The sequence below is a fragment of the Oenanthe melanoleuca genome, chromosome 23, assembly GCF_029582105.1.
Source record: "Oenanthe melanoleuca isolate GR-GAL-2019-014 chromosome 23, OMel1.0, whole genome shotgun sequence".
NCBI classification, from domain to species: domain Eukaryota; kingdom Metazoa; phylum Chordata; class Aves; order Passeriformes; family Muscicapidae; genus Oenanthe; species Oenanthe melanoleuca.
In genome coordinates this window covers 5,328,416-5,397,997 of record NC_079356.1, presented here as the reverse complement: position 1 = coordinate 5,397,997, position 69,582 = coordinate 5,328,416, and the positions used below count along the sequence as shown (strand labels likewise).

The window sequence follows — 69,582 nt, the reverse complement described above, 5'->3', positions numbered from 1 at the left end:
AGGGATCACAGGCGCTCAGGGATCACATGCCTGCTTTCCCAGGGCAGGGATGTGGCTTTGGCCGCGTGGCTCGGGCACAGGGTCCTGCCCTGGCCAGGCTGGCCTCCTAAAGCAGCTTTGGAGCCTCAAATCCCTCTGCAGCTTCCTCCTCCTTCGGGCAGCAGTTTTGGAATCCTCAGGAAGGTCAGTGCCTCTCCCCTGGTGGAACTCAATGCACTGATTGATCACCCTGCTGTGCTGGCACTGCCCCAGAGGAGCCATCCCTGGAGTATCCTCAGAAAACCCGGGCTGGAGCCCTGGGGCTGCCCTCAGCCCTGGCTGCAGAGGGACCAGCAGCACTTTGAATTAAATCCCCACGTGGGGGGAAAAACACAGCTTGGAAGTGGCAGGGTGAGAAATTTCAGGGTGAAGTTTGATTTTCTAGCTCACATGAGAATGAAAAGCCCTGGCTGTGCCTGTTCTGTGTCATCATTATTTTATTACTTTGTTATAGATTGGTTTTATTACTTAAAAATGTACATTTAATAAAGAATTCCTGTCATTTGTGGTGAGCAGGAGTTCAGCTGTTCCCATTGCCTTCCTCCTCCTCCTCCTCTCCATCCCTCTCCACCTTCCCAGCTGCCTTTCCTGTTTATTCTGCTGCATGTCCTTCCTGGTTTTTGCTCAATCCCAATTCCCAGCAAATCCTGGGGATGAGGAAACCTCCAACCCCCCCGTGGGCACAGGAACCCCTGTGCTGAATGTGGGGGAAAAGGCAAAGCCCAGCAGGACACCCCAAAATTGGCCCTGCAGAGCAGATTTGGGCCTGGTTTTGAGGATGCAGAAGGTTCTGTGTCCTGCTGAGATGGATTTTGGGGTTGTGATGCCACCTTGAGAGGCAGCAGGAGGAGCCAGGGGTGGGAATGGAGCACAGAATCCTGGAATGGTTTGAGTGGGAAGGGATCCATGGCAGGAACACCTCCCACTCCCCAGGTTACCCCAAACCCCCGGGGTCCAGCCTGGCCTGGGGCATCCCAGGGATGTGGAATTGGGACTGGGGGAGAAGGATAAATCCAGCCTGGCTTTCCCAAACCCATCCTGAGCACCACATCCACATCCCTGCCCTCTGCTCGGAGCTGGTGGCATCACAGCCCCGTCCTTTGTACTCCCTGCCCTTAATTAAAGGCAGTCCCATGGCAAGGGAAGAAGAGGAGTTTATAAAAACCATTTGCAGGGCTCTTTTGAATCTCTCCTTCTCCCTCCCTGGGCCAGATGAAGAAACGTCGGGGCTGAAGCTGCTTGTTTAAAAATAAAAAACCGGCGAGCAGCAGAAATCTCACGTCTCGTCTGCAATTTCCACACAAATAGGAACTCATAAAAGCAATAAACATCTTTGTCTCAGACATCGTTTTTTATTAAATGGGGGAGAATTAAATGAGTGCACCAAGGCTGGAAGGTGGCCAAGTGGTGAAACATTTGTTCAGGATTAGGACAAGAAATCCTTGTTTTCTTTAAGGAGCTCAGTGTCTTCTCCTGCTGCAAAACATCCTGGGATGTTCATCCCAGTTCCTCGTGGCTTTTTTGGGGGCCACAACCACAGCCCCAGATTTTGCCTTTTTGGGCACATCCAGTGGGGATGGAGAAGGTTTTTTAGCATCCCAGGGGTGCAGCTCCATCCTGCACATTCCTGGTGCATGGAAAGGGGGGATGGAGAGAATCCTCCTCCTGTGCAGGACATCAGCATCCACCCTGGGAGGCTCCCAAAAAATCAGGGTGCTGCTCTCCAGGCACAGCCTTTATCCTACTCTTCCTCACCTCCAAAAATGAATTAAATTACTAAATGAATTCTAAATGAATTAAATTATTATTACTATTACTATTACTATTACTATTACTACTACTACTATTATTATTTTCAAGACAGTGGGACAGCCAACACCTCTGTGATCCAGGGTTATTTTCCACAACGTAAATGCATCAAAAGAAAAAATAAAAAAAAAAATAAAATAAAAAGGAAAATAAACCAGAAACAATGATTTTCCATTCCCTCTGGAAGCAGCGAGTGCCTTTGGAACATGAGGAATGTATTACTCCAGCTATTGTAAAGTAAAATATAAAAACAACCAAAATAGGAGGAGAAGGGAGAGATTTAAAAAGAAAAATAGGCCTCAATTGGGAAGGGAGACACTGAAAATTGGGCTTTTATTCAGCAAACTCTGTGGTGTGGGTTTGAATTTTAGAGGCAGGATTTGAATTTCCACGAGGTGCAGGGATCCCTGTGACACTGGAAGGGATGTCCTGCCACCCTGCATGGTCCCAACATCCCAGTGAGGAGCATCCCTGAGGGATCCACATCCCAAAAGGATCCACATCCCAAAAGGATCCATATCCCAAAAGGATCCACATCCCAAAAGGATCCACATCCCAAAAGGATCCACATCCCAAAAGGAATCCACATCCCAAAAGGGATCCATATCCCAAAAGGATCCACATCCCAAAAGGGATTCATGCCTCAAAAGGGATCCACATCCCAAAAGGGATCCACATCCATGAAAGATTCACATCCCAAAAGGGATTCATGCCTCAAAAGGGATTCACATCCCTGAGACACTCACATCCCAGAAAGGATTCACATCCCAAAAGGAATCCACATCTCAAAAGGGATCCATATCCTTGAGGGATTCATATCCCAAAAGGGATCCATATCCTAAAAGGGATCCACATTCCAAAAGGATTCATATCCCAAAAGGGATCCACATCCCTGAAGAAAGGATTCACATCCCAAAAGGATTCACATCCCAAAAGGATTCACATCCCAATAAAGGTTCACATCCCCGAGAGACTCACATCCCAAAAGGGATCCACATCCCCGAGGGATTCATATTCCAGGAAGGATGCGGGGGGACAGACAGACGGACAGAGGCTGTGACAACCCCCGTCCGCGGCCCGGGCTGAGCTGCTCATTAAAGGGTAATTAATTTGTTAATGAGCCTCCCTCCGCAGCATCCTCGGCTCCATCCAGGTGTTGGAGGAGATTTCCCGCAGGAAAACCTCGGCAGCGGCTCGGGAACCTCCGCGGGTTATTCCCGGGAGCAGCGCCATTCCCGACCGGCACACGGGAATATCCCAGCGCGATTTACAGAAAAAATAAAACCAAAAAACCAAAAAGAGGAAGTTCCGCTCAATCCCGAACACCGAAATATTCCCTGTTTCCATTTCTTTGTGAATCGCTCAGGAAATGTTCAAGGGAATGTTGCTCCCTCCATCCCAGGGTGGTGCAAGGGGATGCTGGAGCTGGGACTGGGGCTCTGGATTCCTGGAAAAAACAAGGAAATTGTTTCTTCACAGCCTGGCAGGGGTTAAATCCAGCCAGGGGCCGCGGTGCTTCCCTTTAAACTGGGAGATAATTCAGGGGTTGAGCACGGTGATTTGGGTGATCGGGACCAGGAATTAACTCCTGAGGGGGGTTGGGAAGGGCTGAGCCCTTTTCCCTCCTTAGGGCCAAAGCTTAAATCAGCTCCAAACCCAGCCCTGGTTCTGCAGCTCCCTCTTGCCACTCCGTGTTTTACTGGGGATTTTGTGCCTAATTACCCTGAACCCTGTAATTGAACAGATTTTTTTTTTTAATTTTATTAGCCCAGTTTGGAAAATTAGGGAGCCTTTAATTTTATTTTTTTTTTCCACAGAATTTGTTAAACACGGCAGGCTGGGAGGGGCCAGCCCTGTGCTGGTCCCTGGGGGAGGTGAGGGCACTCCTGGCACAGTGGGAGGTTTGAGTGGGTGGGTTTGAGGCCACTCCAACCCAAACCATCCCACGATTTCGTGTTCTCCCCGGAGCCAGCTTGGGGAAAAACCACAACCCCACTTTCCAACCCCCAGTTTGGAGGGTGGGCAGGTGCAGGGGGTGGGTCAGGGCTGAATTTGTGTTTTCCAGCCCGAATCCCCTCCGTGCCCGTGGGAGACCCTGAGCTGCTCCCTCTGTCTGGGCAAGTTCTCCATTTCCATTTCCCATGGCCAGCCCCAAACTGCTCCAGAGCCTCTGTGACTTCCCAGGCCGTGTCTGGGCTGGCTGAGGAGCCTCCTGTGGTGGCAGCCAGCTGACCCAGGCACCTCCTGCTTGCGTAGGAACTTTTATAAGAAACTTCTGCAAAAGCCCAGATGAGCTCACGCCGATGAGCGAGAGTTCCCTTTCCAAGCTGAAGGAGCAAACAGTGACTGAAGAGCAGCCCTAAATAACAGCGAGCTGGAGCTGTCTCAGTTCATAGCCAGAAACCAGAAAGGCACCTCCTGCCTCGTTTTTAGCCTGTGACTAATTCCCCCAAATTTGGGATTTGTCTGGGCCTCAGGGGATGTGTAAATGTCGGGTGGATTCGCAGACTGAGCCCTCCCAGAGGGTTTTTGGGAGCTGCTCTACAACCTCCAGGTTTATGGGTGGGTCATGCTGGGCAAAGTCACATCCAGGAGAATCTTCTTGGAAAGGTGAAATGTTTATAAAAGAAAAAATAACCTGAGGGAGGAGCAAAAGCAGCAAAACCCAGAGCAGTCAGAGCAGAAATCACATCCCCAGGGTTATTCTGGGAGTCAGACTGAATAATGGCAAAAAACAGATTAACCTGGCAAAAACGGTGTGACAGCTGCAGGCTGAGGTTTGGGGAAGGGAGAAACTCCCCAGCTGCAGCCAGGGGAGGTTTCAGGAGGGGCTGGGGAAGTTCAGCCCTGTGCTCAGTCCGGGGGGGACAGCACAGCCCTGTCACCCCTCACTGCACGGGGGGGTCTGGGACAGGAGGTGCCCTCAGGGTGGCCAGGCTGGGCTCCTGTGGCCATTCTGGTGTCCCACACAGGAGTTCAGCAGAAGTGGGGAGCGTTTGCCCAGTGAAGCTGCTTCTGCTGAGACGTGACCTCGGTGAGACCCGAGCCAAAAGGGAAACTGGAGTTCCCTGTCTGCCAACAGCCAGAGCCTCCTGGGGGGGAAACACCCTGTCCTGTCCCCACAGAGAGGGACAGAGAGAGACTGAGAGGGGCAGAGAGGGATAGAGAGGGGCAGAGAGGGATAGAGAGGGACAGAGAGGGATAGAGAGGGATAGAGAGGGACAAAGAGGGGCAGAGAGGGATAGAGAGGGATAGAGAGGGGCAGAGAGGGACAGAGAGGGGCAGAGAGGGATAGAGAGGGGCAGAGAGGGACAGAGAGGGGCAGAGAGGGACAGAGAGGGGCAGAGAGGGGCAGAGAGGGGCAGAGAGGGGCAGAGAGGGACAGAGAGGGATAGAGAGGGGCAAAGAGGGATAGAGAGGGACAGAGAGGGACAGAGAGGGGCAGAGAGGGATAGAGAGGGATAGAGAGGGACAGAGAGGGGCAGAGAGGGACAGAGAGGGGCAGAGAGGGGCAGAGAGGGGCAGAGAGGGGCAGAGAGGGATAGAGAGGGGCAGAGAGGGGCAGAGAGGGGCAGAGAGGGATAGAGAGGGACAGAGAGGGGCAGAGAGGGGCAGAGAGGGGCAGAGAGGGGCAGAGAGGGGCAGAGAGGGATAGAGAGGGGCAGAGAGGGGCAGAGAGGGGCAGAGAGGGGCAGAGAGGGACAGAGAGGCCTCAGGCCGTGGCAGGGATGGGGCTGAGCCTGTGGGATCGTGTCCCCCAAAAGTCACTTTCTCTCCTGACGTTCAACTTCCCCAAAGGGAACTTTCCACAGCAGAGCCCAGCACAGCTGCCTCACCCCTGGGGCTCAGGCACATCCCTGGCTCTGCCTGTGTGTGGGTGCTGACCCTTCCCAAGGACCTGCAGGATCCCCACCCACAGCAGCGCTGCCCCTGCTTCACACCCGGGATAATCCCAACATTTTGGGCCAGGCTGTGGGAGCAGCACAGGAAAACGCTCCAGAGCAGCAGCACTGCCCCTCCAGCCCATGCACAGGGACAGGGGGTTGGATTTCCCAGCTCCAGGCCCAGCTTTACCCCAGCACCAGGACTCTCCAAGGCCAGGGAGAGCTTTGTGCAGCATTTTCCTGAGGCAGCAGCGCTGTGCTCAGCACGTGCAGGAGGATTTCCCTGCGCCCTGGAGCTCTGCCCAGGAGCCTTTCCGTGACAGAGCTGCTCCAGCTCCTCTCCCTGCAATCACAGCTCAAACCCTGTTTTTCTGTGCCCCTTGTGCTTTTCTCGCCGTCATGTGCCTCTCTCGGTTCCCCTTTTCACCATCCAGACGTTTCCCCTTTTTCTTTCCTTTGGAATTTTTTTTAATTTCTCCCCCTGTCGCGTTTTGGGTTTGGAGGGTCTGGTGGCTCTGCCGTGGGACTGGAGCCTGGCACTGTGTCCCCTCCCAGCTGGGTTTGGCTCTGCGGGGCTCCAGGGGTCCCAGGAAACGCCTTCCGTGGGGAATGGACAGGCTGGACCTGCCAGAGGAGGCGTCACCCCTCCCTAAAACTCCTCCGAAACTCCTGAGAGGGAGAAACTCCCATGAACTCGAGCAGCTCTGAACAAAGCCCAGTGTTTCCAGTTGTGCTCTGCACCTTTGGGCATTTTTGGAGGAGATGGGGTGTCCTTAGGTGCTCCATAACCTTTGCATGAATGGCTCCTTTTCTCTGCATAAGCACATTCTTGAAGGAGTTTTGGGCTTCAGTTCTGCTCTCGCCCCAACCCTCGGACTCCTCTGTTCACTTGTTTAAATCAAGCATAAAGCTCTAACTGTTCTTTGAATATTTATGACCAGTTTTTATCTCATGCCATGCATACAAAACATACTTGATTCCTTTCCTAAAAGTTTTTTCAAGTGCAAAGTTTTAAAAACATGTGGCTTTTATTGCAGGCAGGAATGAATAACAGCATTCCACCCATAACCACATTAAATGGAACAGTAATATTCATATGCGTAAGGGCAAAAGCTGCCTTGTTTCCTATTTGCAGCCGAACTCTGAAATTAATTAAGAACTAAGAGGATCTGACAGTCATTAGGATCTTTTAAGAAGGAGTGGAAGTGGCAGATGGGACCCACGCTCCAAAAGCGCGGCCGTGCTATCAATAGCACAGAGGATGTGAGCCCCGAGCGTGCTGCTCATGGCGGGGAGAGCAGAATCGCGGCCCGGACAATGAAAAATGAATTTCGTGACTTCACAGCCGCGGCACTCACGTCAATCGCACTCGTGCTCCCGAGTCACTTCGCAGATTTTGAAAAGCGCGTCTGATCCCTGCGCGCTGCGCACGCCCGGGTTGTGCCACACCCGCGGGGACAGCGGGGACAGCGGGGCCGGGGTGTTCGGGAGGTGACAAATCCCCCAAGGGCGGCAGGATTGCTCCTGGATCCCCTGAGCCACCCCGGTGTGGTGCAGGTGTGGCCTGGCGGTGCTGATGGAAGTGAGGGCTGCTGACAAAACCCACAGGTCTCAGATGGGGACAGGTGGGAGCACAGACCCCAAAGCTGTCAGGGGTGTCTCTGGTGACGATTCCTTCAGGGCAGCTTTTGGAGTCATTCAGATGCCGCTGAATGAACCTGGCCCCAGGTGGGAATCTCAAAATTTTGATTTTCCCTGCTGACAGCATCTGAAACTGCGGCTGAAGCCTCGCTCCGGCTCCTCCCGCTGCTGCCCCCAGCGAGGACTGGGGGTGCCAGGGCTGGGCACACACAGAGAGGTGGGGCCGGGCAGCTGCGGCTCCCAGGGCTCAGGATGGATGCCCCGGCTCAGGATGCGACCTCAAACAGCAGCACTGGGACTGGGGCTGATCCCACTGCGGGATCCCCGACCCCAGGGCTCAGCAGAGCCCGGGGCAGCCCCCTGGAGCCGTCCTGGGGCCGCTCTGGCAGCTGCTCCCTGCCCGAGAAGAGATTTCCCTGATTTATGTCAGGGGCAGCCGCTGCCCTTTCCTCCCCCGGTTTCCCCTCATTCCTCCCCCTGAGCCCCGCAGTTTCCTCCCGCAGGAGCCTCTGCCCCCAGAGCCCGGACCTGCCCCGTGCCAGCCCCTTCGAGCGGTGACACTCAGGGGTTAAAAATTGTCACCAAGTGCACCCCATCGGCCCCGGCATCTGCTGCTTGATTTATGAATGAATTGCACGCTCCCTCCCTGCGTGTTGCTCTCTGATCCCCTTCCCTGAGCTACAAAACAGATCCAGACACCCGCCTGGCCCTACTGAGCGCCGAGCTCCTGAGAGTTTGCGATGAATTTTTAATAGAAAGCTTCCTATGAGCCTCTGCTCTCGAAACGAGCGGCTCTGCTGCTAAAAGAGCAGCTCAAATGAATTAAAAACTACAGAGGAGCCTGTAAGGGAAGTAATCCCAGCGAGGAATGATTTAAAGAGCTGCTGACCTCCCCGCGATGCGAACAGTAGCTTTTGAGTGTTTGTAAAGAGGCCCATGCAAATCCTGGGTCTGATACTCTATTAACCTCCTCGGGAGCGCGGGGAGGGCGCTGAGGGAAAATCCCCATGTGTCGACATCTCCTGGTTTGCGGAGGACCAGAGCAGCGGGAGCCTCGCCGCCGGTTTGAGGCTCTGTGCTGGAAAAGCAGATTTCAAACGGAGAGGAAAATTCCTTCCCCCTTGGGCAGAGCTCTGCGCGTCCCCGGAGCTCTGCGGTGGCTTTGCTGGGCCGGACACCTCACACAGAGGCAGCCACGGGGTTTATTTGCTGAGCTCTGCAGCTCGGGAGGTCTCCAGACAGTTTTGGGGTTTTGGGGAGGCTGGTTTGTCACGGGTCTCATCTTGGTGCTGCTGAGAGGGCAGGGCCCTGCTGTGGGTTGTGGGGTGAGGCTGCACCCCGAGGGGAGAGCAGGGCAGGTGGGGGGAGCACAGAGCGGATTTTGGGAAGGGAGCAGGACGTGGTACCCAGCACAGCTGCGATGACTCGGGAGCCACCTGGGTGGTGCTTGGAGGAATCCAGGTGATGCTTTCAGCGCCCGTTCCACAGGTTGCTCTCGGTATAAACAGAGATCAGAGAAACGCGCGTGGCGGGGCTGGGACACAGCCGCGGATAAATCAGTGAAGGCGGGGAACGGCTGCAGGGAGGCACCTCGGTCCTGCCCCAAATCACCCCGAGGGCGAGCGGCCCCAGCGCGGCTCCCAGGGGGATCCTTGGGGGGACTGACGGGTGAGACGGCCAGGACGGGGCGGGGACAGAGGTGGGGTAACCCCGGGATCGGTTCAGCAACGGGAAGGGGCAAGAGAAGCACCGGGACGGGGCGGGAGGGCGGGATGGAGCGGGGGTGTCGGCAGCCCGGGGGTATCAGCATCCCGGGAGAAGTCAGCATCCCATCCCGTCCGCTCCGGTCCCGTCCCATCCTACTGATCCCACCCCATCCCACTGATCCCATCCCGTCCGGTCCCGTCCCGCCCCGGCGGAGTCCCGGTGCCAACCCGCGGCCGCACGGCGGAACTGCAGCCTCGCCCCTCGTGCGCTCCGTGCCCCCCGTTCATCGCTCCGTGCCCCGTTCACCGCTCCGTGTCCCCGTTCACCGCTCCGTGTCCCCGTTCACCGCTCCGTGCCCCCGTTCATCTCTCCGTGCCCCCGTTCATCTCTCCGTGCCCCCGTTCCCGCTCCGTGCCCCCGTTCACCGCTCCACGTCCCCATTCACCGCTCCGTGCCCCCCGTTCATCACTCCGTGTCCCCGTTCACAGCTCCGTGCCCCCGTTCATCTCTCCGTGCCCCCGTTCATCTCTCCGTGCCCCCGTTCCCGCTCCGTGCCCCCGTTCACCGCTCCACGTCCCCATTCACCGCTCCGTGCCCCCGTTCACCGCTCCGTGCCCCCCCGTTCACCGCTCCGTGCCCCCGTTCACCGCTCCGTGCCCCCCGTTCATCTCTCCGTGCCCCCGTTCACCGCTCCGTGCCCCCCGTTCATCGCTCCGTGCCCCCCGTTCATCGCTCCGTGCCCCCGTTCACCGCTCCGTGCCCCACCTCCCCGGGGCTACCGGGGGGCACCGGGACCGGCCGTGCCCGGCCCCCGTCCCGAGCCTTGTGCGGGTTTCCCCCGCTGTCGATCGGGGGGCGATAAGTTGAACTGAACGGGCGGCTGCTTTCACCTAAAAAGGGCAGAGTTTGAGCGCCGGTAGCGGCGGGGGCCGGCCCGACCCGCGGGGCCGCTCCCGGTTGTCGGCTCGGTGGTCCCGGCGCGGATCCCGGTGGTGTAACGGGATCTGCGGGGCGGGATTTGCCGCTGTCGGTTAAAAAAATCTATTAAAAAAATATATTTATTATTGTTGTCGTTGCTTATTTCTGGAGGAACACCGGGACTTTCTGGGGCTTGCAGAGCCCGGCCCGGGCTCGCCCCTCGAGGCACCGCGGCTCGCGGAGGGAAATGTTTCATTGAGTGAGGCCAGTCCAGGAAAGGAGGATTTTTTTTGTATTTGGCTTTATTTTGGGGGTTTTTTTAAGGAAATTTGCGTTTCACGCCGGGCAGCGCGAAGCCGGGAGCGCCGTGGCCGGGCCGGATCCTCTCGGATGGACAGAGCCGGTCTGAGAACAGCGTCGGACCGAGCCCGGCACCGGGAAACAGCCGGGCAGCAGCGTGGGCACAACAGCCTCCTCCTCAGCCCCGGTTCAGCCCCGGTTCAGCCCCGGTTCTGCCCGGGTTCAGCCCCGGTTCAGCCCCCAGTTCTGTCCCCGGTTCTGTCCCGGTTCTGTCCCTGTTCAGCCCCGGTTATGCCCCGGTTCAGCCCCCGGTTCTGTCCCTGTTCAGCCCCGGTTCTGTCCCGGTTCAGCCCCGGTTCAGCCCCGGTTCAGCCCCGGTTCAGCCCCCAGTTCTGTCCCCGGTTCTGTCCCGGTTCTGTCCCTGTTCAGCCCCGGTTCTGCCCCGGTTCAGCCCCCGTCCGCCCCGCGGTTCGGGGCAGCCGCGGAGCACCGGGAGCCGCCGCCTCCGTTGTGTTTGTTCCCGCAGGACCGGCGGCCTCGCCACGAATTTTCTCGCCAACGGATCCCGGCGGGAGCCGCAGCCGCAGCCCCGGGGGAGCCGCCGTGGGCACCGGGAGCTGCGGGCGCCCCGAGACCGGCGGCGATGAGGCGGGTAAGGATTTTGGGGAGGGCAGGAGGAGGAGGTTTGGGAGCTGCGGTTTCGAGGGCGAATCCCCCGTCGGGTAGCTGCCACGGTAGCTGCGGCCCCAAACCGGCCCCACCGCACCCCAAAACCTCCCCGGCGGCGGCGGCGGCGGCCAAAAACCACCGGAGCCCCGACGTGCGCCCGCGGGGGCGTGTCCTGCACGGACCACGCCCCTTTCGCCGAAACCACGCCCACTCACAATGTCACCGCCACTTCTTTCCACATAACCACGCCCCCCGCGCGCTGCTGGGCGGGGCCAGCTCCCTTTGCCGGGCTCCCATTGGTGGAGAGGCCCGTCCGTCACGGCCGCCCCGCCTCCCCGGGGCCGGCTGTAAATACGGTACCGGGCGGCGCGGCGGGGCCGGCAGCGGGGCTCGGGCTCGGCACGGGGAGCCGGCACAGGGCACCGGGAGCGGCACCGGGAGCGGCACGGAGCTCCGCGCACCCACCGGCACCGCAGCCCCGCGGGTTCTCATCCCCCGCGCCGCCGTTCCCCCCACGGAGCGAAGCCAGCGCGGGGCTCGGCCGCTCCCGCCGCCCGCCCAGCCCCGCCGGGTGCCCGCCCGTCCCGCCCGGCTCCCCTTCGCCCGCCGTTGTGATGCGTATTCCCGTAGACCCGAGCACCAGCAGGCGCTTCACTCCCCCGTCCACGGCTTTCCCCTGCGGTAAGATGGGCGAGAACAGCGGGGCGCTGGGGGCCCCCGCGCCGGGCGGCCGCGCTCGGCCCGAGGTGCGCTCCGTGGTGGATGTGCTGGCGGACCACGCCGGAGAGCTGGTGCGCACCGACAGCCCCAACTTCTTGTGCTCCGTGCTGCCGTCGCACTGGAGGTGCAACAAGACGCTGCCCGTCGCCTTCAAGGTAAGCGCCGCGACGGACCTTGAGCCGCTCGCCCTTTCCCCTCCGCCCCGTTTCGCTTTAAATCGCTCCTGACATCACCGCGTTATTATTTTTAATCAAATAGCCCAGTTTATTATTTTTAATCAAGTCTCCGCATTGCCCCGCGGTCACGGCATCTTAGATATTCCGTACAGTTAGGAGCTCTCAGGCAACTTTGAAGTTTAATGAGATGGAGGTTAATTACCTTCCTGGGAGAGGGAGAGCGAGGCAGGGAAGGGAGATTTAATCTGCCAAAAATCCAGCGAGGAGCTGAAGCCGCGGTGCCGGGCCGAGGTGCCCCCGGGCCGGGCATCCCCGGTACCCCCGCGGGAACGGGACCGGCCGTGGGGAACCGGGGGGAGCCGGGCAGGAGCCCCGGCAGCCCGGAGGGGTGGAGGGGGCTCTAAACCGAGTTTCCCCGGCTGCGGGTGCTGCTCCCCGGCGGTTCTGGGGGTTCTCCCCCGGGCCGGACGCGGCGCTCCGGGGCCTCGCGCTCGGCAGCGCTTTCCTTTCATCCCCAATCCAACAAAATAAACGCACGGACTCGTCCGACGGGGCCGAGGGTGGCCTGACCCCCCTTCACCCCCTCCCCGCGGACCTCCTGTCTGCTTTTAACCCTTTTGGAGCTCGTTTTCCCCTTCCCCCTCCTGTTTTCTCAGCCTTGCTGGGGGTTGCTTTTGGTTTTACTTTGGGGTTTGGTTTTTTTTGCGCGGGTTTAGGGGGAACCGTAGCGCAGGTTGGTTTGGGTGAAAGTGAATTTTAGCCTGAAATGCTCTGGCCCTGCCCTAGGTCGTAGCGCTCGGAGATGTCCCCGATGGGACCGTGGTCACGGTGATGGCGGGGAACGACGAGAATTACTCGGCGGAGCTGCGCAACGCCTCTGCCGTGATGAAAAACCAAGTAGCGAGATTTAACGACCTCAGATTTGTTGGGAGAAGCGGCAGGGGTAGGTACCGGCCAGGAAATGGTTGGCCTTTTTATTTTGTTTTTTAGAGAGGTTAAAAAAAAAAAAACCCAAAACCAAATAGGAAAGAAAATGTTTCTCTCCTTTTTTGGTTATTTTATTATTTTATGTTATAACTTTTATTTGAAATTTTATTTTGTTGGGTTTTAAAAAATTATTATTTTTGTTTTATTCTATGCTGGATTTTATTTCAACTGTGGTTTCGTTGCCGGGAGAAGCCCTGCAGCCCCAGAGTGGTTCCCGAGGGATGAGAGGGATGCGGGAAGGATGCGGGAGCAGCTTCTCCCAGGGCTTCTTCTTTGCCCAGATGAAAAAAACAAAATTAAAACACAAACTCAATATATCTAAATATCTATAAATCTATCGAAACACAAATAATGAGGCCCCAGCCCGAATCTTCCCCAATTTCTCCCATCACGCTGGAGGCGGCGGGTGCTCTCTGAGCAAACCCCACCTGGCAGCTCGACTTTAAACAGCGAAAATCAAGAGTTTAAATTGAAATAATGATAAGTCAGAGCTCGGCCTGCAGGGCTGGCACGGGCGGGGAGCTGCGGGCTCTGCTCGGGGGGGATTTTTGCTCATTTTCCCCACGCTGGTGGCAGGGAAAAGCAGGACGGAGATTTGGCTTCTCGTCCGAGCAGGGGGAAATAAATCCCCTGGAAATGTTCAACACGGAGCCCTGCCTGCCCCCTCTGTACCTGAATTTCCCAGGGTATAAATAGAATTTCAGCATTTCATCACCAGTGAACGCTGCAGATCGAAGCACTTCATTCTGCATTGGAGCCCAAATAAGAACTCGATATTTTAATGGCCATATGGCAGCATTTTCTCAAAGGCTTTATGTGTATACACGCAGTGTCAGATATATTTTGACTTCTCCGCATTAATTAAAAGCAGTGATGTTAGGAATTATTTGCATGTAATAACTGTTTACTTGTTCCTCTTTATGAAACTTGAATAGTTTACATTCTTTCATACATTTCCTTTTTCCTGTTGGCTCCTTCTCCATGTTGCAGTTTCTTTAAAACTCTCCACTTAACTGGTTGCAGGTTGATGGATGGAAAATGTTTTTCTTTTATGAATTAAGCTTTCATTTCTGTAATCAATTATTCTCTTAGGCTCTTTTCTTTCTGGTTGGGCTTTTTTTTTTTTTTTCCTTTTTTTTTTTTTTTCTTCATCCTCGTACAAATTTCCAAACTGAGCGCAACCCAGTCTCAGCGTGACTCTTGAATTCATTATTAACTCGCTTCCTCTGCACTCTCAAGCTCGGAATGAGCGGGAGTTTGGTCTCGTAAAGCCCTTGGTGAATAAACACCTTCCTCGGGCAGAGTCCTCCCTCATTACAGTCCTCCGCTGCCTCTAACGGGCGGGACTCGGGCGCTAATTATTTAAATTTTTTTTTTAAATGCACATTCGTGTGGGGCGAGGCTTTGTCATATTCAGAGGGGAACAACCCCACCGTGTCTGGCGCTGCTTTCCCGGCACTTTCAGAGCAATTTGCTGTGAAAAATCGCTCCTATTGAATTGTTATTCCGGGTGTCGCACTCGCTCTGCCTCGTTTGGCTCCATCCCTTGACAGCCCGGTGCTGCTTTCATTTATTCTGGCAGAAATTTGGAGCGGCTGTGGAATATTTCCCTGCGTGTGTACAAATGTTTGTGTAAATCCGAAGTGAGGACGTGTGGATCCGTAAACACGGATCCTGCTCCAGCCCCGCCGAGCTGCAGGAGCCGGGAAAACCCCGGAGCCGGGTTCTCCTTGGGGAAAAACTGCTTGAAACTGGCCAGATTTGGGGTTTTTTAGTAATAAAAAATTAGTAATCAGGGATTATTCCCCAGCTGGGAAGAGCCGCTCCTAACTCCCCCCCCAAAAAATAAATTCGCATCTCCATGTGCAAGACAAAGAGGAAAAAAAAAAATCAGACCTTTTTTTTTTTTTTTTTTTTTTTTTTTTTTTGCTTAGGTTGAGTATAGGTTTTCATTTGTATAAAATGAAAGTAATCCCTGCTGCACCTCGCCTGTGGAATTATCCCCCCCGAGCATCCCTGGGGCTCCCAAAGCCGCCCGGGGGTGAGAAAACCCAGCGCGGCTTCCTGAGAAGGCGGGAAATGACTAAAAATGATGCTGGGGCAGAATCTTCATTTTCGGTTCAGGGCAGCGAACCTGAGAGAGCAGAACGGGCCCGGGCTGGGTTTGTGTCTGCAGAGAGGGACGCCGGGGCAGGGAGGTTGTTTCACGTGGAGAATAAAACATTAAATATTAGAATAGTAATAATTAATAAATCAGTATTAATGTGGTATAAAGCAGGGCACGACGTGCCGGGCTCAGCTCTGGGGTTCTGTTCACAGCCACGTTTTGCTGCCTGCGAACCTTTCCCTTTCCTCCTGCAAATTCCCTAAATAATTTCGGGAAAGAGGAATCATCCTCCTCACCCCTGGCTCTGTAAAGGATTTCTCCTCAAATCCTCTTTGCTGTTTTTTTGGTTTTTTTGTTTTTTTGTTTTTTTCCCCGTGGCCGTGATGGCCCCGGTTTCCCCCGTGCTCTGCGGGCTCGTCCCGCCCCTGCAGGTTGGCTGCATCCTTGGGGATCCCAAAATGAAATAATTGTATTTCTTTTGCCCTCCCAAATGCTCCTCTCTGTGCAGAAAATGAAGGTTTGTGATCGCTCAGTGCTGGTTTGAAAGCCGAGCTGAGCCGGGCTTGGTGTTGCTGTCGCTTTAGAACCCGCGTTCCCTCCTCTCCGTGCTCCCGGGAGGAATTCTCTCACCTGGGCTAATTCCAGGATGTTCTCTGGCAGAGATAATCTCAATTTTTTCCCCCGGTTTATTCCTTTTTTTTTCCCCTCCTAGCTGGATTAACCCTGTTTTGTTTTGCTGTGAATATTCTCAGGTCCGACCCCGGGATCTGAAAACTCCTGATTGCTTCAGGGGAAAAGGGAAAGGAGGTGGTTTCTTACAGCTTTTATTCGTGGAATAAAGGCTGGAGGAGCAGAAATCCATCAGGCAGAGGTTTTTACCTGATATCCTGCTGGGGTTCAGACCTCTGAAGCACCTGACACCTCTGAAATCCCGCAGGGATCGCTGCTGGGGCTCGGTCTGTGCAGCCTCCTTCCCCTCGAGGGGTTCCTGATTTTGGGGACCTGAGGGAGAGCTGAGCCCCTTCCTGCGGGGGTTTCTGTTCTCCCACAGCCTCCCCTGGGCCGGATTTGAGCCCCAGCCAGCCCGGGCTGCAGGAGGTGAAGGATGTGGGGTCAGGGTGGGCCCAGGGCTGTGAGACCCTCTGTGACAATAAAGGAATTTCCAGGCTGCAGATGGAAACTGGTCCTGCTGGGGCAAGGGGGGCTCTTCTCACAAAATTTGGCTCCCAAGAGCTTTTTTTAATTTTTTTCTTTGCATAAAAGGTGACAGCTCGGTGCTTCTGAGGGTTTCCAAACCCTTTCCCCTTTCCCAGCAGCAGATTCCTGCTCTGAGTCTGGTGGCCGCTTCTGGTGACCAAAGGCGGATTCAGTTCCCGTTTTGCAGTTCCCAGTTTTTGGCCGAGGCCGAGCACAGCATCCACAGGGACCAGGCCCTGGATCCCCTGCAGCTCCTTCCAAAGGATCATCCCGTGGGGATCCCGCATTTCCACAGAGGGGATCACTCTCCCAGCGCCGCTCCAGGGCTGCGTTTCCTCGGGAGAAGCCCCGAGGGGTGGAGGGGTCAGGGCAGGGAAGGGCACGAGTGACTTTTCCACGCGGGGAAGTCCCGGCTCCAGGGCTGTGCCTGCCCTGGACTGTCCGGGCAATCACGGCTCGTTAAACGCAATGATGTGTGCGGGGATTTGTGTCCGAGCCCGCTCCGGCTCCAGCCTCTCTCTCTCTCCCAGAACAGCTGAATCCATGCGGGATCCTCACTTCTGTCGTGTTTAATTTTTTTTTCTCCTCCTCTCTAGGAAAAAGCTTCACCCTGACCATCACCGTGTTCACCAACCCCACCCAAGTGGCCACGTATCACCGAGCCATCAAAGTGACGGTGGACGGGCCCCGGGAGCCCCGCAGTAAGTGCGGGGGTGGCTTTGGGGTTGAGAATTGTGGGCAGGGGGTGCAGGCTCCGAGCTGTGCACGGCTCAGGGGTGCAGGATGTGGATCCCGCACACGGAGCTGAGGGATGGCGTTGGGTGGCACCGTGTGCTGGGCGGGTTTTCCCTCCCTCGCTGCTCCGTATCCCATCACGGAGGGATGGTTTGTACTCCTTGTCCTGTTCTACATCCCATCACGGGATGGTTTATACTCCCTGTCCTGCTCTATATCCCATCACGGGATGGTTTGTAGACCCTCTACCCTGCTCCTTGCTCCACATCCCATCACGGGAGGGTTTATACTCCTTGTCCTGCTCTATATCCCATCACGGGATGGTTTGTAGACCCTCTACCCTGCTCCTTGCTTCACATCCCATCACGGGAGGGTTTATACTCCTTGTCCTGCTCTATATCCCATCACGGGATGGTTTGTAGCTCCGAGGGATGGTTTGTAGCCCCTTTACCCTGCTCCGTATCCCATCACTGGATGGTTTGTAGCTCCTTTGCCCTGCTCCTTGCTCCGTATCCCATCACGGAGGGATGTTTTACAGCTCCTTGCCCTGCTCCCTAACCCATCCTGGAGGGATAATTTCATAGCTCCGGGTTGGAATTTTGGGAAAACGCTTCGGGCTTCGACAGCAGGAGCGCGAAGGACCCGAGCTGGGGCTGCACGGGGGGTGATGAAATCAGAGATGTGGCTGAAATCAGATGTGGCTGAAATCAGAGCTGTGTGCTGGGCTCGGGGGCTGATTGCTGTGATTACCCCGGACCCGGTGTCTGCCCCATCCCGGAGCTCCTTCCCTCGGCCCCGCCGCGGTTTCGCTTTGGGGCTGCAGCGCCCGGGGCCGAGCCCGGGGAAAGCAGAGACTCCCCGCGACCGCAGCAGCGTCTGTGCCGCGCTGGGGCGGCTCTGCCCGGCGCTGCTGGCTGGGGAGGCTCCGGGAGCTGCCCTGCCCGCAGGAATTCCCTCTCTGCACGGCGATTCTTCACCCCGAGGGACCCCCCCGTGTGCTGGGATCGTGTCCCTGGGGGCTGCAGCTCCGGCTTTTCGCTCCTTCCTGCTCGCTCAGCACCAGCCCGGGACTATAAAGCCGAGTTTGTTCCCTTTGCGTGTGAGGCTGCAGCGCCCACAGCCAGGGGAAGCGGTTTGATCCTTCGAAAAACTCCTCAGAAAACATTTTCTGTTGATGCTGTCGCTGGGCCACGGGCGCCCCTTGATGTCAGGCCAGGTGGAGGCTGCTCCCTCGGCCGGGGGGTTTCATTTGCATCCCCCTTTGGTGGATTTTTCCTCCTCGATTTGATTTTGGAGCCTGTCGAGGATGGATTTAGAAGCTGGAATGCAGGAAATCCAACGCTGCTGTTATGTTGGGTTTTTTTGGTTTTTTTTTTTAAAGCCAAAAACATCAGGCAGGTCCCTGGTGTGGGGCACCTGTGGGTCGTGGTGGGTGCTGGGGCTGGGCAGGAATTTCACAACCAGGAGTGTCAGGAATAGAAACCAGCCCTGCTGACTGCTGGCTCAGCCCCTTATCAGCTGCATCAGATCTCCTTTCTAATAATAATAATAATAATCATAATCATCCCCATCATCAGGAATACATAAATAATAATACAAGCTGAGATAGTTGCTACTCTTGGAGCTCGGTTTGGCCTCCCCGACAGCCAAACCCGGGTGAATCACACCTGTTCCTCCTGAATTTCAGCATTTCACCCCAGAGCTCCCCACCTGCATTTCCATTTTCTGATACCGAGCCGTGGCCATCAGGCCAAAGCCAAGGATGGAGCAGCTTGTGCTGGCTCTGCTGTGGGGTGTCTGCCCAGCTGCAAGGACAGCGTTTTTCCGGGGTTTTCCCTTTTTTTTTTGGCCTCAAATTGATGATTTGATGATTTCTGGGCCTCACATCGTGCTGGGAGTGTTGGTTGATCTCCTTGAGGAGATCTGTGTGGTGTTTATTTGCTCCTTGTGTGGCCCCCAAAGGTTGATCTCTGCCCCATCCCTGCACCCCACAACCCACAAATTGCTGCTAGAAAAAGTTTGGACCCAAATTGTGGCTATTTTGGAATATTTTTTCAGGGAATCATAGATTTGTTGGTCATATTTTGCCCCCCAGTTTGAACTCATGGTTGACGAATTTCCAGTGGACAAAAAACATTAAAAAATCTCCTTTTTTGCCACACTTTTGAACGAAGACAAAAATTCCAAAAAATAATGAGATAACACCTTTCTCCCTTTCCCCTGGGTGTGGAAACAGCTGTAAAATGATCCTGGAAAGCCAAGGTGCTTTTCCTGGTGCACTTGCCACTGGGTGGCTCCCGGGCACAGCACCCTGGCAGTGCCAGCACTGGCACCTGGGGCTGGCACAACCCTGCCATCCCCACCTTGGGCCCAGCACCGAGCCTGGGGCTGCTCTGCCTGGTTTGGCTTGTTTGGGGAGGAAGAGCTGCCAGCAGGAATGGCAATTTTATGTGTTTATATATATATTATATACACTTTTAAACGTGTATGTGTTAATACGTGTGGGCATAAAAACAGATGGAATTTTTCCCACTTTTTGGCTTCAAGCTCTGGGCCATGGTGTGTGGTGTGAGGATGAGCACTGGGCAGGGCTGCAGGCTGGTGTGGGGATGGTGGGGAGGACAAAACCCATCCTTAATGTGGAAAGAATTGGCCATTTGTCTTGGCACCCTGGGAAAACCCTGGGCAGCGTCTTCTCAGCTCAGAATCCCTGCAGCCAACGTCCTTGTGGGGTTTGGGGGGCAGAGCTGTGCCTGGGCTCCACCTCTGAGCATCCCATTCATCTTCCACCCCTGGCCCTTCATCTCAGCCCTTGAGCAAAGCTTTTAACTCGGGCTGTGCCCAGATCAAACTTCTGAGGAGCCACGGCTGGGAAATCCAGGGAAGGGATCCAGCCCTGCCAGGGGGGATTTTTGGGGGCTCCCAGGAGCCTGGAGCAGCACCAGGGGTGTTTTTCCTTGGGCATCTCCTCCCTCTCTCTCCGAGCTCTTTTTCCTTGTGCTCCAGATCTTTCTGGGTTAGATCAGGAGGAAAAAAAAAAAAAAGAAAAAAAAAAAAAGGACTTTCTGTCAAGTTGGCACCTTAGCTCTAAACAAATAGCACAGCGGGTGCCAAGTGTTGACATACTTTGTACAAACAGGAAGTAATAAAATATTTGAACTTCCTGTGGAATTTCCTTCTTTTCCCCCCTTTCTGCAGCCCTGTGTTCAGCAGGAGCTCTGCTACAGAACCCTCTCACATCCAGGGCTGCTGCAAAACAAAACCCAGCAGGCAGAACGTGGGGAGTGGAATGGCTGGGAGCTGCTCTGGGGGCTCAGTCTGTTCCTGGGGGAAGGAGCATCCCCAGAGCCTCCCCTGACACCCACCTGTCCCTTCCCTTCCCTTCCCTTCCCTTCCCTTCCCTTCCCTTCCCTTCCCTTCCCTTCCCTTCCCTTCCCTTCCCTTCCCTTCCCTTCCCTTCCCTTCCCTTCCCTTCCCTTCCCTTCCCTTCCCTTCCCTTCCCTTCCCTTCCCTTCCCTTCCCTTCCCTTCCCTTCCCTTCCCTTCCCTTCCCTTCCCTTCCCTTCCCTTCCCTTCCCTTCCCTCAACTTTCCTTCCCTTCCCTTCCCTCAACTTTCCTTTCTCCCTCTCACAGCTCCAGTCCCTTTCTGCCCAGAATTTTTGTGCAAAGTCTTTTTTCCCCTTTTAAATTCCTTTTCTCCCCTCTTGCACTTTTTTTTTTTGCTTCCATTCAATCCTTAACCTTCCTCCCCACTTCCTAAATCCCTTTTGGATTTAATCCTTTTTCCTGACTGCCACCCCAGGAGGATTTGTCCCCCACGGGGTCCCTGTGTCCCCCTGGCTGTTGGTGCCTCCTGCCCTGTTCATTTTTGGGGTGTGCATCACACATTTAATACTTTGCCTGGTGTCCCTGCTCGGTGTGACCGCAAGTGACACAAACACGTCCCCAGCGTGGCTCGGACCGGGAGGAGGGGGCTTGTGGCCAGAGCATCTCCCATCCCGTCTCCCACCTTGGCTCTGCAGTTTTTCCTGCCCAGCCCCGTGCTTGTTTCTCGCACAAAAGGCTCCTGTGGCTGTCCCCAGGCTGTCCCTGTCACGTAGCCAGCGGGTGGGAAGGTTTCTCACCTCCCCCGAGCCGAGGCGTTTCCAGGAACCGCTGCTGCTCTTCGGCTTTCAGACCTGAGAGAGCCCCGGCTGGGAGAGGAGTTCCCTCCCACGAGGGCTGAGAGCCCGGCCCCGTGCTCCGAGCTGGGAAACGGGGATTGGGATGTGCAGCAGTGAAATCGGGGATTGGGATGTGCAGCAGTGAAATCAGGGATTGGGATCAGCAGGAGTGAAATCGGGGATTGGGATGTGCAGAAATGAGGATTTTGGGATGTGCAGGAATGAAATCAGGGATTGGGATGTGCAGAAATGAGGATTTTGGGATGTGCAGGAGTGAAATCGGGGATTGGGATGTTCAGAAATGAAATTAATTCGGGTTGTGCAGGAGTAAAATCAGGGATTGGGATGTTCAGGAGTGAAATCAGGGATTGGGATGTGCAGGAGTGAAATCGGGGATTGGGATGTGCAGGAGTAAAATCAGGAATTGGGATGTGCAGAAATGAGGATTTTGGGATGTGCAGGAGTGAAATCGGGGAGTTGGGATGTGCAGAAATGAAATTAATTTGGATTGTGCAGCAGTGAAATCAGGGAGTTGGGATGTGCAGGAATGAGGATTTTGGGATGTGCAGGAGTAAAATCAGGGGATTGGGATGTGCAGGAATGAGGATTTTGGGATGTGCAGGAGTAAAATCAGGAATTGGGATGTGCAGAAATGAAATTAATTTGGATTGTGCAGCAGTGAAATCAGGGAGTTGGGATATGCAGGAGTAAAATCAGGGGATTGGGATGTGCAGAAATGAGGATTTTGGGATGTGCAGCAGTGAAATCAGGGTTTGGGATGTGCAGGAGTGAAGAGTTTGGGATGTGCAGAAACAAAATGCGGATTTTGAGATGGCAGAATGGAAATGAGGAGTTTGAAATGGAAGAAATGAGGAATTTGGGATTGCAAAACCGAGGAGTTTGGGATGTGCAGAAATGAAAATTTTGGGATGGCAGAAATGGAATGAGGAGTTTGGGGTGTGCAGAAATGAATATTTTGAGGTGGCAGAAATGGAATGAGGAGTTTGGGGTGTGCAGAAATGAATATTTTGAGGTGGCAGAAATGGAATGAGGAGTTTGGGATGTGGCACCCCTTTGTCCCTCGGGGTTTGTGGCATCGCTGTCCCCACGGTGCTGCTCGCCCTCCCCCCATGCATTGTGAACTCTTGCCTTGGATATGAGGTAAAAACCCAAAAAACCATGAGAAAGTGGGACTGGAAAGGGAAATCTTGTGTGTAAACCCAGCCTGGCTGGGCTGTGGTCGTGGCCCTGATGCCCCAGCCTGGCTGCTCTGCACACCTTCCACTAAAAGGGATTTTTTCCCCTTTTTTTTTATTCCTAGTAGAATCCAGATAGAAAAAGGAAGCACAGGATTGTGCTGGAACAATGAGTGACCCTCCACTGCCATCCCCATCTCTCGTGGCTGAGATTTTTTTCTCCAGAAATAACAAAACTGAAACTGTTTGAGTGAGAGAGGGGAAAAGTGCAATATTGTACCTGGGTTCTGTTCTCCTGCTTTCGTGGCTTAAATGCCACCAGAAGTACAAAGCACTCTGTTTATCAGATTGCAGACTTGGTTATTTCCATGGGGTTTGCATTCTTTAAAAGCATTTTCTGGTGAGATTTCTGACCTCTGCTCGCTGCTTGTGACAAAGAGCATCTCTCAGGGATTCCCTCTTTTTCTGAAGGGGCTAAAAATAGGAAAATATGAAACAGAAACGTTGCTGTTACCTTTGAGAAAAGTGAATTTTCTGTGCAGGGCTGGGACCCCTCAGCTGAGCTGCTCCCCAGCCCTGGGGGGATTTTGCCCCCCCTGCTTTGGGACGTTTTGTGTAAATCCAGGTTGTGTTTTCTCCTCAGATGAGACAAAACCAGGTTTTCCCTGAGTTTTGTTATGGTTTGAAGCAGCTCTGGGAGGAGCTGGGGGAGCTCTGCAGGGTTTGGGAATGCTGTGGGAAGGTTGGGATGATGCTCTGTGGGATGGAGGAACCTGGAGGTGGTGAAAGAAAATTCTCCCAATCCAGGGGAAATTGGGATTCACTGAGTGGTGAGGAAGATGGAGTGGGGTTATGGGATGGGAGCCAAAGAGGAGCAGGGGCAAAATGCTCCCCTGTTCCCATATTCCTGTGAGCAATTTCTGGAGCTGGAGGCAGAGATCCTGTGCTTTCTGCACATTTATCCTCAGAGATTTGGGAGAATAAATTATTGGAGAGCCTTGTGCCTCTCAGAAGCTCGAGTGGAGACCCAGGACAGGGCTGGGCTGTGCCAGTATTGTCCAATTCCAGATCTTTATCTTGGCCAAAAGGCTCCCTTGTGGGGCTGCATAAAACTCGAGCTGGAGATGTTTTCTGTAATTAAAAGCAGACTCAGTGCTGAAGTGCTCCCGTGGGGTGATAGTTTTGGGTATTATTGAGGTCTTTTGTTTTATTCCCCTGCTTGTCCTTAGCTAGAAATAAATACACAGACAGTTCCCAGATTGTCTGGGAATTAGGGAAAAAAAAAAAAAAAAAAAAAAAAGGGATGGCAAAAAGAAGGAAAAAATAGGAGAAAAAAAAATGCAACAAAATCAATCCAAGATAATTTAAATAAATAAATGACATCAGCGCTTCCTGGACTGTGATTTGTCCATGTCAAACTGCTGTAATCTGTTCTAATTTAATACTCAATTTTCCCACTTTGGGAGCCCTGTCCCATCCCCTGGGGAGGAAGAGGAGGAAATCCTGAGTGGCCTTTATGGCTTCCCTATTGCCTGAGCTCGAGGCTGCTCCAGGAGGGTCCGAGGGAACTCCACGAGCCCATCCCGGAGCTTTGGCTGCTCAGGGACCTGCTGGGAGCTCCCCTGGGGTGTCCTGGGGTGTCCTGGGGTGTCCTGGAGTGTCCTGGGGTGTTCCTCACTGCTCAGAGTCATGGGGCTCATCTCTGCTTCTGTGGGGTGCAGCCTGTGCAGCTCCTGGGTGCCTGCACCTCCCTGAGCCACCCTGCCTGGGGAGCAGAAGGGCTCTGTTCATCCTGGAGCCTTTGGGGGAGCTCGGGGCTCCTCAAATCCTGCAGGAGCCTTTGGGGGAGCTCGGGGCTCCTCAAATCCTGCAGGAGCCTTTGGGGGAGGCTCAGGGCTCCTCAAATCCTGCAGGAGCCTTTGGGGGGGCTCAGGGCTCCTCAAATCCTGCACGAGCCTTTGGGGGAACCTTGGGGCTCCTCAAATCCTGCAGGAGCCTTTGTGGGGGCTCAGGGCTCCTTAATTCCTGCAGGAGCCTTTGGGGGAACCTTGGGGCTTCTCAAATCCTGCAGGAGTTTTGGGGGAGCCTTGGGGCTCCGCAGTTTCTACAGGAGCCTTTGGGAGAACTCTGGAGCTCCTTAATTCCTGCAGGAACCTTTGAGGGAGGCTCAGGGCTCCTCAAATCCTGTAGGAACCTTTGAGGGAACCTTGGGGCTCCCCAGTTCCTGCAGGAGTTTTGGAGGAGCCTTGGGGCTCCTCAGTTCATCCAGGAGACTTTGGAAGAGCCTCGGGGCTCCTCAATTGCTGCAGGAGCCTTTTGGGGAATCTTGGAGCTCCTTAAGTCATGGAGGAGCCTTTTGGGGGAGTCTTGGGGCTCCCCAGTTCCTGCAGGAGTTTTGGGAGAGTCTTGGGGCTCCTCAGTTCATCCAAGAGCCTTTTGGGGAACCTTGGGGCTCCCCAGCTCCTGCAGGAGCCTTTGCCCCGGGCTGGGGATCATTCCCCGGGGCAGCAGAGCAGGATCAAAGCCGCTCCCATCCCTCCATCCCCAGAGCCCGTGGTGCTCTCCCCGAGCCTCAGAAGGAATAACAGAGCAGCAGAAATGATCTGGGCTCAGCTGAAATGATCTGGGCTCCAGTAAATGAGCTCCTCTAATTATTTTCTTCGCCACATGCAGTAAATTCCACCTCTCTTTTCCAACCTCCTGCTGTGTAACAATTTCAGAATCATTTCACTTGAAAACAGCCAATATTTCCTCACTGCAGCAATATTGGGAGTCAGAACAGGGGAATTATTTTTGCTGGGTTCCTACAAAGGAATCTTTGTTGGGATTGGTTGCAACACCTCCTGCTTTTGAAAGCTTGGGGAAAACCCCAGGGCACGGCTTTTGCTGGGGTGGAAGAGGCAAACCTGGCCCTGGGGTGGCTTTGGAAATAACTCAGAGAGGAGAAATGGGCATTGATTTTGTATTTGGGACAGATTAAACTGATCACAGGGGTTTTCTGGGGGATCTGGTGGTCATTCAGGGATGTTTGGGGGATTAAGTTGCATTGAAGGGTTTTTTTCCAGGAGGATGTTGGTGGTGCTGTGTGTCAGGTTGTGTCAGGAGTAAAAGAAATTCAAATACAATTCAAACACACAACAAAGGAAATTCCTGCTGGATGCAGCAGCGTGATCCAAAGGGAGCTGTGCAGGATGGGGGGCTGGGCTGGGATGCAGGTGGCACCAAAAAGGGATTTTTGTGAGGCCGTGGGTGAGCTTCACTCCTTCCCAAAGGAGCAGCATTTTGTCTCGTGCCTCAGTTTCCCTGTCTGTAACTCCTGGGGATGTGGAGGAGGATTGGCAGGGTTATTATTAATGCAGCATTAATCCATTAATTAATGCAGCATTAATGCATTAATGCCCAGCTCCCTCGGGCAGGATTCAGGAGCTGGGGAGGACAGAGAGAAGAGACACAGATTGAAAAGGAAAGAGGTGAAAAAATAAAACAGGCAGGGCTAAAAGGCAAGCTTCATTTCAGGGAACACAACAGCTAAAGGACCAGAACTACCAACCAAAACCACAAGATCACATCAGACGTCAGGCAGGACACATCTTGTTTCTCCCTCCCGAAAGGGTTTATCAGTGCAACCAATCACTTTAATGATGTGGCGGAGGGAGGAAGAGGATTTGACTCAGAGTGAAATGAGATTCGGTTCCTAAGCCCCTTCTGTTCCGCAGTCACCTGTCCTGCAGGCAGCCCGATCAACCACTCACGTCCCTCCGGAAGGGGCTCAGACAGCAGCTTGCATCATTTGGTGTTTTCTCCTGCGTCTCCGAGCGCTGCGGGGGGAGCGGGGCAGAGAGCGGAGGAAGAGGAGGAGCACAGCGAGCAGGGAGTGCCCCGCTGCCCTCCCCAGCCCCCTGGGATGGGATGGGATGGGATGGGATGGGATGGGATGGGATGGGATGGGATGGGATGGGATGGGATGGGATGGGATGGGATGGGATGGGATGGGATTGTCCAATCCCAAACCAGATGTGGGAGCAGTGAACTCCTTTCCTCGTGGTCAGCTTTGCTCCCTTGGCTTTGGGGAGCATGAGGATGAGGATGAGGATGAGGATGAGGATGAAGGTGCTGTGCAGGTGCCATCACTCTGGGGCTTCTCCTTCCAGTGCAAAGCTCGTGATTATCCAGAAGGAAACTCCAGGTTCTGGAGATGGAGTTTGCAGCTCAGTCCAGCCATGGACAGGATCAATATTCAAATATTGACATATTTGAGCCAGGGCTCAGCTCCAGCTCTGCCAAAGGGGAAATCAGGGCTCAGCACCCTCAAACCTTGTGAAAATTTGGGATTTTTCCCGAGGGCACAGGCCAGGCTGGCAGATTGCTGCTCCCTCCCCACAGCACCAGGGACATCTCAGCTCCATCAGCTGAACCACTGAATTCCTAGCACGGGGCTGAGCCCTGCAGCTGATCCTCCCCTGGGCACGGTGTCCTCAAGCAGTGTCACCCCAAGGAATTTGATGTGCTTGCCCTATTGGAACAGGTTGTGAACTGGGAGGAACCAGCTCTACTGGTAGGTCCCAGTGCAGGTTGTTAGATAGCAGCAGGAGCTCGGTGGGGCTGGCATCTCTCCACGGCTCTGTGGGATCTGAAAATCTGATCTCAGCCGGGGCTGAGGCAACAGCAGCTGGGTGTCCTTGAGATCTGTCTGCTTCCTCCCAGCACCCAGCCCAGAAACCTCGGAATCAGCGAGCTTGCCTGACTCCATGAGAACCAGATCACAGCCCACAGGTGAATTTTGCCTTCCTGGAGCTGGGGGTGGCTGCAGAGGCCACTAGGGCTGGTGGTTTTGGCGCCCTGCTCTGAGAGCTGCCCCGTTTCCCGCAGATGTGCAGCCACCTGCTGCGCCCTGACACCCGGCCTGCAGCTTTCACATCTGTAAATCACAACTTTTAACCCCCACCCTGCTCGCCCTGGGGCAGATTTTCAGAGTTCTCAGGGATGGAAAAAGGCAGGAAAGCACTGGTGGGGATTTTCAGCAAGGCAGGAGCAGGCTGAATGCTTGAACCTGATGAGTTTTATCAATGCTGAGAATACCCTCAGCTTTCCCTGTGATCTGAAGGGCTTCAAATATTTTTGCAAATCCAGAAAGGCTCTTGAAATCCTGGGAATAGGGATTTTGTGTCCTTCAGGCATCTGAGCCACAGTTGCATGGAAATTCGGGCGTGATGTTCCCTTGGATTTGGGAATGGGCCACAGCTCCTGAATCCCTGAAGCTTCTGGAAGCACTGCTCTGGATTTCTGTTCAGATTAATGCCCTGCTTTGTTTTCCTTCCAGAGGGCTGAGTTTTGGGGTCTCCCAGCACAACCAAAGGTTTATCAGAGACTTGCCAGGGTGGGTGGGCACAGGGTGGGCAGGGAGAGGGGCGAGGTCTCAGCACTAACCCAGCAGTGAGAGGAGATCAGGGGCTCCCAAAGCCTCCTAATCAATCCCAGCCTGCCTAGAACGAACATCTCTGCTGCTGCTGGAGCTTCAGACACTAAAAACCTACTGTAAATGCAACATATCTCTGTGCTTCCTGCCAGCTGGCCCAGAGCCAGCCTATTTCCTTCAAAAAGAGGGATATTTATTTTCATCCTTTTAGAGGCAGCCAATTCATCTCAGACCACCACCAGCTAAAAAAGCTTTATAAATTAGCAGCTTTTTTCTTCTTCTTTTTTATTTTCTTTTTTTTTTTTTTTTTTTTTTTTTTTCTCCTTCCTAATTCTCTCCCCCACCCCTTTAAATATTATTTTCCTTTGGTTGCTGGTGTGCAGGCTGTGCCAGGACATGCGAGCATTGCGCCACACTCCCCTTTCTCCCCGAGCTGCAGAAAGACAGTAGCAGCAGTGTCTCACGAAAGCCAGAGGAAACCAAAGCAAAGCCCGGCCGTGACTGATTCTCCTTCCAAATGGCGTAAGCAGGCCAACTTCAAACATGTGAATAATGAGTTATCTGTGCCTGACTTTGTTCAGGAGCAGCGTTTCTCTCCTGCTCCCTCCTGTGAACTCCTGGGCTCTGATTTGAGCAGCGGGGTTGGGGCACCTCCGTCATCCTGCGTCACCTCTGAGTCCCTTCCAGCTCCCAGCTCGGCACTGGCCTCCCCTCCCTCCTTCCCAATCAATTCTTCTTGGCTGGGCATTTCCCATGGTGGGTCTGAGCTGGAGGTGAACATCCAGGGAATGTTCTGAGCGATGCTGCTGCCTTGTGTTAGAGGTGTGCAAAGATGAAACCAGCCCAGCATCTGCTGCGAGGGACAGCCCTGCTGTTCCCATAACACAGGAGTTTGTTTCACATGTGGCTTCTTTCTGGAGCACATGCTGGGACTTGATAGTCTAGCCCAGACTCAGACTGGGAAAAAAAATTGCAGCCTCTGCAGAGGACTGGTGTGTCTCTCTGAAGTACCTATTCCGAGGGATTTGAAAGGTGTTTTGCACATTGAGTTTTATCCACTGCTGATTCCTTTCTTGTGGTCCCTTCTCCCTGACGTGCAGAGACTGAGCCACGGCTTTGTGTGCAGGGACTGCTCCTGGTGAGCTTGGCTCAGCCCTGGAGTCAGGCTGGGAATATTTGGGAGGATGGTGGGCTGTGCCAGCCCATGCCACCCTCTCTGGCTCTCACCCCCTCCTGCCTGGAGCTGGGCAGTGATCTGCAGTGTGTGTGTGTGTGCTCATGAACGTCCCTCGGCGTTTCCTCTGCTCCAGCTCGAGCCAGCATTCCGCAGCCAGGCTCCCAGGGAGGGCCCAGCCACTTCCCAACATCTGCACGGGGCTGAGCTGGGGCTGGGGCTGAGCTGACACCCAGCTCTGAGCCCAGCAGGGCTGGGGGAGGCTGTGCAGCTCCTCAGCTCTCATCTGGCTCCATCTGCAGAGAAATCAGGGAGCTGGGGCTCCCACTCACCCCTGAGAGCGCTGCTCTGGATCGAATCTCTCAGCTCTGAGATTTCCCTGTCACTTCAGCCATCAGGTTCCTGCAGCCCCTTTCTGCCTTTGATTGACTTTATATTCTGCATCTCAGTAATCTGAGGAAATCAGCTGCTTTTTGGAACTCCCCCTCCACAGCCTGGAAACTCCATCCTGGTCCCAGCCTGGGAAGCCACATCAGGTTGCACACTGCTAGAAGGAAGAGCAGAGCTCTGTTTGCTCTTTGAAATATTTTAATGCAGAAAGCATGTCTTTAAATCATCGCTCTGAGGGTCTGAGCTCGTGTGGCACACACTGTTTCGCTGTCTGCATTCCAAGGAAACACCCAAAACTTCCAGTATGCTTCTTATTACTGGCCTAAAGTGTCAAATTCACGTCGGCTCTTCCAGCTGGGAAGTGTTCAATGGGATCGTTTGTTTGATATGCTGATACAGATCTTGTTCTTACATCAGGATTGTAGGTGATCTGTCAATGTTTACATCATGTCATGTTCAATACCAGAGTTACCCCATTCTGAAACCTGACCCAGCAGTAAAACCCCAGCACTGCTGGCAAGCAGTGCCCAAGGTCAGGAGCTGCCACCATTTGATGGTGCTGGGCTCTGCTCTTTCCATAAATATTGACCTGCAGACCCAGCTGGAAATGCAGTGCAGAATCCCCAACCCCAACAGTGCCTTTTGTGCCCCAAAATCCACAGGTTGGGGTGATTAAGGCTTCTCAGACAGATTTCTTGGGGTGAGGGCTGGGGCTGTTTGAAGTCGAGTGAAAATTCCGCCCACTGGCTTCGGGAGGCTTTGAGTCAGGGCTTGGGTGAAGGTAGAAACCACCTTCCTGTTCTCTAAGGTATGAGCTATTGTTCTCTGGTTTCCTCTCCGTGACAGCTGTGGGCAGATGGGGAAGGGCTTTTAATGAAGCCAACCGCTGCAGAAATTAAAAAGCTCAGGTTGTTCTGATGAAAGAAACCCATTAACAGCGATTCTCTCTTGCGTGACAAAGTCTGACGTCCCCAGCCCTAAGTGACAAGCGGCAGGAAGTCCTGGGGAGACAGCCTGAGCTACAGAGGGCTGCCAGGCCAAGCTGGTGGTTTTTAACTCGTTCTCTGCCTTGTCTCACAGAGTTTGGGGCTGCCAGGGTGGGACCCAGACTGGAGAGGGTCTGGGAGAGCTGGGAAGATCCCTGACCCCACCACCCCGTGTTTGCCTTGGCTTCTATTTGCATCAAGTTCTCTACTTTCTTTTCAGGGGTTTGGAGGGGGTTTTGCTGGGAATTGCTGGGTTTTCCCACAAGCCAGGCCCTTCAGGAGGGTGTTTGCTCCAGGCTGGCAAAGCCCACGGGCTGTGCCCACGTTCAGACAGCGCTGGCACCGGAGCAACCACAGTGCAGCATGACACGGCCACATGAAGCCCTTGGTGAGGCTGCACGGCTGAATAATCTTTAAAATATTATCAGCATAGAGATCACTTGATATATTTTTTCAGGATTTTCCCCATCACATGCCAGATAACACCACAGGATAGGGTTTGTGTTGAGATAGAGGAAGGGAATTTAATTTTGATTAGATTTCTGGGGAGCTTGGTCTTTGAAGTCCTTTTGGCTTTCCTGAGAAGCTCTGCCCAAAAAAAAACTGGGTAAAAGTGAAATAGAACCCTGTTTTTCTTCTTCTGGGCTTAAATGTACAGTGAAGTAATAAAATGTGGGCTAAAGCAAGGCACCTCAGTGCACACACTTTTCCCCTGGAGAAAGCACCGTGTGGCAGATGCTGCTCATAGCTCCAAGGGTCCTGCAGAGGTGCCTGAGGTCTGGGGACACACAGAGATGAGAAGAGATCCTTTACAGTCTTGCTTTGAGGTTTCCTTGGTTAGCTTCACACAGCAGGGAAAGTACATTTCCAAAATACCGCCGGGTTTTTGCTTTCTGCTGAGTTCATCCTCCCCAAGTTTTCCTCTCTGGTGCCAGCACGTTTTCCCTCGCTTTGGACTCTCACATCCCTGGAAGTCTGGGGATTACAGAGCTTGGAGGGGATGTGGAGAGAGCAGAGAGGGATCAAAGCCCCTCAGAACCTGTGGCTGGGAGGGGTTTGATGGTGGGACACCCCTGGAGCTCAGCTGGGAGTGCGAGTTCCCCTCTGGAGCCCATGTGCTCCCCTCCCATCCCAGCCATGCAGCATCTTCCCAGCCGAGCCAAGCAAGGGGAGATCAGGAGGCAGCAGAGGTCGGGTTTAAACAGGGGGAAGTGCGGGGACTTTCTGTGACTTTGCTCTAAACTGACTCTGCAGATGTGAGGGGGAGGGCAGCGGCAGCGCTGCCGAGAGGTGCCTGAGTTTATCGCCTTTTAAACTGCTCTGCTTTCCTCTCCTTCTTTAAAAGAGCCGAGCGTGGCTGGGTGGATGTGGAGCTGCAGGACCTGACCAGGCTGCGGGAGGGTTTCTGTGCCGCTCCCGTGCCACGGGCCAGGCGGTGCCACGGGCACGGTCCGTGCGGGGAGCGAGAAGCGAGGAGGGAGCCCCGCACTCGGTGGGGAACCGAGACTCCTCCTGGGGAGCATCCAGCTCCGGGGCACCAACTTCCTCGAAGCAGCTGATAGCTGCTGTCAAGCTGTTCATTGGAAAGGTGTATCAGTCTCGAAAAGCACAGTCACAGTTTCAGTCTAAAGTCCCAGATGGAAGCAGAAGCTGCTGATGTTGCTCTTGTTCTTCTTCTTGGCTGTTGGTTATAGCAAAAAATAATGGCAAAAGCAATATAAAAAGTACCAGCTCTGCTCAATTTGTGCTTTTATATAGAACCTTCCCAACAAGCTAAGACACAAATTCGGACTACTGCTCTTCAATCTATTAGAATTGTTAGCGCTACGCATATGGTTTATCTTGTTTTAGTTGAAAAATTAAAGCAATATTTTTACTATAACTCTATTATGTTTAAAATTATGTGTTTGGAGCCTCCACTGAATTAGTTTTCACTAAAACTCACACTGTTACTCTAGCATTTAAAACCTTTTACTTACTAAAAGCACTAGAGCTCATATTAAAATTTACTTACTGACTCGCTTACTTATTTTAAAACTTAAACTTACACTTCTGCTTTATGTGTGAGTAGCTTAATATACTTTAATCCATCCAAAAGCTTTAATCCAATCCTTGCACTCTGATTTTTCTCTGAAAAATTCAGAGAGACCCTCAACCGACTGACTCCAACACTCTGGAGCCCCTCCAGCTTTGTGCGGGTGTAACTGAGACTGGAATCCAGAGAGAGTGAAGCTGTTTGGGGATGATTAATACAGCAAAATGTGAAAGTTATGTATCAAGTGCGTTTCATGTGCCTCTCGCCTCGGGACAATTAGCATACATTTAATAATTATTGCCCTGTGCCAGCAGCTGCTACCTAAGGAGCTGGGAGTGCTTTGTGAAGGCTCATTAGCTGCTGCCCTGCCTGGGGGAGGTGGGTGATTAGTCTGCCCGTTTTATGGGCAGGAAAGAGGAACAGAGAGAAGCAAAGTGAGGTGGCTGAGGTGTGATCCCATCCCTCCTCTCCTCCTCCAGCCCAACCGGGCTCTGGCTGAGCTGGGTGGGCACAGCTGGGAGGGGGCTGGAGTAAGATGAGAGTTTGTTCTCTGTGCAATGAGTAAAAGCTGTAGAAAATACTTAAAATCCAATGTTTGCTGGTTCCCCAGCCCCCACTTTGCCAGGACATGGTTTCTCCTGCCTTGTACGAATCTCCCCTCAGCGTTTAGGGCTGGTGGGGGCTGGTGGCTTGGGCAGGGCCATCCTGATCCAGCTCCTGGAGACTCTCTGGATGATCTGGAGCCTCCCAGGGGGTCACTGTGTCCATCTGCTCTCTGCCGGGGCTGGCACCCCTTATCCCGTGTGAGTAACAGCAAACCACAGAGACAGAGCAGTGCTGGCTCCCTGTGCAACCAAAGGGGAGCTGATCAGATACCAGACTCTTTTATCCTGTTCCAGGGCACAGACAAAAGCTGGAAGACCAAGCCAAGCCCTTCACCGACCGCTACGGAGAGCTGGAGCGGCTGCGCCAGTCCATGAGAGTCACCCCCAGCACCCCCAACCCCCGGGGGTCCCTCAGCACCCCCAGCCACTTCGCCTCCCAGGCTCAGACTCCGATCCAAGGTGAGCTCCTGGCTGCCCCAGTGTCACCCTGTGGCATGGCTGAGTGGGAACAGCCCTCTGGATGGGATTTTAGAGCAGGAGCCCAGCTCTTCACTGGTTAAGGAGCTATGGAGAGGTTGATGTGGATTTCTTGACCATTTTTGCACTATTAAGTCACTTTTTGCACCATTAGACCTGGGTTTTGGGGGAAGGCTGAGCAGCAGGAGTGTGAGGGAGGTGAGAGCAGCACCTTTGAAGGCAGGGACGCTCTGGCTGTGCAGCCAGGGAGGGTTCTGAGCTTTCCATGCTAATCCCAACAGTTCCTTAGCATTGTGTGGCTGCCAAGTGTGGTGATCCCTTGCCCAGCTCCAGCATAGCTCCCCACACTGTGCACACCTGCACAGGCACACACACACACACACAGAGCTTTGCTCTTCCCACATCTGCCAGCGGCAAAGAGCGCCCGAGTCCCTGGGCGTTCCCCAGGAATCCGCAGCTTGCTGCCAGGACAGGGGCAGGAATTGCCACTGGAGATACCTGAGAGAGATCAGGCTGCTCATTCCAGGATTTCAGTCCCAAACTAAGCAAAAGATATAAAAATATCTCAGCTGCTGTGCTGCTTCCATCCTTCTGCACAGGCAGATGCTGCCAGGATGGATTAAGAGATGGTTCTGTTCTTTTCTGTGCTGCTTTTCCATGGTCCCTTTCCTCCAGAAATCAGCAGAAATACTAACAGGGCTTCAAGGAACAGCTTTTAAGCTGTCTGTATTTGGAATTTTGGTAGAGAAGTGGCCCTTCTGGGAAAGTTGCACAGAAAAATCTCCCAAAACCCTCGTGCTTGTTTCCAGAAGGGATATGGTTGTTTGAAAGCCTCGGCGTCATTGGCAGAGAGGGGTTTTAGGTGTAAAAACATGTTTGAAAATGTTCCCCAAACTGTAAAAGCTGCGCCGCTCCTCCCAGCCCAAAATTACAGAGAAAATTTAATTTATTTCTCATTGAAATGCAAATCTCCACGCTTGGAATTCTCATTGATATTACAGGGTTTATGAGAAGAACACGGGCGTTTTGTGTAGGATTATCATTCGGGTTTTTTTTAAAAAAGCAAGAGAGAGAGAAAGAGTTTTCTAGGCTTGTCCCATTGGCTGCATCATAAAGAAAGAGATTCTTGGGGGAAGAAAAAAAGATTTGTATTTTAAATTAGCACAGCCCCCTGCAGTGCCAGAAACCCAAAGAGCGTCGTTTGGAGCGAAGAATCAGGTGATGACACAAATTCAACGAGCAAAAAAATGGAGCTGGCCACAAGCTACCGCCCCTGCCAAATTCCCAAATGTCAAGTGACAGCAGGAGTGGAGACACACAAAATTAGCCTCTGAAATCATTCCTGTGGAGTGAATCCGAAGTCCCAGGAATGCTGGTTTGTGCACGCTCTGCTCTTGGCTCCCTCGTTCCCGAGTCGGAGGAACCGTCTTAAAATCACTGTGGGTTCCTACCAGAGTAACTCAGAGCAGGACCAGCTCCGTAATTTTCATCTCAGCCTTGTCCTTTTGACACAGCTCTGGCTATGACCAATCATAACCATCATTTTAAAAACCCCTCTTTCTCTCACACACACACGGCTTATTCACAAAGATCATAATTTTTAGCCGAGCAAGTGGAGCCCGGCCCGTGCCAAGAACAACACAGGAGTTAACAGGCCTGTAATTCTCACAACTTGGCACGTTCTTGGGTAGCAGGAGAGGCTGATTAGTGGGAAGCAGAATGAGATACCAGCAGGGAGGGGTGATGGGGCAGCCCAGGGTTCATCCAGCCCCGTTATCTTTCATGGCTGCTCCCCAAGTTAATGTTTTTAGCATCCCTGTGCAGGGATTTAAGAATGGGACAGGGAGGATTTTCTCTCCACCAGTGCCCAGCTCTCTCTCGTGTGCTGGGGGTGCTCAGCCTCCCTGTTCTGCTGACAAAGCAGTTTGCAAAAACTTCCTAATCTGCTCCTGGCAAAAGCAGGCTGGGAGCTGGGATGCTCAGGAATAGCCTCAGCCACTGCAGGGGGATCCCAGAACCTCAAATCCCTGAACACAGCACGTGGAGTTTGGGGTTTTAGGCAGGCAGGAGATAGAGAGGGATTGGGAGAATTGGGGTTCTTGGGAGAGGTGTTTGCTCTGGCCCAGTCCAATCTCTCCTCCTGAGGTGGAGATCACAGCAAGGACAGTGCTGGGAGTGGGAGAAGGGTCTGGCCCTCAGCCACTCGCAGAGGCTTTCAGAAAAGCAGCCCCTGGAGGTTATAAATAGCCCCCATGTAAAATGATCATCCTGAGGTTAAATGGTCTCAAACCAAAAGCCTCCTGGTAAGACAAAGGTGATGGTTTCTGAAGGGCAAGCCAGGAAACACGGGAAGAGAGAGGAGGTCAGATCCCTCTCTCTCCAGTTCAGGGTATTTCAGTGGCTCTGGCCCTGCCTTGCCCCACTCAGATGGGGACAGAGATGTGATCCCTTCCCATGCCTGTCCCCAGATGGGATGGACACAGGCAGCCCTGCACACAGCAGATCTCATTCCACTAGTGCTGCTCTGGGGGTGAAGAGGGCAACTCTGTGTTCACCCCCTGTGGCTGTGATGAGAATCTGGCCCAGGCAGAGCCCCATCACCATCCAGCTCTGCTTCCCTGGCTTCAGCTGAGCAGAGCCTCTGTGGAGGAATTGGCCCAATGCTTCTCCAGAGAGGTCTGGAAAATGTGAGTGTTTGCAATCCCAGCTCTGCCATCCCCGCAGCGAGACACCAAGCTGTCATTAGGATGGCTTGAAATGGTTCCTTATTACGGGGCACGCCAAGCCAGAGCCTTGCGTGCCTGCTACACTCGAGTTTTGCCTTTCAGCCTAAAAAAAAAAAATCAAGTAGCTCTCAGAAGTGAAGCAAGATGTTAAAGGGACTTCTGGTGTCTGCCTTCAGCTGCTTCTCAGGGCCCTTCTGGCTCAGGGGAGATGGGCTGGTGACAGACACAGCAGCCCCCAAATCTCTGGGTCCTCCCTTGCCCACATCTCAGCAGTGGCTCAGGCTGAGCAGTTTTGTTCCCAGCACAGCAGAGCAGGACTGCCCACGCTTGAGGTCTGTGGTAGAAATATCTTCAACCACTCCAAAGCAATTGTGTGCCTTGTCCAGCACATGGAGGGGCCTTGTGCTCACCAGGACAATTGCAAAGGGATTTTAGATTGGATCTCCTTGGTACCTGAGAGAACTGTTGGGATTCATGCACTTCACTCCCCGTGCACACTCTTGTTTTTGCTGCAGAGAAGCCAGACTCCCTTAGACAGGGAGAACAGGGATTTCACAGGTAGAACAGTAAATGTTGGATCCTTTTGCAAGCCTCTCCTAGCCCCAGTGCCTGCTGAATGGTTTTTGGGAGACTCTGTGCTCATTAGTGAAGAGCTTCAGATCTCCTGATCTGAAATTTGCTCAGCTTCATTCCCAATCCATTACTTCAGGTCAGCTCAACATTTTTATCATCAGCAGAATGCTTCATTGTGTGCCTTTAAAATAAAGTCTTTCTCTCTCTTTTTCTTTTTAAATATACATTTTTAAAGTATTACATTACTTTTAAGAAGCCTCTTGGCATAGGCAGCAAGTGCCCCTATTGTTTCTGAAATGCAACGTGGCTGCTCTGAGGTTAAGTCCTGAATTATGGGCCCAGCAAATACACTGAATTGCTGCTTCCTAATCCCTGTCCAGATTGACTTATGGTTTCTTTAAAATATCCGTTTCTTAATGGATAAAAACATTCTACCACGGGCAGAGACTAAATTGTTTCCAAAGGAAGCTAGGCAAGCATTAGTGGGAAGAAAACATATTGTGGGATTCAGCTTCAGCCTCAAAGGAAGGAACACGCTCGAGATGGGTTTCCTGCCTGCTTTCAGGCCTCTGTGTCTATCTTTAAACTGCTTTTCTGCTCCTCTCCTTTACATTTGTGATGTCCCTGCAGTGAATTTGGCATGGAACAGTCACAGGTGAACCACAGAGCAGGAGTTTACCCCAGGACAGAGTCCAGGCACCCACAACCACTGTGTTTGTGTGGCTGTCCCCCAGCCAGGGCTCAGGTGCTGCATCCCTACAGAGCAGCAGGGATTCCCCTGGAATTTGCCCCAGAGGTGCCATCCTGCCTTTAAGACGGGATTTTGCAGCTTGGGGTGGGCAGCCCCCAGCCCGGGAGCCCCTGGATCCCCCCGTGCCACCACCCCTCCGCAGTGGGATTCCCATGGCACACGCAGCCTGGCCCAAACCTGCTCGGCAGGCAAGGTGGTCTAGCTGCAGGCTGGGTTGTAAATCCAGCAGCTTCCTTTCATGTAGTCAGGGCTTGTTAATTTGTTTTAATACCCTTTGAATAACAGGTAAAGAGCGAGGCGCGGGCAGGGCGGAGGGAGCGCCTGCCATCGCCGCTCAGCCCACCCAATTAGCACCGTTATTCATTAGCGGCGGGACCGCGGGATGTGCCGGCCAGGGGGATGCGGGCAGAGGGTCGGGGATGAGCCAGGCTGTGCCGGAATCTGGGAGAGCTGCGCTTGTTTAGTCTAGCAAAGGGCAGGCGGGGAGCGGAGCTGATTGCTCTGTGTAAATACATCGAGGGGGTGAGCACTGCGAGGCAGAGGAGCTAATGTAAGCTCTGGAGAACACTGGACATGGGGCTGACCTGGTTCTGCATAAATCCACACTGGAATTAGGAGCAGGGTCCTGCCCAGGAGGATGGGTGCAGAGAATTGGAGCATCCCAATGGAAAGGGTTTGCAGAAGAGGTTGAGATGCAGTGCATGATTCACCCAGCTGGGAATACCTGGGAATTTCCCTGCCCTGCTGCTGCTCGGTGTATTTGGGGTGGAGAGGACCCAGGAGCTGGGTTTGTGCTCCTCGAAGGGATGGGCTTGGGGCCGTGTGTGTGTGTGCACGGCAGCACACGCTGTTCGGGGAGAATCACAAAATGAGCAGCAAACGTGCTTGGCAGTGTTGAGGTAGTGCCTGACGATGCTGTGATAAGGACCTGTGGGGTGTTGTGTTTTGGTTTGGGGTTTGCATTTTTTGTCAGGCTCTGCAGAGGAAGTCCGTGCACCCAGTTTGTGAGAGCTGGTTCTATCAGATACAGGCAGTGCTCCATGGGCGTGTAACAACGGATGCTGTTCACACCCTCCTTTTTTTTTTTTTTTCAACACCTCCCCTCCTCCCCCAAAATATATTTTGCTCTATTTTACGTAGGCTGGGAGGAAGGGGCCGTTTTCTTTTTTAGTTGGCTCTGACTTGGAAACAAATGAACTTGTTAACATACGTGACAGAGGCGTGAGAGCGTGCCTGCACGCGTGGGTGGGGAGGAGAGCGGCGCCTGCTCCAGAGATGAGCTGGGCCTTCACCTCCTGCACCTTCCCATGGAGATTCTCTCCTTCTCCTGGCCTTCTCTGTGCTTCCACATGGAGTTATTGCCATCAGGGGAAGGAAATGGAGAGGGGACAAAGATCAGAGAAATACTCAGAGATGGCTTGGAGGTCCAAGAGTGACAGAAACGAGCAGAGAAAAAACAGCCAGAGGTACATCCAGAGTGGGAATGTCTGTCCCCACTCATCACACACGAGCTGGTGTGTTATATACAGAAGCATGAAGTATCATTAGTGTTTACATTGTCAATCATTGTGCAGTAAGACAGGAAAGGAGGGCTTTTTCCCCTGAGGTAGATTTTTCATAACAATTTTGCAAGGCACACATGTGCGTAGAATTAGAACAGTGATCTATGGCCAGACTGAAGATATTTTATATTCTATACACTTGGAGAGTGACACACTATCAAATTCCCTTTAAATTCTCTTTATTCTCTGTGTGTCTTACACACTGTGAGTTATTTATTGAGTAACATCCACACAGGCTCAGGTTTATTGCTGGCTGGGTTCATCAGCCACCGCGTGCTCCCCACATCTCTAAGGTGGGGACCAGGTGGTATCTGGGCTGCTGAGGAGCTGCTCAGGTTCCACACGTCCCTGCCTAGCCCCAGACAATCTGATAATGATGATCCTGCTGTACACCAGGCTCCAGTGCTGTGCTCTGCCACGTGCCTGGGCTGGGCTGGTTGTCTGGGTACCACTGCAGAACTGAAGAGGTCCTGACACTGATTTTGCTGCCCATTCTTCCCTCCAGGCAGAGCAGGTGTGCTCCTGGGTCAGGAGGTAGTGGCAGCACATCAATGGATGCACATCAATCCCTAAAACAATCTGCAGGGTCCATTGCCTCATCTCCTCAAAGGCTTCCAGGGACCTCAGAGCAGACCCACCAGCCCTGACCCCGCCAGGGTGCAGGGACCAGTTCCACTCCATCCCAAACCCGATGTGGTCTGAAGGGAGGCGGCTGAACACACCCAGAGAAACCTCTGTGGTTGGCAACCTCAGGAACCAGCCCTCCCCACCTCATGGCCAGCCCTTGCCACCATGACCCAGCCAAGGTCTGGCTCCCATCAGGGGCATCTCTTCGCATTTATCTCCTGGCCACCCACCCAAGGAAAGACCTGTATTGTCTCCGAGGTGGGGAGAGAGCTGCTGTGTCACTGCAGCGCTGTTGTTTTATCTGGAAAGGGGCTGAGCAGCTTTCAAAGCATTTTTCTATCCAGCCCCACGTGTTGGGGGGGGACTTGGGGGTCCTCAAAAGGTGCAAATTGCAGCTGCACAATTAAATCATGGGGTGTGTCCCGGCCTCTGCGGTCCCAGGGCAGCTCAGCCCTAAGGAGGAGACAGTGGCATTACTAATCAGGGCTTTGACCTTTACATGGCTTTTATTTAATACACATTCCACACTTCCCCAAACTCCCATCCAAAACATTGACATTTCCGCTGATAGATTGGGTCAGATTTTGGAGAAGTTGGGGGACTCAATTCACTCTTACAATGGTTAAATTCTTACAGCTAAATGGGCTTATTCAGTTAGTGCAGCAGCTGGTGTGATTTCGAGAAGAAAATAAACATTTCCTTCAAATATTTTGATTGGCAGCTGGACAACTGAAGTACTCAAGCTCGGATTGCCAGGGTCCAAAAAAGCAAATGGGGGCTGGACGGCGAGTAAGCGAGGGAAAACCGTAGTAAATCCTCGGAGGCAGCACTACGGAGCAGATGTGTGTGAGATGTGCTGGGGAAGGGGACAGCAAGACGGGGTTTTTAAGCTCATTTTCAGCTGTGATTCCAAAGGGAATGTGGGATCTGAGGGTGAAGCTTCACCCACTCCTTGTTCCCTGGCTTTGCTCAGCAGTGCTGGCTCCAGGCTGCTGTTTGATCCCGGCTGTGACAGGGGGGCTTTGCTGCTGAGTTAGGTGGTTATGGAGGGCGTTAATGGCCATGTTTTATTTGGATCTCGCTGGGGTTTCAGTGGAGATTTCCTCGGATGTGGGGCAGGGGCTGTGTGGCTCTGATTTGAGGCAACCAGGATGGAGGGACAGCCCTGAGGTGAAGGAGATGGGATGGAGAGGAAACCCTGAGGTGACGGAGCCAGGATGGAGGGGGTGCTGAGGCTGAGGTGAGGGTGCTGAGCTGGACAGACAGTCGTGAAGTGAAGGAGACAGGATTGAGGGGCAGCCGGGAGGTGAAAGACAAGGGACAGAGGGGAGCCCTGAGGCACGGACAAGATGGAGGGGAAACCCTGATGTGAAGGACACAGGGCAGAGGGGCAACCCTGAGGCAAGGACCAAGATGGAGGGGGAACCCTGAGATGAAGGACATAGGATGGATGGGCAGCCCTGAGGTGAAGGACACAGGACAGAGGGAAACCCTGAAGCAAGGACCAAGATGGAGGGGCTGCCCTGAGGTGAAAGACACAGGACAGAGGGGCTGCCTTAAGGTGAGGAGTCCAAGATGGAGGGGCAGCCCTCATGTGAAGGACACAGGATAGAGGGAAGCCCTGAGGCGAGGACAAAGATGGAGCAGAAACCCTGAGGTGAAAGACACAGGACAGAGGGGCATCCCTGAGGGCCGGGCTGAGGCCATGGCGGGCCCCGGCCCCGCTGCCGCCGCCTCCTCCCGCGGCCCGGCGGGCGCCCCCTGCTGGCGGCGAGCCCTGCCCGGCCCGGGCCCACCGCGGTTTTGTTTTTTTGAGTGGTTTTGGGGTTTATTTGTAACCCGAGACTGGTCAGGGAAAGCTGGAGCTTTATTCTGGGCCAGACTTAGAGCCCAAGGCGGGCGGGGTGAAAGCGAGCTGGTCGCGGCCGCACGGACGCCTCATGGCTGTGCTGGCTGTGGATTCCACCCGAGGGCTTGGCACTGAGGGTTTCGCTTTTTGGAGGATCCGAATTGGCAGATTGGCTCTGAACCCCTGGCCAGAGCTCCCTCTGTGCCCACCCGAGTGTCTCCAGCCCTCACTGTGCCCTGCCTGTCACACACAGCCGTAATTAACACTCTTACATGCTCTAAATTAATAGCAGGGACCCACTGCCAAACGCTGCAAGTTCAGGCCAACAAAACTTAGCCTCTTAAAAAAAAAACCCTCTTGGAGTGCGTTACAGAGGAAAAGGGAAATGTGCCCTGAGCGCTCAGGTTGGATTTCGATTTGCATTTTATGGAATATTATTTCTGGAGCTGTGAAAAGTCATGAAGGAGCACGGTGTGAGATTGCCATGGGGGAAGGCAGCAGCAGTCTGGGTGTTTGGGGGTTTGGAGCTGCCTTTTCTCAGTGCAGGGTTGCTGAGTTGTTCTGGTTTAGGGAGAATTTGGGAGAAAATTTTTGAATGGGGTTTCTTTAGGAAACAGATTTAAGCAGTTCTTTCCTTAACTGGTTCGAGGAAATATTTTTCTCAGAGAGAAAAATAACAGGCAAAACACTTTTTAGCACTAAAATTCTAAGTAACAAAACCTTTTGCTGTTCTGAAGAGATGACAAATTTAGAAGAGTTTTTTTGTGAGTTGAAGTCCAGTTTATTCACTTTGTTATTAGTTCTTTCAGCGCTGGGAAATGCTGCAGCCCAGGCCAGGCCCTGGTGGGTCACGGGTGCGACCTCCTGGTGCTTTTTTGGGTTTTTAGTTTAGAGCAGGTTTGAACAATCGCCCTAATCTCAAACTGTGATGCTGCTGGATTTCTACCACCACTGTGGGGCTGCCTCTCACCGATCTGATCTCCAAACCTCAGCTCCCAGGGATCCAGATGGGATCAGGGATCCATACTCCTGCTGGAGTCTGAAATCACCTTTGGGATATTTTTTCCCACCTCTGTGTTTCTTTCCAGCCAGCCCAGCACGGAGGGGGCGCTTTGCATTGCCGGGTGTGTGCGGAGCCGTGTGGTTCAGGCCAGCTTTGAGCTGCTCCTCTCTTATCTCGGCCCCAAAGCCACAGCCACGTTCACAAAGCAGGTGCTCCCCCGCCCTTCCCCTCCTGGAGCCTGCGTGGGAAGGCAGGCGCTGCTGGGCGCCCGCAAAAAGGCTGCAGGGGAGGGAGGAAGGCAGGGAGGATCCTCCCCTTCTCCTGCCGCGGCTGAAACACTCACCTGGGATCACAAGAGGCAGGTTCACATCAAATCCCCTCCATACCTGCTCCTCCAGAGCGTGCCCGTGTCACTGGGTAGCTGCAAGGGATTGAATCAAGTGTTTTCTCCTGGGGAAATGCTTCAGGGCCTGGAATGCCAGCTCTGAGAATTTAAAAATGCTTCATTGGAATAAACAGGTCTGAAACACACGTCCCTGTGCATGCAGAGCAGCCACACAATCCTCTGGATGTGTGTTTGCATCTCCAAAACCAACAGGCGTGTTTAGCATACTCACCTCACGGTTTCTTGCTCTGAGGGATACAAAATCCAGATGATGTGATCAAAAAAAGGCTCCAGCAAAGGAGAAAGGCCCTGCTTTTAACAAGAGGAAAATAGAGCAGGTCTGAAGGACAGAGGTTTCACTTCTCTCCTTGGAGAGCAAACCTCATTTCTCTCTGCTTTGATGCACCACGGGCAGAGGTTCCTGGGCTCTGTCTCAGCCTTGGGACAGCCAAGGGAGCCACGGGAATGCCTCCAGCTGCCCAAAGGAGCTTCTGCTATGGATCCCACCTAACCTGGGCTTCCTGCAGGAGCAGGGGATCCAAAGTCAAGGTCTCTTTCCAGTTCCAAGCTGGCTGTGATTGTGATCTCCTCTGGGCTTAGACCCTCCAGGAAAAGGTATGGGGGGCTCTGTTATCCAACAGAGCTGGGGACCATCCCCACCACACTGCCCCGAGCCTCCCTTCCCCCAGCACAGAGCCTGATTTTCTCACTCTCCTCATCCTCTTGGAAGGAGAAAAATACACAAAGAACTCAAGCAGAGGGATACTGTGGCTCCTGGCTTGGGAGTTTTCAGCTGTGTGTTTATCAGCTCCATCCCCTGATGGTATCAGCACGAACAGGCCACCCACAAGAAGGCTTAGCAGGCTGGTCTGGGCTCCAGCTTTTCCTGCCTGTCTCCGTGTGTGTGTGTGTGTGTATACAGCAGGGATGGATGATCCCAGCCCCAGCCGTCTGGGGCCTGCCTCCATTTATTTACTACACAGCTGATGTCATGGCTAAACATCTTTTTTCTGTGTTTATGGGGTGTGCTGCTTTAATCTGCCTGAGATGAATAGACCCCTAAGAGAAGTCAGCTTAGCCGTGTCCCTTCTTGGATAGGAAACAACAAATTTCAGGACAGGAAATGGGAGCAACTTAAACAAAATGGGTTTAGGGTTTTTTATTTAAGTCCCTCAGTGTAGCTGCCAGGGCTAGGATGGTTCTAGCTTCAGGCTGCTACAGGAATCCAGATAGCTGGCCCCTGAGGCAGAAGGTCAGCTTCTCAGCTAGCCAGGAATGAGATCTTGGGAGTCACTGTAGAGGTTCCCAAGGGAGCTTTATTTAAGGGTTCTACCAGCAAAATCCAGATATATAGCATAGCAAGGGGTTTTTATAGGGTTTAGGGGGATTGACATTCTAACCAGTAAAATTGTAAGTTGAGAACTATCCAATTACTTTGATATTCTAGGTGAGAAAAGACCAATCATCTAGTAAAGTTAAAGACCATCAGAAATCCTAAATGATAACAGGAGTTTCAATAAGGGGGTGAGCATTTCTCCTGAAAAGTTTCATTGTCTCAGGGTATGAAATCCCAAGGGCTTTTTTCAGGGACAGTTGTATCATCCACACCTCCGCTCTTTCCAAGAGGTGCTTTCCTCCTAATTCCTTGGGAATGCTCTAACCACCCCCTGTCCAGTTCCATGTTGTATAAGTGAGATACAACAAGCACCCCCTGTCCAGTTCCATGTGGTATAGAAGTGAAATACAGCAACCACCCCCTGTCCAGTTCCATGTGGTATATTGTATTTCCACGCCCTGTCCCGCAGGCACGTCGGAGCTGAGCCCCTTCTCGGACCCGCGGCAGTTCGAGCGCTCCTTCCCGGCGCTGCCGGCGCTGACCGAGACGCGTTTCTCCGACCCGCGGATGCATTACCCCGGCGCCATGTCCGCCGCCTTCCCCTACACCGCCACCCCCTCGGCCACGGGCATCGGCGGCATCAGCATGAGCGGCATGCCCGCCGCCACCCGCTTCCACCACACCTACCTGCCGCCGCCCTACCCCAGCTCCACGCAGAACCAGAGCGGGCCCTTCCAGGCCAACCCCTCTCCCTACCACTTGTACTACGGGACGTCCTCGGGCTCCTACCAGTTCTCCATGGTGGCCGGGGGCGAGCGCTCGCCCACCCGCATGCTGTCCTCCTGCAGCAGCGCCTCGGCGGGGAACAGCCTGATGAACGCGGGGCTGGGCGCGCAGAGCGACGGCGTGGATGCGGATGGCAGCCACAGCAATTCCCCCACGGCCATGAGCACCACGGGCAGGATGGATGAGTCGGTCTGGAGACCCTACTGAGGAGCAGCTCGGCTGGGCAGAGAGGGCTTTAACTCCTTTGGGAGCCACCAAGGGAAAAGGTAAACCAAAGTCTTCCAAACCCAAAGGATCCTCTGCATGCAAACATCAAGCGAAGATGGACCGAGACCTTCGTTACATTTCAAGGTGAACGCCCTCGAGGCTTGAATGTGTCGCTTGATGTGGTTCCTTCCGTGTGTTTTAGGTATGTGGATTGTACATAGGGAAAAAAAAAAACCAAGGACGTGTGGAATCAGATGTTTGGTACTTGCAGAACACTTCTCGTTCATCTCACTTGCACCTCTTCCCCACACAAAGCATTCAGAAGTGAGGAGAATCTCACCTTTCCTCTGCAAAACGGTTCAGAGAAGAGAAAACACCACGGAGTCATCTGAGCCATGTCTCTGCCAGTGCAAGAGGACTGAACTTAAAAAAAAAAAAGGAGAAAAAAAAGAAAAATCCCCATTGCCTCCTGTCCTTCCCTCCCTGCTGGTGAAGGGTCCCTGAGCACCAAAGAGCAGTGGGGTTTGCAGCACAGCCAGGGGCTCAGTCAGCCACGTGAACAAGAGCTGTGATGTGATTATTGTTATTATTTGGTGACGACAGAAGTTGTATTGTTCATTTTGCTGTCACTGTTGTCGTTTGTCAATCAGTAACGTGGCTGACCCCAGGCCTGGCTCACCCCTCCATGTTTACACACGAGATGTACTTTTTACAGAGATGTTTTGTTTTGTTTGTTTGCTCTCTTGTCCTGACCTCACCATTCAGCTCTTTGCTCCCCTTAGCAAACCTCAGTGCTGGTGGCTGAAGTGAAGGCAGCGTTCAGGACAGTCTGAGATGTTTGAGATGCACTTCCAAGGGGCTCAGGAGCCTTTGGCACGGCTTTGCCACCGTTCTCCAGGTGTTCCTTCCACCCCCTCCGAGTGGCAAAGCATCATAATTCTGTTCTGGTCCTTTCCCATGTTCTCACCCAGAGAGGACTAACACAATTTCTTATTTTGACTCACATCCTGAAAGCTCTGACATCTGCAGGAAGGAGCAGGTTCCACTCCTGGTGGATGCTGTGAATTGATGCTTGTGACCCCTCACCCTTCTCTCCTTCCCCCAGGTGACCCCAGGTGAGCACAGGGATCTCCTGTAGAGGAATAAAATGAAGAGGGGACACTCCAGTGCCACTGGTGGCGGTGGCATCAGGTGGCATTTGCAGGAATTGCAGGAACAAGCACCACACACCCTCAGAGCTGACACCAAAGAGATTGCAGCACAGGGCCAGGGTGGGGGGCTGTGGGCTCCTCCAAGGCCAGCTCAGGGTGGCTGTGATGCACAGCACAGCGTTTGTCACCTCCTGCAGGCCGGCTGTGCCCTCTGCTGGCCCGGGAACCGGGGCTGGATTCAGGATTCCTGGTGCTGGCAGGGCTGGGGGGGCACACAGCGCACAGCCCAGCCCCAGTGCTGCCTTTCTTCTCCCATTTCTCCCATAAACACAAGGAAACCGAGCCCCCAGAGCTGCCCTGCTGGCCCCTGTGCCTCAGCCACACCATCCCAGCCTTGTCACCTGTCCCCAGCTGGCAGCTGGCAGCCGGTCACCCTCAGCACAGAGCGCTGCCATTGCACTACCACGGCTCTGGCTGCCCTGGAGAGCTGCCATGACCACTGAGCTCCACAAGCAACCAAGAACAACTCTTTTCAGTAATAATAATAATAATGATGATGCTAATAATGATAATAATATTTTTTTTTAAAAATGCCGTACCCCAGCAAAACTGCAACCTCCACTTGCCTTAGTGCTGGCTCTGGAGCTGGACAGGGCAGCCTGCCCTGTGTTCTGATGCCTTTTTGCATTTGTCATCCCATCCCACTGGTTGAAAGCACAAAGGAAACAAGGCATTCGTAGCTGTAGGTTAATTTAAGACTGTTTGTAGCGAGTTTTAAAAGAGAAAATAATTAAAAGAATGGCAACGATGTTGTTTTTATGACATATTGTCATGTGAAGGTGTAAATAGATGCACCTCTGTTGTATGCAAATGGTCACGAGACAGGCCAATGTTTTTTGCTTTGCACTATAATTTGCTTTTTTTTTAAAAAAAAAAAAAAGATGCACAATCGCTTGTACAGTAAAGCCCCTTTGTCTGGCTCACAGAATATTTAACTATAAAATCTAATTTTTGGTCTTATTTGTTATAATAATATAATTCTTAAATGTGTTGAAGGATACGATTCTTAATAATGCTTCTAATACTTGTATGTGCAGGGTAAAATATCACCAGACTAAGGAGACGAGATCAGAGATCTCTGTAGATAAAGAAGGCTAAAGTTGTTGGGTTTTTTAATGGTGTCTTATGATGGACATTAAAAAAAAAAAAAAAAAAAAAAAAAAGCTAGTGATACCAAAAAATGTGGTTATTTCTGTAATACCCCAGCCCTACTTGAAGGGAACGCCCTATATTTAATATGTAGCCCAATTTTTAACCTGTAGCACTTGTCACTGGGGAGGGGGGAGATGGGGAGGGGGAGAGGAAGAGGAGGCTCTGCTCCTGAAGCTGGGCCTGGAGGAGTGTCCTGGGGACAGAGCCAGGGCTGGGGGACAGCTCTGCTTTTCTGGGGTGGGCTCATTTCTGCTCCGCTGGCCGTGGCCGTGTAATAATCCTGTCAATGCCATGTGGAACAATAAACGAATGGTTACAATGGCCCCGCTGCCTCCCGCCTGTCACTTCTCGCCGGGGGTCGTGCCCGGGCCGGGGAGGCTCCTCCTGCTTCTCCTTCCCTGTCCCGGTACAAGGGAAGGTTCCTCCTGCTCTCCTTCCCTGTCCCGGTACAAGGGAAGGTTCCTCCTGCTTCTCCTTCCCTGTCCCGATACAAGGGAAGGTTCCTCCTGCTTCTCCTTCCCTGTCCCGATACAAGGGAAGGTTCCTCCTGCTCTCCTTCCCTGTCCCGGTACAAAGGAAGGTTCCTCCTGCTTCTCCTTCCCTGTCCCGGTACAAGGGAAGGTTCCTGCCGCTGCTCTTTCTCCAGGCTCTGATTTTCGGCCCATTCAGAGCACCTCGGTGTTTCAGATCCGGTGTTTGGGAGCTGCTTTTGGCCTCAATTTGGCACCACAGGGGGGTCCAGGGGAGGGCAGGCAAAAGTGGGAGGACCTGAGCTCCCCGAAATCCTATTTAAACCTCTCCAGAGGAGTGTAGAGCCCTCCCAGAAATTCCCATTTAAGCCTCTCTAGAGGGATGTAGAACCCTCCCAGAAATTCCCATTTAAACCTCTCTAGACGGGTGTAGAACCCTCCCCAAAAACCATTTAAACCACTCCAGAGGGCTCTGGAGCGCTCCCCAAAATCCCATTTAAACCTCTCCAGATGGGTGTAGAACCTTCCTAGAAATCCCATTTAAACCTCTCTAGAGGGGTGCAGAATCCTCCCCGAAATCCCATTTAAACTTCTCCAGAGGGCTCTGGAGCGCTCCCCTCCCCAAAATCCCATTTAAACCTCTCTAGAAGGATGTAGAACCCTCCCCGAAATCCCATTTAAACCTCTCCAGAGGGCTCTGGAGCGCTCCCCTCCCCAAAATCCCATTTAAACCTCTCTAGAAGGATGTAGAACCCTCCCCGAAATCCCATTTAAACCTCTCCAGAGGGCTCTGAGCGCTCCCCTCCCCGGGCAGCCCTGGCGGGGCCATCGCTGCATCCCAGCCCCGCATCCCCTCCTTCCCTCCTCCCGTCAGCGCCGTCCCCAGCCCCAAAATCTCCGCAAAAATCCAGCAGGACCCAAACGGTGCCAGCCCAGACCCCTCAGCACTCAGCGCTCGCCTCCACAACCCAAATGACAGCTGAAAGGCAGAAATAAAAAGATCCCAGCTCACAATGGGATCCACTGCCAAGAATTATCCGCGCCAGAATTATTCATGAGCCCGGGGCAGGAGCGCCGGGGCCATTCCCAAAGCTCTGCCTCCCCTCTGCAGCATCTCCGTTTGCCTGGAAAGAGGGGGGGGAAAAAAAATTTAAAAAATATATTAGGAAAAGCCCAAACCAAACCACAATAAATGCTCGCAGCCGGCTCCACAGCCCTGGCCAGCGGGAATATGTTCCAAGGAAAACCCGAGACTTTGCAGCCTTTTCTTCGCAGCTACCGGGAGAGGAAACACCCCGAGGTGTAGCTGTTATTTACAGGAACTCTCTGTTCCAGGCGGATCCCTGCTTTTCTCCCAGCTCAGAGCTGCAGTGGGAAGAGAGAAGGAAAGGGGGGAAAAAAAGAGGACAAATAAAAAGGGTCTTATTGTACTGAAATGCACTGGATCCATGAAATCCATTGGGTTTGATGCTGGTGCCCCTGGAGGGATGAGGATGTGTCAGACCAAACCCGTGCCAGGGGACAACAGAACCCAAAATCCTGATGGGAGGATCTGATGGTTCTCAACGTGCCCAGCACCTGAGGGCAAGAGGGGTGCGATTTTTATATGGGCATTCTTTTTATATGGCTATGATTATTATTATTATTATTAGTGTTATTATATGGGCGATATTTTTATAATGTTTTTATATTGGGAATGTTTTTACCTTGGCCACCTACCCTGCACAGTATCCAACGTTTTGCCCTGATTTAATTAATTTAAATGGGAAATCTGGACCCCAGAATGGCAGTGTGGGGTTTTGGGGTGCATCAGCCTCTCCCAAAGGCTCCCAAATACCCGAGGGCTCCCTCTGGTCCAGAGGAAAGCTGAAAAACAGGGCTGGAAACAACATCGTGGGGCAGTCAGAGCAGGAATGTTTGGGTTTTCTTTTGCAACAGAAAACTGAAAGGCGGGAAAAAATAGTTGGAGCTTGGAAAGTTGTTTTTTAAGCATTCAGATATTAAATTGCGTGGAGTTTGGACTAAAAAATCTCCTAGGAAAAATGAAGACTATTTCCTTTGAGATCAGAGCTAACAAAAGTCTCAGCAAAAAGCTTGTTTTATTCTCATTCCAGGCCAAGCTCTAAAGCCCAGCCTCTGTTTTAATGACTCTGTTGTGTCCGAACTGCCTTGGTAAATAATCTTTAACTTGCACAGATTCTGAGACTACACAGGATGCAGGGGAAGGATCCTGGCTCTTGCCTTGCCCACATCAAGCCCTTAATGAGCCGTGCCCAAACGAGCAATCAGCATCATTGAGCCCAATTCTGGAAATCAGGAATGAAATCCTGTTCGTCTGAAATAGAACCAGACAGTTCTGAGGGGTGCAGAGCACCCATCCAGCACCCCCTGAACCTGCAAAAAAATCACCCAGCTGGGGCAGAGCGAGGTTCCCACTCTGGCATCATCTCCGTGGGCACCCACGGGGGGTCAGTGCTCCTGCAGGGCCTTCCTGCTGGAAGGGATGGGGGATTGTGGGGCTGGGGTGGGTGTTTTTTGTGAATGCTGCCTATTTAGAAGTTAAATGATGGAAAACATGGAAAATTCATTAGGGTGTCTGGGCAAGTGTTGGGTTACACGTCATTCACATCCACTTACTCAGCGGGACCTCGCGCCTTGGGGGAGAGATATATTTATATACATTTATATACATGGATTTTATATAGAGGAGTGGTTGGGTTGTTGGTTTTTTTGTGTTTTTTTCCCCCTCCATTTAATTTCCAGGCTGGCACAAAAATGAGACTTTTTGCCTCTCTTCAGAACTGGCTGCCCCGCTCAGCCTGGGCTCGCTGGGGTCTGTCCCCTTCCCACCCTGGGAGGTTCCCCCGTTCCCACTGCTTGGAAAAGGCAGGAGCTGTTAACCCGGGATCCATAAAGGGAAAATCCATGGCCAGGGCAGGACCTGCGGGCTGGGATCCCCACCTGGCTGTTCCTTCAGTGGGGGATGAGAGCTGGGAGAGGAGCAGGGGGTGGAGGGCTGGTCCAGTGCCCGAAGTTTAAAACCCTGGGGAAAAAAACCCAAATCCTTCATTCCTGATAACTCAGAATTCCTCCAGTTTGCTGCAACACAATTCCAACCCAATGAAAACATTGCTCCGAGGTCATAGGAGCTGTTTTGTTCAGGATATTTCATTTTTCAGGGAGCTCTTTCTCCCCAGCTTCAGCCTGTCCTGGCACCACCTTCCAACCTGAACCACATCAGAGATGCCACCAAGCAGGGCCGTGTCACCTCCTGATGGCACCTGAACCTGCATCCCGCTGCTGGCAGCCCCAAAAACCACATCTTGAAAGCCTCAGCAAGCACCTCGTGTGCTGTTCCGTGATTTAATCACACACTTTATTTTTATGTAGTCCATGCAAAGCAAGGCCCCCGTGTAACTGTTAATTCCTGCCAGCAGCAGCCTGGGATGCAGAGAAGCTGTTTTCTTGTGCAGAGGCTGGGCTGGGCCGGGAGATCAGAAGAGTTTAAATTAAAATAGGCTCATGTGAGTCTTTATTCTTGGCTTAGCCCACAGAGGCTAAAAACGCTGTTAAGCGACGCAGCGCCGGGATCCCGCCGCTGTCAGACAGGCGGCCCTGAGCGCAGCCCCACTTCAAAGCGCCGGGGCAGGGCACGGTGGAGAGCGAGGCCTCATTAACCCGGGATTGCGTTAGATGGGCCGATAGCGGCTCTAATTAGGGCAGGAGGGGCGGGCAGGGGAGCCGGGGCCGCGTCCCGAGTGTGTTGGGTGCGCGGGGCCGTCCCGGAGCATCCCCCAGGTGAGCGCCCCGGGCGGGCACCTGCTGCGTGGGCCGGGCTCACGCGTGACGGGGCAGGTCCGAGTGGCGGGGGACGCGCGCCCGGCGGCTCCCGGAGCCTCCGGCAGCACCCACAGCTCCCTCCGCCTCCCCGCGGCCCCACCCGGGCACCCCCGGCCGGCGGCTCCCCCCGGGATGCGCAGTGCCGCCGGGGCGGGTGGGGAGCGTCCCCTCCCCGCTGCTGCTGCAGCCCCCGAGGGTCGCGCAGGGCGGCTGGTGATGGTCCCTGCGCTCCTGGCAGGCAGCACCGTGTGCCTGGAGCCCGACCGGGATGGAAAAGCCGCGGGTGTCTTGGCTGGGCGACCAAATCATCCCTGGGATGGCACCGAGAGCGCCGGGTGCTGGCCCGAGCTCCTGCTCAAAGCCCGGCCGTGCAGCAGAGCGGGAGAGAAAGGAGACCCCGGGCACATTTTGGGGCTGGATGACCCAAATTCAGGCTCTGTGAGCACCCAAATCCCGGTGCTATGAGCACCCAAATCCTGGCTCTATGAACACCCCAATCCCGGCCCTGTGAGCACCCAAATCCAGGCCCTGTGAGCACCCAAATCCCGGTGCTATGAGCACCCAAATCCCGGCCCTATGAGCACCCCAATCCCGGCCCTGTGAGCACCCAAATCTCGGCTCTGAGCACCCAAATCCCGGCCCTGTGAGCACCCAAATCCCGGTGCTATGAGCACCCAAATCTCGGCTCTGTGAGCACCCAAATCCCGGCCCTGTGAGCACCCAAATCCCGGCCCTGTGAGCACCCAAATCCCGGCCTTTTGAGAACCCAAATCTCGGTGCTATGAGCTCTCAAATCCTGGCTCTGTGAGCACCCAAATCCTGGCACTATGAGCACCCCAATCCCGGTCCCCTGAGCACCCACACCGCGGTTCCGATGGGATGAGCAGCCAAGGATCAGCCCGGGGTCTCCATCACCGCACGGGGTCTCAGCGATGCCCCCGCGGAGGTACCGGGAGCCCCTTCCCCAGCCCCGGCCGCGCCCTGGCCGCGCTCCAGCGGGAATATTTCACACCAGCGCTACCCGGCGCAGGATTTCCTTTCCATCCGAGCGATTTGCAAAGCCCCCGGGTCCCTGCAAACACACACAGGGAGGGTTTGAATTCGGGTAGGGAAAAAAACCACAGCAGAGCTGGGTTTGGCTGCGGAGGGCGGTCCCGGAGGTGCCGCTCCCGGTTCTATTCCCGGTGCTGCTCCCGGTTCTATTCCTGGTTCTATTCCTGGTTCTATTCCTGGTTCTGCTCCCGTTTCTATTCCCGGTGCTATTCCTGGTTCTATTCCCGATTCTATTCCCGGTTCTATTCCCGGTTCTAGTCCCAGTTCTATTCCCGGTGCTATTCCAGGTTCTATTCCGGGTTCTATTCCCGGTTCTGCTCCTGGTTCTATTCCCGGTTCTGTTCCCGGTGTCTCCGGGGTGGCTGGAGCCCAGACCCCACCCTTGGCACTTTTTGCTGTTTGCCTTTGCAGCCGGTGGGTTTATTACGGCCCGGAACACGCAGGGGTTTTTTTTTGGTTTTTTTTTGTTTTTTTTTTTTTTGCTGTCTGCCATGAAATCGATACAGTAATTTAATTTCTCAGTCATAAATGAAACGAGCTGTAAAGCAAAGTTGGGTGTTTAGGCCGAAGTGAAAGAATGAATTGTTCTAACGAGGGACGTTAATGAGGGGATTAAATATTCCTGCGAATCCTGGGGGTCCCCGGGCTGCCCCGACTGTCACTGGGCGGTTTTGGGGCTCCCTGCACCCCTCCCTTGTGCTGCTCGGACCTGTGTGGTCCAGCGCCCTGGGTGGGCAACAGAACTTCACCCGAGCCCCAGCGGGACCCCTCCGGGCCTGGAGACACTCCAGGGGGTTTGGGGCTCAGGGAAAGACCCGAGGGAAGTGTTTGCTGTGGGATGGGGCCGGTGGAGAGCTCTGCCAGCCCCTCATCCTCATCTCATCCTCATCCTCATCTCCTCATCCTCATCTCCTCATCTCACCTCTTCCTCATGGCAACACTTCCACACGGGGATAGACTGAAAGGAACGGGAGAACACAACCCCAAACCAAAGAGGTGTTTGTTACCAGCAGCCTTTCAGCTGACCCAAAACTGGGGTTTTTATGCCGAGTTTTTTCCCGGGGACAACCCCTGCTGCTTTCCCAGGAGGGTGGGCAGAGGTTTCCGCTGCAGTTCACAGCTCGGGGGATGTTTTTCCCTGGCACGGAAGGCAGGAGGTTTTACCCAGCTCCACATCATTAAAGATTAAGCCCAGAATTTGGTCTTTGCTTTCCTGCCCTGCCTGGCAGCCCGACCTCATGAGCCCTCCTCTCATGGCAAGCGCCCAAGACCCCCAACTCCCCTCCTGCCCCTGCTCCATCATTTATTTTCCAGTGGAAAATACCCCAGAGCTGATCCGGAGCGCTTTGACAAGTCCAAAAATACGAGGCCATATTATCTTTAATCCATTTTTTAAAAGCCCCACAGTGAAAGCCCTATTGGGGCAGGAGAAACTCCAGCCAAGTTCCCCACGTCCGCCCCCTGCTCCACTTGTATTCCCCTGGAAATCCTCGCAAAGAAAAACACAGGGCCTGAAAAAAAAATTTGGTTTTCATTAAAACCCTCGAATGTGAGGGGTTCTGTAGCTTTCAATGGGGCTTTGATTCCTATAGATGATGGAATGTTTTCAGAACATTTAAAAAATATTCTCCACCTTTCTATCTTATATCGGCGGGGAGCTGCGCCGGCGTTTTTCTCCCTGATAGAAGTGGCGAGGGCTGGATGCAGATCCAAACCCTTTCCTTTATTTACCTTGAGGTTTCAGTTTGAAAATGTGATGATATTTTCTTGTGGCTTTGGAACCAGAGGAGATAATCCACGTGGGGGAAAAAGAAATGGGTGGAAAACGCTGCAGGAATTTTTTTCAAGGGGGATTTTAATTATTAATATATTTTTTTTCTCCATGGAGTGGAAGCAGGGTCACTCAGCACATGCAGGCACCCACGTACCTCTCTGAGCCCTTTTTTGGGGAATCTGAGAGACATTTCCAACTCTCTAAATCATCTCCAGTTTTGTGGAGATTGCCTGAAGAGATGATTTTATTGCCGTGCTCCATCCCTGCTCCTGGCTGTGCCAGCTGATGGCTTTTCTAAATCCCCTTTTATAGGACATCAGCTCTTAATGTAATTTAATTCCATTTTTTTAGTGAGTGTAAAGCAGGCTCCTGGCCTTGGCATTTTTGAGGGTGGAGAGAGCTGAGGTGTCCCTCCCATCACCCCCAACCTCACCTGGTGCCAGCGATGCCTGAGGAGCCCCAGGGACAGCCTGGGGACAGCCCCGTGTCCCCTCCAGAGCCCAGGGAATGTCCCCAGGCCCGGCCATCCCCAGGGCTCTCTGCCCACCTTTATTTACCCGTTTAAAAACCTTATTCCAGCTTTTTTCTGCCTCTGTGTCCGTGTCACCACCCAGTGCCAACCCAGACCTCGCCAGGAGCCAGCGCTGCTCTCCTCACACAAACCCCACCCGAGCTGGCATTTTGGGGTGGCTTTGTGCTTTTTCCTGCAGGACACCCCAAACCAAAACCTTTTCCCGCACCTCAAACCAAAACCTTTTCCCCACCTCGCTGGGGCTCCGGGCACACGGAGGAGGAGGAGGAGGAGGTGCTGCCGAAATTGGGCTGGGTGCCGCTGGTCGGACCGGTCGGGCCGGCTGGGCCGTGCCCCCGGCCCCAGACACGCCGTGCTCGCCCCTATCGCTGTCCCTGCCCCTCCCCAGGTGGCAGCGCAGCCCCAGCGCAATTACCGCTCATTAATTAGCGCGGGCCACCCAGGCTGTGGCGGCCCGGTGCCACCGCGGTGCCCGGCCCCGCTGCCCCGAGCCCGGCAGCACCTGCAGCGCTCCCAGCCTGGCTTCAGCCCAGCTCCTCCCGGGGATTGCAGGGATTTGAATAACCCGAGAGAGCTGAGCACGGAGTGCCAAAGCCGGCTCAAATAAACCCTGCCGTGCTGAGCCAGCGCCGTGGGAGGACGGGCTTGGAGCTGGGATTGGAGCTGGGTCTGGAGCTGGGTCTGGAGCTGGGTCTGGAGCTGGGCTTGGAGCTGGGCTTGGAACTGGGTCTGGAGCTGGGCTTGGAGCTGGGCTTGGAACTGGGCTTGGAACTGGGCTTGGAACTGGGATTGGAACTGGGTCTGGAGCTGGGCTTGGAGCTGGGTCTGGAGCTGGGTCTGGAGCTGGGCTTGGAACTGGGCTTGGAGCTGGGTCTGGAGCTGGGCTTGGGAAGAGCTGGGCTTGGAGCTGGGCTTGGGAAGAGCTGGGCTTGGAACTGGGTCTGGAGCTGGGCTTGGAGCTGGGCTTGGAGCTGGGCTTGGAGTTGGACTGGGAGTTGGGTTTGGAGCTGGATCTGGAGCTGTTCCCCGAGTCAGAGTCCTTGTGAGTGTTGGGTACGAACAGCAGCAATCTGGAGGGGCTGGGATGTTCCATGGGATATGATTGATTCCATGGATGTGATTCCATGGATGTGATTCCATGGATATGATTCCATGGGATATGATTCCATGGGATGTGATTCCATGGGATGTGATTCCATGGATGTGATTCCATGGATGTGATTCCATGGGATATGATTCCATGGATGTGATTCAATGGGATGTGATTCCATGGGATGTGATTCCATGGATGTGATTCCATGGATGTGATTCCATGGATGTGATTCCAATCCGGGAGCTCAGGAGAGCAGGAGTGTGCCAGAGCTCACGTAGGCAGGAGGGGCGGGATGAGGACGGGACACGCTCCCCTCGCACTCCGGGCAGGCTCCGGCAGCAGCAGCCGCGGCTGTTCCGAGCTGGGAGTGCCCAGAGCCCCGAGCAAGGAGCCAAACCCGGCTCCCCCTGCCACAAGAAATACAAACATCGTTACATTTTAATGTCTAATTAGGAAGTTTTAATGTGCTCCCCCGGCACGAGGGGCGGCTGCCGCTGGAGCAGAGAGGTTATAAAACACCCCCACGGAGCCTCTGTGGATTTGAGGATCTTTGTTAATTGTTAATTAGCACGTGGAGCAGGGCTGGGTTAATGGCCAAGGACCTCGTGGTCCATGGACCAGCACAGCATCCCAAACCTGCATCCCAAAACAGCATCCCAAACCTGCATCCCAAAATTGCATCCCAAAATAGCATCCCAAAATTGGATCCCTATATTGCATCCCAAACCTGCATCCCAAAACAGCATCCCAAACCTGCATCCCAAACCTGCATCCCACAGATTCAGGGCTGCTGAGCCCCTCTGGAGCTGGGCAGCCCCAGCTGGGCCATGCCTGAGCCCCCCAGGTCCCTCCCAAGGCTCCAAACCAGCTGAAATTATCCCAATCAAAGCCCCCTCTGTAACCCAGCCCGGGGCTGATCTGTGCCTTGAAGAGCTCCAGAATTTTCCTACGAGGGAGGGAAAAAAACCCTTATTAGATTAAAACCAAGCCCCTCTGCATGAATCCTCTCCCTCTTCCCAAGCCTGGTCACTTTAAAAGGCAGAGATGGAAAAAAAAAAAAAAAAAAAAAAAAAAAAAAAAAAAAAAAAAAAGAAAAAAGGGATAGGTTTAAAACCTCAGCCCTTCACAGGAGATGCTTCAGCCTGCTGGAACTTCACAAATAAACTTTGCTTTACACGTTTGACTCGTGGCACAGTTTTGGCAAATTCAGAGCCCTTCAGTGCAGCGTTTCCTGCATTCCCGATTGCTATCGGAAGGCTTGGGAAAATATACAGGTGGAGGGAGCGAATTTAACCCTTTGCTCCCCAGCCTCACCCCCCGAGACAGGAAGAGCTCAGGGCTGCTCCAGAATGGCCCAAAGTTCTCAGATGGGGAACAAATCCCTGCCTCAGGATGGGCTCAGGGGAAAATAGGATTTGGGATTAAAAGAAAAGGTTGGAAGTCAGGCTCCAACCCAGCTTCCCACTGCCTGTGCTGGGGAAAACCTGGGGACAAGAGGATTTCCATTTCCATATCCATGGAAAGGCCCCTGTGAGGCTTCACAGCTGCAAAGTTTTTAAAACAGCTGGGTTTTTAAAACAAAAATCAGGGTAATAATGATAATTTCTGTGTGAGGAACCACAGCTCCAAGCCTCAGGTGAGGCTCAGGGAGGTCTGGGATGGCTGAGGTTCACCGAGGGAAACCCGAGTACAGCAAGTCCAGTTTAATCCCCTCCAAATGCCAGCGGCCCTGCTGGCCACAGCTTGGCTGGAAAGCCAAATAAATGCAAATAAAGTCATAATAATTAAATAAAATAACAAATTAAAAATGTCAGCCAGGCCTTTTGGGCCTGGACCGAGCAGGAGGAGGAAATTCCAGCCCCTCTGTGCCAGCTGCCACCGCAGGAAGGTGCTGGAGGTGCCCAGAAAGTGGCTGGGAAGGAACTCAGGGCTGGGCTGAGCGGGGAGGGCACATCCAAGGCAGGATGGAGGGGCTGGATCCGGCCCTTTCCCCTCTCCAATCCCAGACACCAGCACAGGGACGGGGCACTGGACGTGTGACAGCCAGGACAGGGAGGGACAGGTGAGTCCCGGAGCTCCCAGGAGCTCCGGAGCCCCCAGGGGAGGGTGGCTGAGCCGGCAGGGACGCAGGGCTGGAGCAGGGATCCGTCCGGACCTTGCTGGTCCCCGTGGCTCCAGGGCCACCAGCGAGCAGAGATTCCCTTTCCCAGCCCGCAGGGAGGGAGGGCATTACTCATCTCCACCGGGATTGCGGCTCCCGGGGGAGGAAGGGATGTTCCCCATCCTCCCCTCCCACCAGCGATGGATTTTTAACTCTCTGGGGCCAGCTCGGCTCGCTGAGGCAGCGGGACCAGCGCGCCCCGTCTCGGCACCTCTTCAGTGCAGTGACGGCGATTTGGTGGGGATGGAAAAGCCAAAAGGGAATCACGGGCTGGGCTGAGCTGGGCTGGGCTGAGCTGGGCTGGGCTGAGCTGGGGCTGGGGCTGGGGCTGGGGCTGGGGCTGGGGCTGGGCTGGGCTGGGGCTGGGCTGAGCTGGGCTGGGCTGGGCTGGGGCTGGGGCTGGGGCTGGGCTGGGCTGGGCTGGGCTGGGCTGGGGCTGGGCTGGGCTGGGCTGAGCTGGGCTGGGCTGGGCTGGGCTGGGCTGGGCTGGGCTGGGGCTGGGCTGGGCTGGGCTGGGCTGGGCTGGGCTGGGCTGGGCTGAGCTGGGGCTGGGGCTGGGGCTGGGGCTGGGGCTGGGGCTGGGCTGGGCTGGGGCTGGGCTGAGCTGGGCTGGGCTGGGCTGGGGCTGGGGCTGGGGCTGGGCTGGGCTGGGCTGGGCTGGGGCTGGGCTGGGCTGGGCTGGGCTGGGCTGGGCTGGGCTGGGCTGGGGCTGGGCTGGGCTGGGCTGGGCTGGGCTGGGCTGGGCTGGGCTGAGCTGGGCTGGGCTGGGCTGGGCTGGGGCTGGGCTGGGCTGGGCTGGGGCTGGGCTGGGCTGGGGCTGGGCTGGGCTGAGCTGGGCTGGGGCTGGGCTGAGCTGGGCTGAGCTGGGCTAGGCTGAGCTGGGCTGGGGCTGGGCTGAGCTGGGCTGGGGCTCCGGACGGGCTCTGGGTCCCTCGGGGCCGGCCCGGGGCTCCGAGCGGATCAAAGCGCCCGGGAGGTTTCGGAGCGATGGACGAGACACAGCGAGAGGGAAAGCGGAGAGAAACCGGCCGGGATGGGCCGTGAGGGGGGACGGGGAACGTTCGGGCTCGGAGCTCACATCTCCAAGGGATGGAGCAGCAGCAGCAGCACCCGAGCCCCTCTGGCCACATCGGGAACGGGAGCAGGGGTTAGGGACAGGAGCAGGAGCAGCTCCCTGTGTGCCCCAGACCCTCGGGATTCACACCCTGCTCTCCTCCAGCCCTGCTCTGCCCATTCCCATGTCCCAGGATGGAGCCGGGGCTGTCCCTGAGTCCCGCTGGGCTTTGCCGGGACAAAGAGGGGAAAGCACAGCCCGGGGGGTGACCCGGGTCATTGGCACGGGCACTGTGGGGAGAGAGCAGGAAAAAGGGAACCTGAGCCCAAACCCACGCTCCGCTGGGCTCTGGGAAGGGTTTGCAGTGACCACAGGAAAAACACAGTGTGGGCACCGCTGTGGGGTGAGCCTGGCACCGCGGGCACTGCCAGGGAAATGCGGGGGGAGGCAGGAGGGATGTGCTGACCCCAAGGCCGTCATTCCCCACCTACACCCGGCCAGGAGCATCCCCTCCATCCTCTCTGCATCCTCCAGGACTTTCCCCGCCTGGACGAGCCCTTCCCGCTCCGCAGTTTCACAGCAAAGCCGGGCTGGGCTGTTCGGGGGCTCTGTCCGAGCAGGGATCCCTCCCCAGCGGCTGCAGCGTCCCCAGCTCAGCGGGAAAGTGGGAGGGGAGGCCGGGCCGAGTCCCGGTTGTGCAATAACCCGGTACCTGCCCGGCTTTGAAATGCAAAGCGCTGGGCTCCGCTCCGGCAGCGCCGCTGCGGTCAGAGGCGAACAAAGCTCCCAACACAAACGGGCCGCAGTCGCTGATCAACCAGCAGCTTCAGACCGAGAGGCATCTCGCATGCAAATGGCATTTACCGCTAATTAAATGCACAAAGGAGACTTTTCCAGGCATCCGAGGTTGCTGCTGCGGAGTCTGAACTCCCACACGCGCACACACCCAGCGCCCTGCGGAGCGCACAAAGCGCTTCATCTCCATGCGCGTGCATCGGGCAGCGCTGCCGTTCCCGGCTCCTCCTGCTCCCCCGGGACATCCCGGCCCAGCTCCAGCCCCGGGCTCCCGGTTCCTCCCCCGTGTCCAGCTGGGATGGGCTCAGCCCCGCTCCAGGCTCGGTGGAGCTGCTGAGGTCTCGCTGGGCTCCTGCAGCTTTGGGAGGTTTTGGGTTGAGGGACGAGGCCCACAAGGTGCCTCCTCCCAGAGGGATCCATGAGGCCACTCGCTGTCCTGTCCTGTGAGGACAAAGTCCCCTGTCCCGTGACAGGGTCCTGGTGATGCCCCATGAGCCAGACCAGGGGTTGCTCTGCCCCAGGAAGAGCCCCCAGGTCTCCCCCACAGCCCCCTCCTGCCAGGGGACACCACGGCCTGTGTCACCCTGCCCCTCTCCCTCCTCCCAGCACAGCCTGACCCCCCAAAAAACAATCCCAGCCCCAAAACTCCCCTCTGCATCTGCTCCCGGCCCTCCCCGGTGGCTCAGCCATGGCCAGGCTGTGCAGTGGGGACAGACACAGGGACAGGGACAGACACAGGGACAGGGACAGACACAGGGGCAGGCACAGGGGCAGGACCAGGGGCAGGGACAGGGACAGGGACAGGGACAGGGACAGACACAGAGGCAGGGAAGGGGACGGACAAGGGCAGGCACAGGGACAGACACAGGGACAGACACAGGGACAGACACAGACACAGGGCAGGGGCAGGCAGGGGTTCCCCAGGGCAGGCTCTGGAGGTCGGGGGGCTGCTGGAGTCACCCCAGCCGTGCTGCTGAGGGGCAGCAGGGACATCCCAGCCCCGGGGGGACGTAGGGGACACTGAGGAGCCGACGCCAGCACCACCCACACTCGGGGTGTGTTTGCAGTGCCGAGATGTGCAGTTTGTATCTCGTGCTCATCTCCAGCTGAAGCATTCCAGCTTGTTTACTGGTCCTCTCCCCCAGTCACAGGATCCCAGTCCAGCAGAGGAGCTTTCATTTCCTGGGGACATCTTGCATTCATTAGGACATGTTGTTATTGACTTACAAGGCTGCTAATTCCCAAGGTCCAATTTAGCCCTCAAAACCACCAACATGTGTGCTGGGAGTTGCTACATCCCCGCCAGCAGCCAGGAGTGCTCAGCAGGCTCAGAAGGAGCCCGAATTCACAAGCCAGGGGGGTTTGGGGCTCCTCCATGCTCAGGATCTCCAGTCCTTAGGGGTACCTGCCCTGGTGGCTCTGCAGGGGACGTGGCCACCACACCAGCCCAAATACTCACCCTCTGCAAATGGGAAAATGGGGTGAAGAGCAGCCGGGGAGGTGCTGCGGGGTGATGAGGACACGCCAGGGGGTGACGGGACAGCCGGAGCCGCGGTGGCTGCAGACACAGCACGGGAGGGAGCCCCGGCTCAGGGCTGGGGGTGCAGGGGCGGGGGAGCTCCGGGAAAACCCCGGGGAGAGAGCCCAGGATTGGGGAGAGCCCAGGTTTGGGGAAGGAGCCCAGGATTGGGGAGAGAGCCCAGGATTGGGGAGGGAGCCCAGGTTTGGGGAACGAGTCCAGGTTTGGGGAACGAGTCCAGGTTTGGGGATCCAGCCCAGGATTGGGGAGAGAGCCCAGGATTGGGGAAGGAGCCCAGGTTTGGGGAACGAGTCCAGGTTTGGGGAGAGAGCCCAGGATTGGGGAGCCAGCCCAGGTTTGGGGAGAGAGCCCAGGTCTGGGGAGAGAGCCCAGGTTTGGGGAGCCAGCCCAGGTTTGGGGAAGGAGCCCAGGTTTGGGGAGCCAGCCCAGGTTTGGGGAAGGAGCCCAGGTTTGGGGAACGAGCCCAGGTTTGGGGAGCTGCCTCAGCTGCACCAGCGACCGCTCCTTGTCTGGGCCCAGCTTTAGGTCAGACAGGTTCGCTTAACTCCTCATCTCGGTATCTGTACCTGCCTGCGGTGCCTGGGGAGCGCCTGCGCTGCTCCCGCAGCCCCACTGCCCATAAATAAATAAATATCTATCTATATATAATGTCTAGTGTGGCGAGAGCGAGCTTAACTCGGGCCCCCGGGGGCACTGAGTCACCTCGGAGCGGGATTAAAGCTCGGTGGCTGAAGCAGCTCCAGCCGCACCCCGGCCGGGGAGCTCAGCCCGGGGGCGGAACCGCAGGGTCGGGATGGGCGGGGGAGCCTGGAAACGCGATGGGTCGGGGTCGGGGTCGGGGTCGGTGTCAGGGTCGGGTTCGGGTTCGGGTTCGGTGTCGGGTTCGGGTTCGGGATGGGCGGGGGGGCCCCGGAGCCGCGGTGGCTGCAGATTTTGGGAGGAGGCGCCGCGCTGTGTGGGATGCACCTGCAGCAGCTCCCGGCTGTGACCCCGTGGCTGTCCCAGGGTGGGCACGGCGCTTCTTCCTCGGCCGGGAGTCCCAAACCCCGCACAAACCAGAGCTGGGAGTGCGGGCTCTGCCCCGCTGCCGCCTTCCCCAGCCCGGGTTTTGTGGCTCTGGGGGCAGGGGCGCCTCCCCCGAGAGTCCCAATGTGCGACCAGAGCTCCCAGGGTGCCCCAAAGTCCTGCGGAGAGGGTGGGAACCATTTCTGGGAGGCTGAGGAGCTGCAAAGGTTCTGCTCAGGGACACGGGGCAGAGCTCAGATCCCCGTGGGGGAGTGGGGTTGGCACCCCGAGGTGTCCCTGGGAGGGGACAGGGGACAGCAGAGCATCCTCAGCACCTGGGAATGATCATGGCTGTCCTGAATCCCAGGAATGGGATCCAGGCTGTCCCTAAATCCCAGGAATGGGCTCCAGGCTGATCCTGAATCCCAGGAACAGGCTCCAGGCTGATCCTGAACCCCAGGTATGGGATCCAGGCTGCCCCTAAATCCCAGGAATGGGCTCCAGGCTGCCCCTAAATCCCAGGAATGGGCTCCAGGCTGTCCCTAAATCCCAGAACAGGCTCCAGGCTGTCCCTAAATCCCAGGAACAGGCTCCAGGCTGATCCTGAACCCCAGGTATGGGATCCAGGCTGCCCCTAAATCCCAGGAACAGGCTCCAGGCTGTCCCTAAATCCCAGGAACAGGCTCCAGGCTGTCCCTGCTGTGGCTGCTGAGGCCCTGTTGGAGATGGGGCTCCTGCAGTGCTGCAGGAAAGGTCAGGAGCTGCTCCAGGAGCTCATGAGCAGAAGCAGGTCCCAGGAATCCCAGCCTTGGGCTCCTCCAAAACATCAATTCTCAGGTCATGGCCAGGAGGGACGGGAATCCATTACCATGGATTTGGGAAATGCAGATGAAGAGGAGCTCGGGCAGGACAGAGACAACCTCTAATTAAAGGGTTCAGTTAATTCTTCCCAGGGTCAGGTCACCTCTTCACTGCCCCTCAGAGGATTTTGTCCTGGGAAAATCCCAATCCCAGCCACAGCTGGAGCATGTGGGTGACATCAGACCCAGAGAACCACCTGCTAATTTATACCAGGATGGGACAACAACCAAAAATCCCTTTTGGCATTAAAAATCTACATCCCACCATTGGAAAAGCAACCCCAAATGCTTTTGGTGGGGGATACACATCTCCAGATGCAGCAGGGGCTGAGCTGTTCATGGAGATCCAGGAGAGATGGGAGGAGAGGGTCTTCCCAACACACAGCCCTTGAGAGAGCTGAGCAGCTCCAAATTGTTTTTAACAGCCTTAAAAAAAAAATCCAAAGGGATCATTTCCTCCTGGACATATTTGGGAATGTATTTATTTTATATCTTGTGAAAAAAAAAAAAAAAAAAATTCAGGATGTAAGTGAGAAGCCAAGAAAGGGGAAAAAAAAGAGAGAGGAGGGGGAAAGAAAGAAAACAAATTTGAACTGGGCCTGTTTTCCGTGAAGTATTAAATCTCCAGCACACAATGAATCATGCAGTGCTCGGCCTAACAAGGAGGACTCCAGAAAGTCTGTAGGATGAAGGAGTCACTGGAGACTCCAAGAAATACGACAGGCTCGCTCCAAAGTGCACAAAAGGTTTTTTTAGTAAAGGAGAAAGAAAAGAAGAGGGGGAAAAAAAATTTCTCTGAAATTACAGCCCTACAACAGCTTCATTTGTATAATCCCTCTCAGGGCTGGGGGCTGCTCTGCAGCTCTCACCAGGAGCAGCAGCAGAGGACAGGAGCCCAGCAGAGTCTGGATGTAACTTCTGTCCCAGATCCAGCATGTGCTCACGGTGGGACAGGGAAGGAGAACCCACAGATCCCAGGGAGGCAGGGCTGGAGTCACCAAACCTGTTCCCTGCCCCAGGCACCCCTGTTTACCCACAGCAGCGTGTCTGGGTGCTCAGCACAGCCTGCACTGCCCCAGCAGCTGCAGAGCTCTCCAAGCGTCCAACCTCAGCCTGCCTTTGGTTTCCTCTCCCTCGGCCAGCAGGGACCCCCTGCGGGTTGGTGCCTCTGCCCAGCCCTTGTTTCTCCAGGTGTTGCTCCCTCTCCCTCCATTTATCCCACACCAGGCTCCCAGTGCCTCCTCTCTTCCATGGAATCCCAGGAAAAGCCACTTTAACCTCTCAGGTTTGACCTGGCAGCCTCCAGCCCCGAGTTCCTGGCTCAGGGCAGGAGGAGCTCGGGGAGGCTCCAGCAGCCTCTGCCCAGGCCAGGCTGTCCCTGCTCATCTCTGGGGCTGCTCATCCCCAGGGATGGAGCTGGAGGAGGATCCCTGCTGGTTCTGGGGCTGCAGAACCAGGAGCTCTGCAGGATCTGAGGGGCCCAGGAGCTCTGGCAGTGATTCCAGAGCCCGTGGAAAGCAGCAGGGAGAGCCAGCCCCGGGCACAGCAGAGAGCAGAGAGCCACCGAGGCTGCCCAGCCCCCAGGGACTGAAAATCCCTCCTGGAAATCCTCCCCTGCCCTCTGCTCTCCGGGGTGAAACCTGGGGATGTGCAGCAAGAGGCAGCTGTGGGTGCTGGGAACAGCAATCCCCCAAGGAGCAGCCCAGCTCCAGGAGTTTGCCCCCCACATTTTGGCCAGGGTGAGCCCCAGACCCCTCAGTCCCGAGGAGAATGTCACACCTTGCCTGGGCTCCAGCTGGGGCCATTCCTCTTTGGCACCCGTGCAAGGAGCAATGCACAAGTCAGCGAGGAGCAGGGAGGGGAGGGAGGCTCTGGAAGGAGGGGACTGCACTTTTTTACCTTTTTTTTTGAGTAGGGCAGGCTGCAGCAAAAGCAAAAGATGAAATTGTCACTTGGCTCAGCCCTGCCACCATTCAGGCAGCAAAACACTCGCTGGTTTTGCTGCATCAGCACCATCACAGACCCTTCCTGGAGCTCCCTGCAGTGACTTTGATGCAGGATGGATGCACTGAAAACCTGGGGAGGGGCAGAAAGCTCAGCCCTGGGCAAGCACAAGCACAGCAAACTCGTTCCTTGGCCTTTCATCTGCTTAATAACACTCTCTGTGGCATCCAGAGCAACCTGGGAATGGCAGAGAACACGAGCTCCTCCAAAGCCTCCCCACATGCTCCTGGCACAGGAGCTGAGAGGGGACAGTCACCCAGGGAGGGCAGAGCTGCTGGGCCACCCAAGCTTGCCTGGGTGGGAATGGGAAGAATTATTGCTCTGATAACACCCAAAGGGCTCAGATCCAGAGAACCCCCCCAAAAAAGCACAGAAAAGCAGGAAAAGGAGTCCCAGTGTCCCTCTGCGGTGACCTGTGCATCCTCAGGGTGCTCAGCACAGATGCAGAGCCTGGCACGGGGGGATGAGCATTTCTCCCAGCCAAGCCCGAACGTGCCCGTGTCCCCCCGGGATCAGCGGGGGATGAGCTGGGCTGGGGAAGGTGCAGCTCAGAGGAGCCCGGGGAGATTCCCCGAGCCGAGGCTGACCTCCACCGGCCGGCGGCATCATCACAGCCTGAAACATCCCCAGATTTCTGTCCCAGAGTCACAGAGCTGGGACACCTGCGGGGCCGGGAATTCCTGCTGATTCCTGTCGGGTCCCAGCACATCCTGGGCTGCTTTCTGCTCTCCAGCCTGCTGGGGCATCCAGGACTCTTCTGGGAATCTTCCCCACCGTTCTGGAAATCCAGAGGGTGTGAGGGATGGGAATGCTGTACAGGGAGGGTTTGCAGGGCACAGAGCTGTGGGTCTGACAGGGATCCCCAGGGCCCTAAGGAGCCCCCAGGCCAGGAGAGACCCAGAAATCCCAATAATCCCAAATCCAACAGCTGACAGCAGGGCAGGACTGTTTACACCTTTACATTACATTATCCTGTATCCCAGTAATCAATAAGGCAGCAATTTGAAGGTTTGTTTTTCAGCTCAAGAAGAGGGGAAGATCCCATCAGTGGAGCTGATACTGAGGCTCCTGTTCCAAGAAAGTCTGAGTGAGCACAGCCCTGCCAGAGCCAAGTCATCCCTGCAGGGCAAGGGCAGCTCCTGCCTGGCTGAGGTTTGCACCAACAGCTGCTGCTGTGGATTCCTAGACACAGCCTGAGCCTCCCCAGAGCCTGGGGTTTGTCTGGGTGTCAGTGCCAAATTCCAGAGCAGATCTGCTCTGCCTCCACCTGTGATGGGCAGGGAAACCTGGCAAGGGAAGGGCAAGGGAGCTGGTGCTGCTGGGGGCTTCAGAGCAAGGGGATCACAGGAGGATCAGCCAGAGGGTCAGGAGAGAGCAGAGCAAAGCCAAGGACACAGGAGGGGTTTGCAGGTTTTGTGTTTGAGGTCACTGGCCAGATGTGACAGGACCTGCTCCGTGTCCCTCTCCCCAGGCCTTGGGGGCTCACTGAGCCCATTTCCCAGCTCTGGGGCAGTCCCAGCTTCTCTCAGAGCTGCCCAGCCCAAGCTGATCCATCAGCACATTCAGCAGCAGCTCCCCTGGCAGAATGCAGGGCAGCTGTGTGCAGAGCACATCCAGCACTCCAGGGCCAGGCTTTCCCTCTCCTGGGGTGGGAGCCAGTGATGCCAGTGGGGAAACAGAGCCCCCAACGTGGAGCTTGAGACCTTCTGGGGCTGTTGATCCTCTCGTGTGCATCACTGGACTTGCTGCCCCACTGACCCATCCTTCCTGGCCTGAGTTTACAGGGACATTTGCTGGGCTGAGGCAAAGGCTGCCATGGGCAGCTGAGGCAGCCCCTGGCACAGCTGGATCTGCAGGCACATCCTGCAGAGCCAAGATTTTGGTTTGCTCCAACATGAACTCTGTGCAGAACCCTGGGCTGGGCACGGATCAGCAGCTCAGCAAGGCTGTAAATAGAATTAGGAGTCCAGCACTGATTCCAGCTTGCCTGTAACAACATTCCCATTCAGTCCAGGAAACATTCCCAGGAATTCTCTCATTTGCTGTCTGGCAGTTCAGGCTGTTTTTCCCCTCTGTTGAGCCAACACTCCTGATAAAGCTGGGAGCCTTCTGGCTGCTCTCTGTGTGAGGATCCAAAGATCCAAAGATCCCTCTCCTTTCATCCCCTGCTCCAGGCAGCCAGAGCAGGGATCCTGGGGATCAGGACTGCTGGATTCCCTCCTGGCCTTTCTGCACAGGGGGTTCTGCTGAACCAGGGATTTGTCAGCCCAGCTCCTGCAGGCAGGATGAGATCGACCCTTGGGAGCAGCAAAACCAGGACAGGACCCTGCAGAGGGGCTGTTCCAGCCAAAACACAGCTTTGCCCTGGGGCTGGGGAGCTCTGCCCCAGGCTGGGGACTCACCCCAGGGCACCCAGGGAAGCTGGAGGGACCCCCAACGATGCCATGGAGCTCAGCTCTTCCCAGGAACCAGCCCTGACTTGCCTGGGATTCAAGGCCCTCTCTTATCTTCTGCAGCAGCTCGGGCTGGTTGTGAAATCTCCCCACTGGAGATGTTACCAGCCAGGATTTATGGCTTCTGTAGTTTCCCTTTCATGGCTCCAGCTGGGAAATGCTGGCGAGGGATGAAAGGTGCTGCTCAGGGAGGGATGGCAGAACACTTCAAAGGCTTCTGAGTCGTGTTAGGATACTCAGGATCCTTCTCTCTTCCAGCCATCCAGAACTTCCAGCAGCCTCTCCCTCCTCTAGCACAGCCTTGAAACCATGTGGAGCCAGAGTCAAGCACCTGCAGCTCAGCTCTGGAGCAGGAGCTGCCCTCAGAGCCCCCAGCAGGGCTCTGAGCACCCCCAGACAGTGAAGTGGCAGCAGCCACAACACCCCAGAGGTTTCCTGGGAAAGATGAGCAAGTTCTGCTCATAAAGGAAGTCTGGGCTGGAGGGGAAGGCCAGAAGGAGCTGAGAAGGGATTTTGGCCACTGCTGCCCCCCCAGGCAAGTCACGTTGTGAGCAGCTTTGCTCACGTGCATCCTTCAGTGCCCACTGGACAAAAGGATCTCAGACTGCCTGAGCTGGGCTGTCACACTCTGGTGCCTGGAGGGACCCAGGGACAATCTCCATCCTGTGAGCTGCCTGCAAATGTGCAAAATTTCCCTCCTGAAGGAAGCTCACAGAGAAGAATTGACCCAAAGGTCAGAGCAGCATTATTTCACACTCCTCTTGGTGCTGACTCTGGCTCCAAGGACACAAAAAGCTGGGAAATTAAAGCCCCGTGAAGAAATCTCACCCTGAACACTTCAAACCCACCAAGCCCATGCACAGAGCCTGCAGTAAATGTTCCTGTGCTGTTGTGGATCTGATTCCTGGGTGAGTGGGTGCAGCCAACCACTGCCTTAAAAAACAACCAAACACAGACTGCAGGAACTCCCAGTCCCTACAGGAGCTTTGACTGAGCAAATTAAAACTCAGAAGTAGCTGAAGCAGCACAAGCCTGCCCACACTTTAAATCCCCCAAAGCAGGAGCTGAAAGAGCTCCCAGCACTTTGCTGCCCTCTGTCCTCACCTGGGCATCCTGGCTCCTGTGCCACAGGTGATGCCCACCCAGGCTGGGTGGAAAATCTCAGCTCCAAGGCACAGAGCTCTGGGACCCTGCTGGATCTTGGCTCCCAGCAGCCAGAGGAGCTGATAAACTGGGGTCACTGTGACCAGCACTGCCAATCAAAGCCAGTTTCCTCAGAGCAGGTGCCCCTGTCCTCAAGCAGCCTCCAGGGCAGTGACCTCAGCTCCTCTCTCCAGCCCAGCAGCCTCAGGACTGGAGGGGCAGCAGTGCTGGGGCTCCTCTGGAGCCACACATGAGAGTTTGGGCCAGGGCAGGTTCCCCCACTCAGCTCTCAGAGGGAAATGCCAA

At 54.7% G+C, this 69,582-nt stretch overlaps 1 protein-coding gene across 1 annotated transcript; it reads left to right on the top strand.

Annotated features, from left to right (window-relative positions):
• Positions 1–11,350: 11,350 nt before the first annotated feature.
• RUNX3 (RUNX family transcription factor 3) lies at positions 11,351–46,580 on the top strand. Its single transcript, XM_056509313.1, has 5 exons — positions 11,351–11,842; positions 12,650–12,806; positions 16,751–16,855; positions 33,149–33,313; positions 44,613–46,580. The coding sequence occupies exons 1-5, from the start codon at positions 11,582–11,584 to the stop codon at positions 45,134–45,136; spliced, it is 1,212 nt and encodes a 403-aa protein (XP_056365288.1). The 5' UTR covers positions 11,351–11,581; the 3' UTR covers positions 45,137–46,580.
• Positions 46,581–69,582: the final 23,002 nt, after the last annotated feature.

What these genes read in the sequence shown, in the direction of transcription:
- RUNX3 (XM_056509313.1), top strand. Translation starts at nt 11,582, where the DNA reads ATGCGTATTCCCGTAGACCCGAGCACCAGCAGGCGCTTCACTCCCCCG. An exon ending in CGCTGCCCGTCGCCTTCAAG is followed by an intron (nt 11,843 to 12,649) that starts GTAAGCGCCGCG and finishes GCCCTGCCCTAG; the next exon opens with GTCGTAGCGCTCGGAGATGT. An exon ending in CGGGCCCCGGGAGCCCCGCA is followed by an intron (nt 16,856 to 33,148) that starts GTAAGTGCGGGG and finishes ATCCTGTTCCAG; the next exon opens with GGCACAGACAAAAGCTGGAA.